Source organism: Channa argus, chromosome 6 (assembly GCF_033026475.1).
Source record: "Channa argus isolate prfri chromosome 6, Channa argus male v1.0, whole genome shotgun sequence".
In the NCBI taxonomy this organism is placed as follows: Eukaryota; Metazoa; Chordata; class Actinopteri; order Anabantiformes; family Channidae; genus Channa; species Channa argus.
In genome coordinates, this window is record NC_090202.1 from 575551 (window position 1) to 647639 (window position 72089).

The 72089-nt window shown below is 40.0% G+C and overlaps 1 pseudogene; it reads right to left on the reverse strand.

The window, feature by feature from the left end:
* Positions 1–27402: 27402 nt before the first annotated feature.
* Positions 27403–47299, reverse strand: LOC137129134 (uncharacterized; annotated as a pseudogene).
* Positions 47300–72089: the final 24790 nt, after the last annotated feature.

Genomic DNA, 72089 nt, shown 5'->3' on the forward strand with positions numbered 1-72089 from the left:
GTACTTTGTTGTGGGGCTATGGAATTACTGAGGGTTGCGGGGACACTGAACCCTCTTGGGGGGGCTGAGTAACAGCCCGGCTAGTGGCTAATGTGAAATCATTAAACAGACGAACATGAACGAGAAAACAAGGAATTTCCATAAACAGAAAACAAGCCCACAAAAAATTACTAAGGTATCAAATTGAGTACAAATACCATGAGACAGGTAAACTACAAGACAGGGAATTGCAGGGATAATCCAGATGAAATGAAACAATGATCGGACAGGGGAACAGGTGTAAAAAATTGTGAATGGTGATGAGTGGTGAAGCTGGAGAAATGAACCCGGAAATAGGAAGTGGGAAAAAGAGTGTCCAAGACAAATGTCCAAGACAGCAAGTGGATATTAGTACCGGATCTGGACAGAGGAGTTGTTACTGTTAAGGACTTGGATGTTCAATTATTATAATGATTCTTAGACTGGCCCCACACTACAGGATAAAAGAAGAAAACCCATACAAGCAAGGAGAGAACGTGCAAACTCCACACAGAAAGCCTGCAGCCGAACAGTGGATTTGCACCAGGGACCATCAAGCTATACGGCGGCAGCGCCAACCACTGCAGGAGGTGTCACCAACCAGATGTTGTGTATTTGTAGCGTCCACCAGCCTTGTTTGAGACTTAAAATAAGACTTTATTTCCAGCTCATCTCCAGCTCACACTGCAAACCAAAAACCCCATGCTGATTCTGTTTTCCCGATCATGACTTAATTAATATTTCTTCATCTGTGTTTGTGTCTTCGTTCAAAACGACGAACACACAAATGATACCAGCTGACTTGCTAGATAATCACAACAGGACGCCTCCATGTGTGTTTTGCTCTGAACGTTTGATCACACCAGTTTCTGGGAGATCCCAGTTGACTTTGATCCTTTTAATTAAGGCATTATTTTATTCAAGGTGCCTGTGTAGTTTCTTTAGATTACTACAGTTTAATTCGATAACACCAGTTTATTACAACCTTCACCATTTGTCACTGCTCTCACTTTGAGGCAGTGAAGTGTGGATTCCTTACATTGAAAGACTGAGCCAACTACATTGTCACTATTTGAAGTGGAAGCACCTAAATGCAGTTTCATCAGTGTCATCATTGCGTTGGTCTTGTCCTACCAGCAATGAAATATTTTCAAGTCTTCTCTATTGTTTTATCCAGTATCTCCACAGGCAAGTTAGGGCAGCATGTTAAAGCCTATGTTTTACCACTTTACCAGGATTAAAACCACAGGCTGTTTAAATGTCCAGACTTCACGAAAAAAAAAAATTCCACTCACCGTTTGGTTCCAACACTCTGTGGAGGCCTCTGTGTGCCGTTAAGAGGATGGACACAGTGGTTTCATTGCTGAATTTGGAGGACTTGTTCATATTGTTCAGTTCTCAGGTCAACGGCTGCAAGTGTGTTCAATTTGGAAAAGGTCAACCTGCCAGTGATAATATCTCGAAATAACATTTGAGAAGTTTGCTTTCCTCACTTTCCTTTATTTTCTTTCCCCAGAAAACCTCTTCTGTCCTCAATCTGTGGATCTGAAGCTGTTTCTGTTTGTTTCCTCCTATCAGAATGAGCAAGAAGAAGCGTGAGTGATGGGGAGGTGACAACCAGAGAGAAAATGTTTCTCTTCAGTTCACTTTCTGCTGCCAATTCCTCCCAGACTGATGCAAGAAATACACACAAACACATAAATTGTTTTCTTTATTTGATGGATTCTTACAATTAATAGCTAAATAAAGTCGACAGTAACCAACTCAAATGGGGGAGAGAGTGAAAGGAACAAGTGCACATTATCATAATGACAGTGTTCGAGTTATTTGTTTAATTTAGTCCATTATAAAAGTCCCCCACTGAGAAATCTCCAACTTTCATGTCCCTCAGGCCTAATGTCTCTCACTGTCTACCTGTTTAACTGTCTGTCTAACATGGCGATCACACATACAGTGCAGATTCAAAAGACTGGGCCACAGACAGCTGCCATTCACTGTCAATGAAAAGTCAGCTTTAAGGCTGAGCACCTCCCGCTGAGCACCTCCCACTGAGCACTATGGCTTCGAAACGCTCAACTTCATGCAATCTCTATGTTCTCTGAAGCAGTTCAGCTACTGTGGTTGCCACAGCTACAGTCTGTCATCTTGAGTTCTGTGGAAACTGAAGCAAAGACTAAATGTACCACCCCACAAAGAAGAATTTTACACTACACAGTGTCAAATTCTTGTTTTGTTTTCCCAATTATTAACATGTGTTCAATACATTATATAACATAAGATAGAAAGACAAAATAAATCATTCTTATCTCTGAAGCATAAAAAAGCTGAAGCATTTGCTGGTTTCTATCTTCGATCTCTCAAAGATGCCTCCATTGGCATTATTTTATTCACATTACTGACCCAATGAGAGTGTGATGGTCAGGTTTTTCATTGCTGCAGAGATGTGTCACAGGTTCAGAATTTTGTAACATTTTAGATTGCAGCCCACTGCAGGGTACTCTTTTGTAATAATTGTGAACCTATGTAGCATGTATAACTAAATAAAGTTAAGACCTGGGAACTTGAACATTTATTATACTTTAGGCATTTTGTAACTATGGGGTCTATACTAAAATTGTATGATGCATATATGCTGAGGCAGCACAGTGGAGTGAATAGAAATAAAGGCTTTTAAACTATTTAAATCCTGCAGAACTAATTTGATATTTTAAAATAAGCTCCACAAGCACTGTTTAAAAACAATCTTTATCTATATGAATATGTTAAAAACACACTTGTGGAGTGGTTAGTGTTATCGCCTCACAGTTAGACTTTCCCTTGTTCTAATCCATCTGCTGGCTGCAGCCTCTCTTTGTGGAGTTTGCATGTTGTAGTGAAGTGCACCTCATACAGTGGCTGCTTAAGTTTTTGCTACTAATTGTGATGAACACAAAGAAAATGTAGCACTGTTCCAGTACACAGTACATGGTGTGCAGAGAATGATTCCCAGCTTGATTCATTATTCCTGCTTCTGTTTTGAGCAGTTCTTGGCTCTTTCCTCTTCTCCATCTGATCTACAACCCTGGATCTATATATCATAGTTATGCTGATGCCACACAACAAAGTTTATAGTGCTACTGCTATTATAGGAGTCAGTCATGATGATGATTTAAAATACATTTCTGACAATTCATCATAGACCTGATCAAAATACTAGGGGTTCTCAGATGTATTTATACACAGATAAAAGTTGAGCCCCTATATTCTGTTTGACATCTATTTCTTTATTTTCCTCCCTCCTGTACACACTCTCAATTTTCAATAGGTTTTCTTTCCCAGCTTTGTAGAATTGAAACTGAAAGTTCCTGATAGAAAAGTGAGGAAAAGTCTAGAGAAGATCTTATTCAAATCAACTTCAGATTCAATCAAGAGTCAGCGAAAGCACTGACAGCATTTCCAGCAGAAAATAACTGGTAACTCTCTGCCGCTCACTATCTTTGAGGAGATTAAACATTCATAAGTTGTCACTGGAAGGTCAGGGATTTTTGTATTCATAGCAGGGCTGAGCTAGAACACACCAAGGCCTTTGGCCAGCACACACTCACACAACTCACCAGATGGCAGACTTAGTGGTTTCTAAGGGTTTCATGACAAGCCCTCGTGAAACCCCCCCTTTATCCTCAGAAATTATTGGTGATTGAGTGATTAAAATATGTCATTACGCCAGTAGCACCCGTTAGCATCAAAGTCTGAATCATGTGAGCACATGTGTGTACAGTGTAAATATAAACACAATAAAAATCTGATTTTAGCAGATTATACAGCCAAAAACAAACAAAAAAAAGCCAAATACAGCCAAAGACACTAACTAATATAAAGCCAAAAAGAAAAAAAAGATGCAATAACTTGTAGATCCACCTTTAGCAGCAATAAATTAAAGTTATCATTTCCTGTGTGACTTTCAGTCTCTCACATTGTTGTGATGGAATTTTGGCCAATTGTACTTTACAACATTGCTTCGGTTCATCGAGGTTTTGGGGCATTTGCTTGGATGAAACTTTCACTGTTAAAGAAATCTAAAAGCTTTTCCCTCCACATTACATTTAATAGTAATAAGAAAAACCTTTCTAATAGTAAAGCACATCTTCCTCATACTTTGTGTTTGAAGGCTCGGTCGCTCTAACTTCGGCTCTGTCATTGTGCTTTGTTGTTCGTGAACACGTTTCTGCTCCTCGGCTCCCTCTCAGCAGCCAGTCAGATGAAGAACATTCAGAGGATGTCACGACGCTAACAACGATGCTGCAGTCTGATTGGCTTCTTAGTAAGACAGGTTGCTGCTTTCACAGTTCTGCTCAAACAACAACATTGTGCTGTTTGGCCAAAATCAATTAAATTAGTGTTTTAGGGACAGACACAGCCTGACTCAAACATTTTAATCTTTCACTGCACTTCACAGTTGCTGCTTTCAGAACCTGTTCATTATTGTTACATTTTCCCTCAGAAATGTTTCTTTAGCACAGTAGATGAAGCAGTGGTCAGGCTGTACAGTGATGAATTACTCAAAGAAGAGTAGCAGACAGGAGAGAAGTCGGTTACATCTATCAACAACAAAGTACCTCTGGCTTTGGAAATCCACCAAAGGCAGTGGTCCAGCGTGTGGCTGGATTTTAAAATGTGTTTGAATCAGAATCTGTGAAACTGTAAAGCAACGGTTTGTTTATGTAAGTTTAGCATCAGGAAGCAGCAGAGAAAAACGGTGGTGGTCAGCTACTACTTTATGTTGTGGGCTTACCTCTGCTAGAGTGAACCATTACAGAGAGTCAGATAAGGTACTGAATAAAGACCCATCATAAGAAAAAAGGTAGTGTTTGGAATTGTAAATTGGTTTAAACTATTTCAATAAAGTGACAGAACACAATTTTAATCTGAACTTATGCAAAATATGGTCTCTTTCATTTATGGGTTTCGTCAAATATATTGGCTAAACTGTGTAGAAAAAAATCTTTTTTGTTACATGACCTGAATGCCACTGTTACTCCGATCAACAGGAAAGGTGAAATTACATTTACACAGAAATTCTTGCCACCTGTTGTGGGTCAGTACGAGGAGGTAGGATGGTGAGTTAAATAAACTGTATTGATTCTTGACATTAAAAAGGCATAGACCTGGTATGTTTTTATGATATACACTTATTAATCAATGATTTCCTTCTCCTCTGCAAATGCACCTCCATAACAGTTTCTTCCAATTCTGTTTCTAATGCAGATTTCAGAATCAGTCGTGTGATTTTGAACTGATACTGAACAGAAATCTTCAAAGAGAAGAACCCCCTAGATAATCCCTGAGAGAGGAACTGGTTCTCTTGTGGCTGGGCCTACACCTGTAGATCCTGATCAGGCTCAGGGGGAACATGAGCTGCCGCCTTGTTGGCATAGCATTGTCTTGGCATGCTAACCCAAGCCTTTAGAAAGAAGCTCTAGGGACCAAAATCTCTATGTATCAATAAAAATAATCAGCCCAAAGGTGCCGTTTAGAGCCATTTAATGTCGTGAGCTCTTTTCTCTGCACATTATCCAGAGTTCCTACTTTACTATCAGGACCCTGTTCTCCTGTTCTGCCAGCCATCAACACTCACACCTGCCACGACCTAGACCTACACTAACTATTACATTAATCATTTAGCAGACTATTTTATCTAAAGCAACTTACAAGTAGGCAGCAGATATCAGGCACAGCTTTGGTGTTCAGTGTCTTGCCCAGGGACATGTAGCCAGGAGGGCCGGGAGTCCTTTTACCCGAACCACTGACCCTGTGGTTCATGGACGACTGCTCTACCAACTGAGGTACAGCTGCCCCAATCTCTGGACCTGTTCACGTTGCCAATGTAAGTTGGCCCTTTAGGACAGAGGTTAATTTATGGTCAGGCTCTCTCCCATTTCCTTTTGTGACTTGTATCTCTTACATTTAGTTTCTATAGTTCCCATGCTCATGTTTCCCTTTCCCATTTTCTCTTTACCCGCTGTAAGTGGATATATTGTGCCTTGTTTCTGCTAACTTTGTCTTTCACCTCTATTCTAAAGGGGTTTTTAGTTAGGCCTTGCACCTGTGTTGTAACAATGAATGACAAGGTTTTATTAGTTACCTATGTTCCCTGCCTCTCTCTTTTGGACATTTGTGTTTGCCATTTGCTCGTTCTATTTTCAGAATAGTTGACAATATCTTCATGCAGTCATGACTCATGGGGAATATAGTCATTCTCCCAAACTAACTGGAAAGGGGGCTCAGAACACTGTAAACTCCACCCAGATTTTGTGCATCTTTCCATTGTCTCTATTCAAGGGCAGAATAATAGTCAGTATCACTTCTGTCACATTCACAGAGTCAGTTTGGTCATGGGCTCACATTATGATGGATTTAGAGGGAAAATAGAAAAGCATTGTATTAAATATGACGTGCTAAGCACCATAACCCTATTGCAAGAAGCATTGCATTTAAATATTAATCACTTAATTTGTTACATTTATTAATCACATTTAATCGCAGAATAAAGGTAAATCCTAAAGTGATTATTGTTGTTTAGAAGTTTATATTCAAACTATTTCTGATTTATTTGAATGTAGCTACTGACAAATGTCTCACTATAGCCCAGTTGTTTGAAACCTCCTAGAAAAACCACCAGAATCCAAAAACAGACTTTTACTGTAGTTTACTCTTCAAGATTCACATTGTTTCTTTCTTTAAACCCAAATCATTGTTTACTTTGTGTATTTTCTTGACTGATTGCTAACAACTGTTAAAAGATGTCAAATGTTACAAAATGTATTGTTGTGTGACACTTTATTCAGAATCTTCTGCTTTTTACATCAAACCTAGTCTTCACAGAAATGAAAAGAGAAATGTTTGGACAATCCAAGATCTTTATGGGGCACAAAGCAGAGAATGGACTATAAAGACACAAACACAGCAATCACATAGGTGTTTGTGCTTTGCTTGAGTGGAATTCAGTTATCTTTCAGACTGAGTTTGGCCATATGTCCACATAGAAACTGTTCATAGTCACTATAAATGAACCTTTTGAAAAACTCATTTTAGGGTACAGACAAAACAGTTTTCCTTGCTGTCATGTGGACAGGGGAACGTGAGTTTTAGGAGTGTAATGTGTGCCAGCATTTTTTTCCCTTTAATGAGATATCTAATAAAGGCAAAGATGCCCAAAATAAGTCTTAGATAGTCCCAAGTTGAGAGCAGGCACGAAAAAGATGAGGTCTAACATGCAGCAGTGGCTCCTGGATTCAAACCCAGGAAGTGATTTGATGCAGTGGTGGACAACCAAAATAGTGCTGGTAATACCATTGTTAACTGGACTTGTTGTCCATACATATACAAAAACATATAGAAAAACAAGGAGCAGGATTTATGTATTGCTGTCTGTGAACACAACATAGTGACTGCAGAGAAGGTGAAGTGAGAACAAAGCTGTAAGTCAATGAAACAAAACATTAAACAGACTTTATTCATGGCAGGTTTGTTCTGAAGTTTAAACCCGACCACAACTTTGAATTAAGAATTTCGTGGGAATGGAGCTTTATTTCAGGCATGTGTTGGCCACCACAACCTTAGTCAGTTATACCGTCTCTTGGTTTGGCTCTTGACAGATAGTAGGTGTCAGGTTGCCAATTCATCCATCCATCCATTATCCATTAATCCAGCCTATTCCACCTGCCACAGAACAGCAATTGTAAAAAACATTAATACCATGTAGTAGTTTAATATTGTGGGAGACAGGGTCTATAATGACATTGTGATTGTTCTGTGGCTACACAGCTCCATACACAGCAAGCTGTGCTGCACTGTGTTCTGACCCCCGTCATCCATTGCGCTCAGGGGACCTGTTTCACCACTTAAGTAAATTTCATTTCCAAGATTAAAATTCGCTACTGACCACATCTCCTCCCTCTCTGTCTCACTAAATACAGCTTTTAATGCGTTGTGTTAAAATATTAATGTTGGTAATTACAGCAACTTAGTTATGTCATGTGCACTGAAATTTCTGCATTCATTTACAATGTGGTAACTTAATAAAACAGACTTGGTAGCTCGATTTCATTCTACCTTTAGTAGAGGATTTTAAGTCCCTTCATCCTAAAAATACAAAACAAGTGGATTATGTGTTACAGAGCCAGCTGTAACCTTAACTTTTTGGAGCAATTTAATTATTGAAATCAATAAATAAACAGTTATATAATAAAACAACATTCTAAGTTGACAACTCACAAAATTTATGTGGATGTAAATAAAAATCCATTTACTTTTATCCGTGATGCTAATTTATTTACTAATATGCAATGTAGTATGTTACTTCCACTTCATTTCACCAGACACTGTCATTACTCAAAGGTTAATGTAAACTGTTGCTTTAATTTTTTTTTGTTTCTCTTGCTGACCTCTGTCCACCACAGTTGTGTCTCATCTGTCTATTTTTCAAAAGGCAGGTTTTGGATAAACATTTCAGTTTACAGTCAGTAAAATAAGAACTTTATTTACTTGTTAGGAGACAATGAGACACTGTGAGCAGCACATTTTCCTTTAAGCAAACTCAGAAAGCTGAAATTAAAGAATCGGTGTCAATGTAGAAAATGCATGGGGGCCATTTCTTACTTTAATCCTCAGGTTGTGCATGTGTGTGTGCGAAATTTCTTTAGTGCTGCTTATGTTAAGTCAGTTCTGTTTGTTGCACTAATGGATTATTAAGTGGCTGAGTGCTGCCCTGCCTGTCACATAATCAGCTCCCATTAATGTGGGATTCATCACATTATCTCTGGCAATTAGCCCTAGCAATAACGATGTCCCCCGGGACAACTCTGTTTTTATCAGTTAGGTCAGCTGCAGCCTAAGTGTGGTGGAGGGAGTGAGAGAGAGAGACAGAGCGAGAGAGAGCGAGCCAGAGAGAGAGAGCAAGAGAGAGAGAGAGAGAGAGAGAGAGACAGAGACAGAGAGAGAGCGAGACAGAGACAGAGAGAGAGCGAGCCAGAGAGAGAGAGCGAGCCAGAGAGAGAGACAGAGTGAAAGAGAGAGAGAGAGCGAGAGACAGAGAGATAGAGACAGAGACATAGACACACAGAGACAGACACACAGAGAGAGCGAGACAGAGACAGAGAGAAAGAGAAACAGAGCGAGAGACACAGAGAGAGAGAGACAGAGATAGAGACAGAGTGAAAGAGAGAGAGAGAGCGAGAAACAGAGAGAGAGACAGAGACATAGACAAACAGAGACAGAGACAGAGAGAGAGCGAGACAGAGACAGAGAGAAAGAGAAACAGAGCGAGAGACACACAGAGAGAGAGACAGAGACATAGAGACAGACACGGAGACAGAGAGCGAGAGCGAGAGACAAAGAGAGAGAGTTGGGGGGTGCTAACATATGTTTCTATCAATTACCAGAGGAACTTCCATTTAGAAAAAAGTTTTTAATTTACCATTAGCAGACTAACAGAGGTCTGTTTGTTCCGTAATAAAAACTAGATGTTTTTTCATCTGTTCAACACTTGGTTCAATATTCGACTTCTAAGGATTTCAGCAAGCTATTAGCTTTTTTGTAGTGCCATCAGATCAAAATATAGATATGTACCATATGTGTTTTTACATTGAATTTGACAGATGCATTTATCCAAGGCGACTTACAAGGCAGGAAAGTCTAAGTCAAGGAGAAAACATTAAAGCAAAGTGCTGTGGGATGCAAGTGCAAGATAAAACACTTTTTATTGAGATGATAGGAAATCAAGGAAGAGTTCTCTTTTTGAACAGTTGCAGTGAGCCTGCGTGTTTGGTATCTCATTCCACTATTGTGTGACCACTTAGCTGAAAAGTTTTGCCTAGGATCTTTTGTGTGCTGACGGGACCTCCAGAATACAGCAGGTGGGACGGATTGTGGACCAATCTATAATAGAGATTTAGAGCTTTGAATAGTTTTCGGATGTTTAACATAAAACATGTTGCTACATTTTGGGTCGTCTGGAGGGGTCTGATTGTGCAGGTCAACAAAGTATTGCATTAGTCGAGAGGACATATGACCAGTGCCTGCAAAATGAGTTGTGTTGCATGTTCAGAAAGGTAGGGTCTGAACTTTTCAATGTTGTAGGGGAGATCTGGTCTGTAAAGCTCTCAGTCGGTCACCAATGACGACCCACAGATTTCTGGCAGACTTTGTGGGGACAATCACTGAAGACTATGAGTTGATGTTGTGTTGTAGGTCTGCCTGGAAGGAGTAGAACTTCTGTCTTGAAGAGGCTTAGTTGAAGATTTTGTTCTCACAGAAATGTGTGATGAAACAGTAAAGTGAACCAGTGGAAAGAACAGGTAGAGCTGTGTGTCATCAGCTTAGCAATGGTAGGAAAAGTCATGTGAGTACATGATAGAACCAAGAGATGCAGTATAAATGAAAAAAGAAGACACTGAGCCCTGTGGCACACCAGTGAAGAAGACCATGGATTGAGATGGGCCTGCTTATACCAGGTGGGGAAGGTGCTTGCAGTGAAATGGATTCACGATTTGTCGAACAGATAAAAATATTGTGTAACACTGGTCTAAATAAAAAAGCCAAACGCAGTGATTCTCATTCAGAACTTGATATCCAGAATGATTTAATGAAGTGAAAGAAACCAAGCTTCAGTCTGTTCTAATTTGTTTGGTTGTTGTGAGAGAGAGTCAAAAAGCAAGAAAGTTTAAAACTAAAGTGCCAGTATGATGCTGGATGAGATGAAGATCTGAAGGTGGAGCTCAGCTGCACTGTGCTACATTTGATCAAGATAAAAAATAAACGTACAGCTCAGCCATACCACAGTCATTGTTAGACACGACTAAGAAAGGAAGTTCTAGCAATGCAATCAAATGACCATTTAAAAGGAGCTTTTACAATAATAGTAAATATTTGAGTTTACATTGTCTCTCTGTGCTTGTGTAGGATTTCTCCATGCACTCCGGTTTCCTCTCAAAGTCCAAAGACAATAGGTTAATTGGTGACTCTAAATTGTCCGTAGATGAGACTGCGAGTGTCAATGGTTTTCCGTCTGTTTATGTCTCTCTGTGTTGGCCCAGAGACAGACTGCAGACATTGACAGCTGGGATAGTATAGATACTGTATTTTGATAATGGATGGATGCAAGGATGAACTGGCAACCTGAGATCTGTTCTAATGTCCATAATGCCATTGTTTTAGATTGATGCACTTTGTAGATTTAAGGACACTGAGAAATCCATGCTGTGTAATATTTGTAGTTGAATGTGACGACTGAAAGCACTGAGCGGATGTAAAGATGTAGACTAACAAGCTCCATTTGCACACATTACCATGGATACGTTGTTATTTACATGTGGCTAGCTGTCAGCTAGTCTGCCAATAGCTAATAGCCCTGCAGAAAGCATGTCTGCTACCAGAAGAGACCCGAAACTGTCCAGGAAACCTAAAAGCTACCAGGAGCCGACAAAGCAGATTTGCAGAAACTGAAGAACATCCCTCTCCAATGAAATGGAAAAGTCATTGGTACTAATTGGACATGAGTCCATACATGGCTGAGTGATCTTGGTTCCAACTTTTTATGACGGGATGGTTTCCAGCTGGTGAGGACCGACAGACAAATGAGGCTGCTCCACCTCTGGTGTGTGGAGGAAGGCTGCCACAGGTCTTTTCTTGTGCTTCAATATTTTGTATTTTAATATCAGTGGGTTCCTATACTTTTTTTTGTCCTTCTGGCTTATACCGTGAGTTCAGGGTCGCCACAGTAGATCATTGTCCGCATGTTGATTATGGCACAGTTTTTACACCCAATGCCCTTCCTGACGCAACCCTCCCCAGTTGGGGCAGTCGGGGGTTCAGTGTCTTGCCCAGAGACAGTGGGTGGTTATACTTTTGCCAAAGTAAAATAAGTAAGCACATGATTTATATTTAAAGTAAAAATACTTGGCTATTTTTTCCTCCCTGGCCCTTTAACTAATGGACAGAAAGTATGGGTTGAAAGTGTTTTAACAATATTATTTGATGCTTTTTTTGTTTTATTTTTAAAATACTCATATTGTACAGTGACTGCACATAGCAACAGGAACAGCCTAACTCCATACTATGCAGTTAAATAACAAATGACTGCAAATGTACTGATTCCCTACACACTGCAACTGCTGCTCATGAGAATTTGAGTTTGGATATACACATGTCTCTGTAGGGGGTTTAGTGTCTTGTCACTTTGACATGTAGAATGGGAAATCTAATGACTTCTCTTCCAACATATAGACCATTACCACAGCATGGTCTACAGCCATTCAGTGCAGTAATGTGGAATTAGAGCAAGTGCAATAGTAATAACACAAACTGTGCACAACACATTATTATTTCAGAGAAAATGCTTTTGCTTCATCCTTTTTTCGGTGTGTATACTGCAGTAAATCTTTACATTGATACATGAATCTAAAGGGTATAGTTACTTTGTTGCATGTTTAAAATGAAATCCTATTGTTTCAAAGTCATACAGTTAAAGTGCTTAAAAAGATTGTGTAAAAGCTCTAATGGGGGTCATAAAGTAGAAAACAAGATGTTAGTGAAGTTAGTCTTAGTTTTATTTCCATTATTTGCACAACCACTAACTCTAAATTACAGCACACTCCTGGAGTTGCATTTTCACCCAGTGGGACCACTTCATGATGGGAAATTATACCACCACCAACAATGGGCAGTTTTCTTCACATTTGTTCCCAAGAAATGTTTACCTATGTTTTGAAATATTTAATGACTTCTTAAAAAAAAATTGATAAATAAAATGTTTTATTGGATGTTTCAGAATTTATTGCCACTAATGCCTTTGTTCTTCTACTGCCAACTAAATCAAGATGTGTTCAAAGCTATTTCCCAGTGAGTTTGGCCCAGCATGGACTTGGATGATGACAAGGTTAAAGTAGTGAGTCTATTTTGGGTTGTACAGTATAGAAGAAGGAGGCCAAAAGTGATTTCAGTATCACGCCATGTTTTCCTGGTTGATAATTAAATACATTTTTTTCTTTTTCAATGCATAGCATCTTTTAGACCAACTACAATCTGAAACTGGGGAAACATGGAACTTTGAACTTAACCCACTCTATATGTATTGGCTTTAACACTAGTACTTCATTTTACTTTAGAGCTCCTTTTATTACAATTTCTGTTAATACGTTAACATTGATCGGAAATGTTATATTTATTACAATCAGCAGTACTTTGCTTACACCATTAAAGAAATACTTTTATTTAGTTTTGCCTTTATAACTTCTCAACATCTGCTCAGTTTTAAAGTCTTAACTTCACAACTCAACTCAACTGAAACGGGTGCTGCTAATGTCAACGTGTTGCAAGAAGATGTGTTCAGTGGTGATGTCTGTGCATTTCAAAGACCCAACTTTAGCCCAAAGATGAGGCTAAATGTAGACAATAATAATCAGGTGAAGGAGCATTTGATGGTAGTGGCCCCAGGAGCGTCGTCATGTGCTTTCAATTGTCACACATAAATGTAGATTATCTGGAAAAACAAATCTCCACAGCTGCACACCCCATGTAATAATCTTTAAAGTGAAAGATTTTTTTTGATGTAAAGATAAAAAATGCAACCAATATGAAGAAGGGAAAGACAGCGGTTGGGGCAGCTGACTAGCTGGCTATGCTTGGTGCACTCAATGCCACATAAATGATTCAGTGGAATGAGATGTGGTGTTCAGCTTTTTGGGTCACACTCCGTTGACGTGCTGGCTCTTGAGGATATTTTTTTCCCTTTTGCTCATCTCGACCAAAGAGTCCTCTCGGTGCAGGTGGCTGGACCAGAAAAAGCACAAATGGACCAGTTTTTGTGTCAGTGGTAGGCCGGAAACGGTGCCCTGTGCTGTGACTGACCACTAGCCCATCGCTGTGACAGACCTTAAGGTAAGGAAGGCTTGATGCTAAATTAAAACAAAAAGTAATTCATAAATTAACAAATTTGAAAAAAATGTGTAATATTGCTTTTCACATACCTTTAATGAATGAGTGCTATGCCAGTGATTAACCATTACTATGCAGTAACTGTACTATACATTGACTCAAAGTTTGCTTTATGTTTTACAGGGCTTTTGGATAAAGGGAGGAAACACCCTGGACTGTCTTCACTAAAAAATAATACTGCTACTGCTGTCAGGATGATTGAACTCATAACACAATGCTTTGCTCCATCTGGGAACAGCAGGAGGAGCCTCAAACTAAAGCGTATGGCTTCCTCTGGGACTATAGCTGCTGGATGCTGAGGGTTTGTACTGCAAAAATATTGTCATGTAGTGGAAATCACTGTTGCACTGTAAAATGACTATTTAGTTAGAAAATGTTCTTGCCAGTAAATCATTTTTGTATTTCTAAGTATCAATAAAATGGTTGTAAACGAATCACAGAACACACAGAAAACAAGAATTCATTTTTTAAACCTATAAGGTCAAATGAAAAATTTGAATGTTTTAATTTTACTTTCATCCAACAAAAACTGTGCTTTGCATCACAAATCGGTAGCATTGTACTGATCAGTTTTTTTGCAGACATTGAGGTATGTTTTCCTCCCAGGTCTTCTGCAGAGCTTGCCAACCAGCCCAAAGTGCTTTGGGAAGGGTTCTGTAACTGGTCAGTCCAGCTTCTCCCACACCATTTCAGTATAGTTCAGATGTGGGGATTGAGCTGGCCGACCCATCACTGAGTACAGCAGATACTTTCGATCTCCAGACAATTATTACAAAACTGGAACAATGCTTAGGGTCAGTAGTAATTTATTTGTAAGTATATTTTTTTCTCTGGAGATACATACAGTCTCTGTTTGACAGTGGCGTATGAGCCCTGTGGGCCTGTTTAATCTTTGGTGGCTCTACAGTTCTGTACTGCCTGAAACAGCACATGATACACAATAGTCCTAGTTTTTCTAGGACTATTGTGTTTCTGTGTGACATGTCCACAGCTGGAGGTTATTGCACCTGTCAACTGATGTAATAGGTCATCCAAAACTGGTTAAACCAGTGATATATTTTGTGGAACATACAGTTGATTGCAAAAGTGTGCATTCCCTAATTTTGAAATGGCAAAATGATTAAAACAATTTTTTCCTTTCATTTTTTCCTGAACATGAAACAATTATATATATAATTCGAAAGGAATTCATTTTAAATAGCTTTTCAAAGGGGATGCAAACTCAGTATCAGAGCCTCTCTTCCAGCTTTTGTAATCTACAAAAGCCAATGAATTATTTGACACCTTAGACACTAAGTCTCAGAAGTGGCATGGATCCTGGCATATTTCAAAGGATAAATATCAGCCCAAATAAAGCCAATTTTGTGATGTAAGTAGTGGCAATAATAGTGCATATGGAGTATTGTACTTATAAAAGGTGGTGTGTGGTTGTTCAGTCAGTTGAACCAGTTCTTTTAAAATCAGGTGGAAGCAAACTTATCACAAAGAACAACTCAATAGTTACAAATGTAAAATATTTCTTGCAATTTAAGAGAAGCTCCAAATTAACATAATGTTAGTTAGAAACAAAGCTGAAACAAACTATAATTAACAGAATTATGTAAGTCATATGCAAGAGGATGCATTATTACAAGAATTACTGTTCACGCTCATTGTAAGACCAACGAGCAGCGGAGGAGAGAACTGATCAGGCTGCAGTCGCTCGAACCACTAAATCCTTCAGTGGAGCTTGCTGGATGGTTCTCCTCTGCCAGAATTCATTCCACTTGTGCACTCCAAGGGTACCTTGACACAAGGAACACAGGAGATAAGTCTGCCAGCTCAAAAGGCTTAAAACCCACACAAAAGACAGAGCAGCAATTTAGCAGCAAGTTACAGGAGCAGTTTGGAATCTTCTAATATGAGGATTGAGCCTGATGTATCATAACTGCAAAGCTGCTGTGTGATGGTAAAGGTTTAATAAAGGTTCGGGGAATGCACAGACATCATCAATAACCATCACTAATGTGTTCATTTTAGAGAGTAAATAAGATGTAGAGAGAGAGAAAAAAAGAGAGAGAGTGTGTGTGTGTGTGTGTGTTTGGGTGGGTGGGTGTAAACTTGTGGGCAGGTTTATGTGCTGTAGCTGTAATACCTCAACCAACTTACCTCTATCAAATCAATCAAATGGAAACATGCTTTGCTCTCTTTGCTATTTTTGAAACTGCTGGCTATACCCTTACCCAACCCCAGGATTGGCAACACACTATCTCCCTCTCTAACACACACACACATACACACACGCTAGAGGCCATGTCGGTCTACAGAGTATGGCTCTCATTAAAAAATAGCTCCAACACAGGCACTATAATAAAAGGTAATTGGTTATGGGGGTGGTATGGGGGTGTGGGGCTTGAGAGCAGGAGCCAGTGCATTGTATTTGTAATTCCACAATGTGCAGCAGCAGAATAATGAGACTTTTCCGATATTAAACACCCTTGGCAGCAGAGGACAATAATAATAAGAGCAGAACAGTGGGCTTTAATAAGGATGAATAGCAGCGTGAATTAAAAATGGCCTCAGGTGGGTAAATGATTTTCAGGTCAGACAGAGTAGGAGTAGTGGGACACACTGCAACAAACCTGAAAGCTCTCACCTTTTCTTTCACCTTTTGTCACTTTATGATAACAGCTTACTGATTTTAATCATAGTGTAGCTTTGTGTAAACACACAAGGAAGCTAAGACACATCACTGGTGCTTCAAAGGTGTTTGCAGCAGCAGAAATAAAGCAGAGGTTCACTAAAATACACCTTAACACTTAAATACACCATTTTACAGGGTAATGTTGAATGCAAAAAGGTCTGGCTCAACAGTTTTGTGTGCTGAATAGTCAGCTTCAAAAACCAGTGCCTGCATACATGCAGCATTTTGATAGTTTTGATGCAAGTATAGTATCTACCAAATCCATATGCATGCGTGGTGGTATAAAGGAGACGTATACAGAATATCTATTTCATGCATGTATGTGATATAATACATCCTACATACCAAAATGTGGATTTTGCATTCGTGCTGTGTTTTATACATTTTCATGAGGTTTTTTTGTATTAATAATATGTATGAAATGAATCTAAATGTGGCTGAATCATGATTCAATTTGTCAAAGAAAAGGGGACTGATTCATTAATTTCCTGAACAGATGGACAGTCCATAGATTTTTTTTAAAGAGGAAAGTGCTTAGGTGGCTTAGAGAGTTGTTAGGTGGACAATATAGCATGCAGGTAAGAGTAGGGTGGAAACTTGTTGGGATGTAATAATCACAACTCTTCAGACCCCTCATCCCATTAGAGGGAATAATGGTGTGGTCTCCTTAATCGTATGGGGATGGATGAAAGCACTGACAACATGGAACGTGATCAGTTATGTGGTGTTGTATCTTGGACGTACCAGCCTGTCATACTAGGTATTTTCCTTGAATTGGTGTCTTTGCTCTGTCTGACGTCCCTCTACTGGATCGAAATGCTGTCTTATTTAATGCCCACGTAGGATAACCACAGACTACATTGCTACTCTCCACTGCCTCCATGAATAGGTTGGCAACAAAAAGCAACCCTGTACCCTCTGTTAGTGAAGTATGTGATATTCAGACAAGTCCAGGAGGGAGCACATGATCTAGGTTGAGGTTGCTTGTGGTGTTTAGGGTGCTTTCCTCTTCCAATCTTCTAACGGGTGTCAGGGCATCAGTGGTGGGGATGCTGGCAAAGAGGGATATGATCCCAAAGGATACTAGGATCTAGTTTCGACTCCCTGACCCTGGACCTAACTTCTCTGAATTTTGGATGTGATGGTCAGTCTGTTCAACTAGTGGTGATGATAATTTGCCAGATACTTACCGACGTTGTGAATTATTGACTTGAGGCTGAGGGCAGCTTGTTGGCTATATATAGTTTCCTCTCGTGTTTACAAAAGTAGGAGGTCCCCAGTAAGAATCCACCGGTTGACTGTGGTCGTTCTGTGTGAAGTTTGCATGTTCTCCCCGTGCTTGTGTGGGTTTCCTGCCACAGTCCAAATACATGCACATTAGGTTAACTGGTCACTCTAAATTGGCCATAGCTGTGAATGTGAGTGTGAATGGTTGTAATGTCCTGTAGTTGCTGGTAGGGGGAATGTGTTTTCATCTTCTCGTGGTGTGATAGTCTTCTAAAAGTGTGGTAATCTGCAGTGCTGTAAGGGCCCTTCTGTCCTGGGGGGTGTGGTTGAGTAGTTGGAGTTGAGCACTGGCCAGTGCTGCGAAGACTTTCAGTGTTCTGCCTCCGTAACTGGCAGATTGTTCTGGATGGCTGTGTCTGTAGCTGTAGTGAAATCCACACCAAGGATGTATTTGAGTGCGATCACACAGTTTAGGCCTCTGGCTAGAACCTCTCTCTCCAGCTGGGTGAGCTCCTTGTCTGAGAGGTCCTTTGACATCTCTCAAAACAGGCAGCATCAGCTGGAAGAAAGATGAAGAGTCAACAACAGAAGACACAAACTTTTCCCTTTGTAGTGTTGGGCACTAAATACACATCTAACAATATTACACAGCTATTGTTGATATTACTACTGCTCAACACGAGCCACCTCATAGAAAAGAAAATTGGCCAAAATTGGTATTAGGACAAGTAAGTAAAGCTGTCAAAGAAATGTATGGGAGTAAATAGTGCAATATTTTCCCCTAGAATGTAGTTAAGAAAAATTAAAATAAAAACTTCAGTTAAGTGTAGTATCGGTAGTATATTGTACTGCATTGTATTGTTACAAATTTTGCAGTATCGTTTTCGGCCCATGTATGAAAAAATAAATTAATGATTAAAGTCAACGAAATTATGAGACAAGCCCTTTTCCTAGTAAATGGTGAGCTTTGTATTTTTCCCTGTGAAAGCAGAGACAATACAATGAAATATTCTGTCCTCCTTTCCCTATGTGCCAACAGTTCGACTCCAAGGTGTAGCTACTACGGGAGGGAGGCTTTATCCCTTATGGTAAAAAAGACCAAAAAGTAAAAAAAAACGTCAAGGTAAAGTTTAGCTAAATTAATAGCAATGGAGGGATCTACATTTCAGTGGTGGAGGCAGAGCTCTAAGGTGCTGGTGGATTTTAAATGCAGCTTTTGCTTTTCTTTGATGCTGCAGATGAAGAAAGCCCTGCCTCCTGCCACAACACATCTAGAATGACACTTATTCTCTATTAGCAAACCTAAAGAACAACAACTGCCTCAGACCACTGAAACAAAGCCTGAGACCTTTCAGAAAATACATGTGACAACTTCAGCAAAAAATACATCACAATTACTTTCTGCTCTCAGTCAAGAAAGAGCATCTACTCCTTTTCTGCATAAAGGTATTTTTGTGTCAAACATGTTTGTGTGTGTGTGTGAACTCATTAAAGTGAAGACATCCGTGCTTTGTCCTGAACGTCTTTAGTGTCCTTGCAAGTATAGTAGGAAATGTGTGTGTGTGTGTGTTTGTGTGTGTTTGTGGGTTCGGGTGTGTTTGTGTGTGTGTGTTTGTGTTTGTGTGTGTTTGTGTGTGTGTGTAGCAGCAGCCAATCAGTAACCGTAGTGTGACCTGCAGAACAAACCCCAGCAGTTTCTAAACCCTCCATGTTCTGAGCCAAACTTTGAGGTGTAGAAATGTGCCTAAAGTAAATACAACATCCAGATTTTTCCATCTGACCCTTATATAACAGCATCAACCAACAACGCTCTCCAGAACCTCTCCACTCACTCACTGTTAATATATTCACTGCACTGACTTGACTTTACAAACTCGCCACAGAATATGATGTGCTGGCAGAATACAGAAATAATAGTGGAGATGTGAACTTGGTAATAAGTGTTTGCCAGCTGTGGAGCACAGATTGAAATCACGTCCAATGAAAAGCGTAGTAGCCTGATGGTGTTTATCTAATTCTAATTCTAACTCCAACTATCTGTCAATTCATGTGTCTTCATTCAGTCATATATTTGTTCTGCTCATAATAATGACATGTTGACAGGAAATTACTGTAGATTTATTAGAAACTTTTAACAAAAAAACTAAAAACTCTTCCCATTCTTTTTCTGTACCTTTTCCTGACCTGAAAAATATTAGCTCTTAACACATTGTGACATCACACACACTAAAACAAACAACACATCTACTGGGACTAGCAAGAGAGATCATATTTCACCTTCACTAGCTTCTCTCCATTGGCTTCCAATTAAATGTAGAATAGAATTTAAAACCCTGCTTCTTACATATAAAGCTCTGAATGGTCAGGCTCCATCATATTTAGAAGACCTCATAGCACCATATCATCCCAGTAAACCACTTCGCTCTCAGAATGCAGGCCTACTTGTGGTTCCCAGAATTTCCAAAGGTAGAATGGGAGGTAGAGCCTTTAGCTATCAAGCTCCTCTCCTGTGGAACCAGCTCCCAGTTCAGATTCGGGAAGCAGACACCCTCTCTACTTTTAAGTCTAGGCTTAAAACCTTCCTTTTAAATAAAGCATATAGTTAGTTATAGTTATGCTGCCATAGGCTTAGACTGCTGGGGGACCCACCCCCCAATGCACTGAGCTCCTTTCCTCCTCTTGACCATCTCTCTTCTCCTCTCACCCTGCAATTGTCACCACTGTATGTCATTAACTCTGTGTGTTCTCTCCCGTAGTTGTCTTTGTCCTTCTCTGTCCCCCTCTCTCTGTCCCTTTCTGCAGGTGTCCCCGGCTTTGGAGTGTGTGTCTTCCAGCGTGCAGCTGCTGGTCCTACCAACCTGCCCGATGTTTTGTTGTTGCTTTTTGTTGCTCTTTTCTTTTCTCTCTTCCCTTTCCAATCACCTTAACCAGTCAAGGTAGATGGCCGTCCACCCTGAGCCTGGTTCTGCTGGAGGTTTCTTCCGTTAAAGGGAGTTTTTCCTCTCCACTGTTGCCTAGGGCTTGCTCCATGGGGGAATTGTTGGGTTCTCTTTATACATCTTTATAATCTTCACTTTATTCTGTAAAGTGCCCTGAGATGACTTTGTTGTGAATTGGCGCTATATAAATAAAGTTGAATTGAATTGAGTTGAATTGCTTGCAAAAGTTGAATTTCCTTCTCTAGTATCCTCAGATTATAGCAAGAAAATATAAAAACGTTGCTTTCATTCACTTATGTTGCTTGCATAGAAACAAAGCATAACTTATATTGTCTATAACTCAACCATTAGTCTTGTATGAGGTGGTTGGTGGCATTTCTGCAGTTTGACTTCCTGCTGCTGGCTTTTATTTTGTAGTTACTCAGGCCCACTTCCTACTGAGTTTCTTAAGCTTCTTTCTCCTTGTTAACCATGATTGTTTTCACCTCTGTTTCAGTGTTTAGGTTTAGTCTTTTGTTGTCTTTGCTTGTTTGGTCCTGGTTTTGTGTTTAGGTATTTGTCTCCTGTCACTCTGTGTTTTGTGGTTAGTTTGTTCATTAGATTTTCCCTGTTTTGCTCCCTTTTAGTTACTTACTTAGTTCCGTTGCTTGCCCAGCACTGTTATAATTTAGTTCATCTTCTTCCAGCATGTTTAAGTTAATGTTCTGTGTTACTTTGTTTAGTAATTACTACATGTATTTTCCTGCCCCCCTCATGGAATAATTTTCAGTTGTTTGCCCCTTTGTTAATAAATCCTCCATTCACATTCAAACCTCCCCTCATCATCTCCTCTTTTGGGTCCTAATTATAAAATTAAATGCACTCAAGTAGTTTGACATGGTTTAAATCCCAGCCCTTGTATTAGATTTGTCCTTGAGCAAGGATGTGTTGCCCCACACAGAAATTTAAACAGGGAAATGAAATATACAGTGGTCTAAAATGTACTACACTGGTAAATATTCTTGGACACCTTTTGTTTCTACACATGCTGAATTACATTTTCATATCGGTTTCCCGTCTATTAAAACGCCCAGAAATTCATTGAAGATTGTTGGGCCACGTTGATACTTACAGCTCCAAAGCCTGGACCAGTGACCGTTGAACATTGTGAATAGAAAGTCGGGCCCCAGCTGCTGTGCTCCTAAACCAACCAAGGCTCAGCTACATGGCATAAGATACGAGCAAAGCTTTGCCTATTAATTATATACTATATCCAGAAAATTAATTTTCTTCTTCAGGTTTTTATTTTAAGAAAGTCACACCACATAGTGCTGGCAAGCTCTTAACAGCAGCTGTGGTACAGTGTAACAATGGAACATTGTGCAGAATTCACAGGGATTTGTTGGATTTGTGCTCAGTGTGATTGCAACATCAGGAATTCCAGGTTTGGTCTGTTTCATTCCTTGTTGCCAAGCAGTTCTCCCATGAATTCTCAGAGGTGGAAGTCACTGCTCAGTGTGTTCAATACCATTTGCAAACTTATCGCCAAGTTAACCATGAATAGGCTACTTTTAAATTACAGGCTCACTACTCAAATGATATTTTCAGAGTTCCAATCTTTATGTCCGTGTTTCCCATTCATGTCAATAATTAACGTGGCCAGTTCTTGTGTTAACACTGAACAGCTATACTTGTACAAATGTAAGTGAAATATGAGTCTAGTCTTTTGTGACATAATTTCCTTTGACCCAAGTTTCTCCATAAAGATTCTCATTTCTCCCCTCATCTTATTTTATGTCTTGCTTTTTTTGCTTTTATCTTTCTAGTGTCAGTAGAAACACACACACAAAAAAACCCCACATACTGAACTGACTGTCCCGACAGCAGCTACGCTGTCAGAGATCAGCTATGTGGGGCGGCTGAGGTTCAGGAGGTAGAGCAGTTCACCAAACATGAGATTGATTTCCATTGTTTTTTTGTTTTTTAAAAAAAACAGACCCTGATAAAGGATATGGGCCAAAACGCGGTGATCATAAAACAAAAGTTACTTTACAATCTGCAAGTGTTGCTGGTGGTTTCATCTTTTCAGTTTGTGTTCCCATGTCTGTGCACCTTAACAGTAGCTGGGATTGAGTTTCTTTTCTTGCCTACTTTTATGCAGATGAAGCACCACTGTTTTACATTCGTACCCGAGTCCCCCTCAGTAGGGGAGAATGGGGACGGGAGCAACATAGGATATTACTCCAATCAGGAATGAGATCCAATCATGACATTCATACTACAAACCTCATTCCAGAGAGAAAGCAGCCCTGTGACCTCTTCCATCAAAAAGCACCTGTTTTCACCTTTTTATTCTTATTTATGTTTAAACACTCAATGTATCTTTAACTGAAAGGAATCCAAGACATCTTACCTGTCCCCAGTCTCCCCAAATAATATAATGATACAATTGTTTTAATGTTGTCAGTTACTCCCTCAGTCCTGAATTACAGTGAGAGCTGTGGTTTATGTGAGAGTGTTGTTCTTTGATCCGTTCATTAGAACACTGGATCTAGTTTGCAGAGAGTCACACTGCATAGTTTGCTTTTCAGCATCAACAGCTGTTTCACTCAAATACCATGAAGAGCAAATGATTACAATAGGGAACAGACACAGGTTGAAGTTTAAAGAACCTGGTAACAGGTCTATATTTCCAGATATTTACAACAGAAGTACCCTTCTAAAAGGCTACATTGTCATTTAAGTAGGCTTAGGACACACTAGTGACCTGTTGACCTCAGTGATGACTGGGGTTAGCTTGAGCACCCTCATGACCCTTGACAGGATGAGCAGTAATTAATAGGTGACAGGTAAAATAACACAAAGCAGGTCAGCAACAGGTACAGTAGGCAACACTTTAGAGAACACACAGTAACATGTTGAATTTCTCAGACTGCTTAGACAGTGACAGAGCTTTTAGATGTGCTCTGCTTTAAATGAACACATTACTGCTGAGCAGATGAGAAACAGCCGATACGGACTGTGCACAGCAGGAGGAAAGGCTGATGAGATGCACCTGTGCAGACAGGAAAGAAGCAAGTGTAGTAATAAGAAACACACACACTAGCAGAGCATTGGCCCGGCAGGTTGTTCACACTAACACTACTGAAACACACATGTAGTCTGTTCAGTCAAACAGTGTAATTTTGGCTTTTCTTCCTATGGTAGCTCTCATAACACTGACATCTGTTCCAGAGGAAAAGAAAAGGACCATATTCATCACGTAGTGAGACACTATGCAAAATTGATGCTTCTGAACTGCATTTGCAGGAGCTGCCGTTTAGCTTTTCTGCTCAGATGTGTCAGTCTGATGAAGCCTGACATTATTGTGCCCACATCTGACAAATTTAATCTAATTGTTAGCAACATGACAGAACAATAAGAATATTTTTTTATAGCTACAGATATGTAAATTAATTCCAAAGGCCTACTTAACAAATTGACATTTTTTTAAATGTTGTGCTGTGTATAGTAAACTATAGCACCTATGTATTTATGAACAATGACTACATTGTCTACATTAAAAAGCTTTTGTTATTCAGTGATTCATTTACAGCTTAGACCCTGGAAGAAGAAAGAAAATAGAAACTTGATGCAGCTTAAAGCAGAAGTGTCAGAAATCCTCAACTAGTTACTGATTATCATCCTCTCTCTGTCCTGCCACAGTGTTACATTTGGACTGTCGACAATTTTTCTGAATGTTCAAACTTTTGTCCATCTCACTGGAGAAAGGAATGAAGACCATTTTGAGCTTTAGTTAAAATTCTAACCAGTTAAATTTGAAAGGTGTATCATGTGCTTCATGCACAATATTACTAAACAAAGCTTTTTTTTTTTTTCGTTTTTACAAATATCTCAAAGGCACAAAAAAAAAACAAGTGTCCTGGGGCCACTGAAAATGCTATTGACTAAACTCTTTAAACACTGGAATAATATGTAGAGGACTCGTCAGTTTAAATGTTGCATGTTTCAGGTAATGGCTGTGACTAACTTCGTATTAATAACCTGTTTATTAGAATTAATTACGCTGGGTGTGAATAAACCTTCTGAATTCACACAAAGCTTTATGACAAAGCAGTCTGTGCATTTAGTGTTTGACATGCATGTGAATTAATATTAAAACACATGGCATTTTGTTTTTTCCTTCATAACTAAGCAAGTCATGACGTTTTTATCCTATTGCAATTGTGACATTGCAGATCCCCATATTAATGTGGGAACTGCACATTAAGTTGGCTCTTGTGAAGTCCGAAGTTGCACAATACTATTTAAAGTACTGCAGCTACACACTCCAGCCCTCTAAGTATATTGTTCCTTCAACTAGTGCTTTTAAACTTTGCACTGCTATACAAACGTGGAACAAAGTAGCAGGGCAGCAGTAAATACTCATAGTCTGTTCAGCCAAGACAAAAAACACTTTAAAGACAGGCACCATGAAAATATAAAGAGACTTCTATATTGGCTTATTTTGCCTTTAAACATGACAAAGCCAATGTGGAAACATTGTAGATTATTAGCAGTTACAATGAAATATATATGAGAAACCAAAATTTGAACATTCCAATGAGCAATGCTTTATTTTATAACCACTACTCATCTGATAAGAAAATCACAAATTATGCAGGTAAGAACCATCTGCAACAACCACGGTATTTACATTCAGCATTATGTAATGCTCCTAGGGACGAATTAATTATGGTCTGACCTTTTCATCATGTCTTGACCTTTTCTTGTTCCTGTGCCTGAATTAATATCACCTGACAGTTGGTGTATGCATGAGCAAGCCAACAACCCACCCTAACCCTCCTGTGGAAATAGGTTTATCTATTGTTTACTGTTGTCAGATTGTTGTACTTAACAAGAGAATATAGAAAAGTCTCTTTCATAAATTTTCTTCTTTAGGGAATTGCCATTGAAGTTGGCAGCTTCACAGCAGCATTGTTAGACTGGATTTTCAACTTAATTTTAAGGTCATGAAGTATGATTCCTCTTATGCAGCATAAACATGTGGAAATAGATATGAACAAAATCAAATGATTATGTATTATGTATTATGTGATTATGCATTATGAGATTATTAATGATTATGCAGCTGTAGCTCAGTTGGTAAAGCAGTTGTCCACGGACCACAGAGATTTCCATTCCCTGGAATGGAAATCAGTGCATGGGCTCAGGAACACCTCTGAAAACCGCTGTCAGTGAACACAGTTTGTCTCCACATCAACAAATGTAAGTTTAAACTCTACCAGGCAAGAACACAACCATACGTAAACAAGATCCAGATACACAACTGCCCTCTGAGCCTGAGCTCTGTTTAATATGGACTGAGGAGTGGTATAGAAGTCAAAGTTGTTTTTGAAATCATTGACACCACATCCTCCATGGTAAAGAGGATGGGGGCCATCTGACTTTTTACCAGTGCTGTTGCAAAAAGTACCCCTTAGTATGTCTCCTAGTATATTTTGCCTTATACAAATAGGTTAAACATGAAATGGCCATATGTTACACAAAAAAAGTAAATTTCCGTTATTTATGTGCCTTTTATCTGTCACCCAAAATAAAACTGTCAATCCTTAAAAAAGCATTCAGTGTAAATACTAATATAATTTGGGCTTATAATAGCTGTTTCTAATGGTCATTAGCCCCATTCAGTAATGCAATACCTACAATATTATACAATACAAATTTATTTAAAACTCAACTCAAACTGTCTAAAATTAAATTTTCCTGCTCTTGGTTTGTTTGTGCACGTGACCGTGTTGGGGAAATAATCTGTGTATGATCAAAAAACTCACAATTTACCACAGTGGAACTCTCCTATACTTTGATCCAGTTTGTGGATTTTCTCACAGGAGCAATCAGTGAAAACGTCACCATCTTATGTGCTGGTGTGGTCAGCTGTAAAGGTGCATGTGTGCTTCAGCCTAGTGATGTGCCAGTGACTTGAAACATACTTTCACTCTTTGACAGAGTACACATTGGGACTAATTAAGCCTTTTATGGCCTTTCCATTCAAAGTCATGAAATTTTGCTTTTCCAGACACTATAGTATGTACACTATATTTCACACATTCAATACCTATTTTCTCTAGATTGTGGACTACAGAAAATCCTCTGTCTCCACACAGCAAGTCCCTGTTTCTGTCTTTAATCTTCTCCAGAACTCTGATGCTATTCCTTTGAAAAATGGATTGTTGTAGTAGCTCTGCTGCCTTCATGTGATATTGTATTGAGCCCTTACTGTCATGTCGATCAAACAATTTAGCATGATGATTGTAAAGCATCTGTCGGTCTGCAGGTTTCAGGCTCCTGGTATATGTGCTCAGCTTCTCCTAGGCCATCTTTTGACTATGTGTACATCTTTGCAAGGTCTATTTTTTTTCACAAGTGAAGAATGAGGGTAAAGAGAAATCACCTCCTTATGGATAATGATGGCTCTGTCAATCATGCTTTTGTCTGAGCTCTGACTGACCCTGAAAAAGCAGTGTAAAGCGCTTTGAGTGCCAATAGGTAGAAAAGTGCAGACCATTTACTATTTACCTTTCGTAGCACAGTGCATCACATCTCATCAGATATCTTCATCTGGATGTTGTTTCAGAGCCTCCTCGGCCAAATCAATGTCGTCATCAGCAGAGATGTAGTGTCTGTAAACTCTAAGTAATGCTTTCATTTCACTGTAGCTGCTGACAGGAACCTGCTCAAAACCTTAATGGCCAACTCACGTACTTCATCTTAGATTCTCTCATTTTTTAGCCAGTTGGTTAAGGTTGTGTACAGTGAGGTGCAAGTTCTCTGGATCCTGTTCCTTGGCCTTTCTTATTTTTTCCAAGATGTCAGTGTGCAGCCCTGTGTTGCTGTCCTTAAAACTATGCATTGATGCTACGGTGTGGCTGGTCTGCCACTCCACCATGTCCATCTGCATCCTGATGGCTCTGTCATTATACAACCAGAGCCTTTTTGTCTCTGCTGAACTTCATCAAAGTCCAGGCTTTTTCGGCGTAGATCTTTGGATGCAGCTCCTCCTGAGATTGAGATGGGTATGGGCGTGCACCTTTGATCAGGTAAGCCGGACTGTAAGCTTCTTGTCCCAGGTGGTGGTGCAGCCAAGCCTGGCTCCTGAAGTTCACCATCAACCATGGTCCTTCATGTATAGCTGCTTTTTTCATATGGCAGAAGGCCTCTGCAGCCTTGCTGAAGAAACTCTGGGCATCTTCAGTGAGCTCCAGTATGTAGTGAATGAATCCCTGCAGGTTGTATATGTGACCCAGGCAGCATCAATGTCTTCCAACTTAGCCCTCAAACGGAAAAGCTTGGTCCTGCTAAGGTCAATGTCCCAGGTCAAGCGGCACTGCAAGGCCTCCAGTTTGGACTCCATTGATGTTTGACTCTGAGCAGCACTGATGGTAAATAATAAAATAATTAGAAAAACACTATAAATGTTGGGAAATAAGAGAAGGAAAATTTGGTACAGAGTATAAGCCTGAAGGAGAAATTAGGAAGAAAAAAGCAGTTATAAGCACAGAATAGACAGCACAACATAGGCAGCAAAGGAAGACGGATGTAGAAAAGTGAAGGAGAGAGAAACTACACCTGCAGAAACTCAGAAACTCAAAATGTTCACTGTACAAAGCTAGATACAACTTTCAGTCAGTGTTTACTCAGAATCCCTGATCTCGAGGTCATGCCTCCCTGCAGGCTGAGTTGCTGTAATTCACAAAAGTACATTTGCTTAATAACATTAGTGTACTGGGATATATTCCTTTTCTAAACTACAATTCATAGGGAAACTACTGGTTACTGTAATATTTGTAATGAATGCTTTTTCATACATAAATGCAGTGGTGGAAGAAGTGTTCCAGCCATCTGTCAGTGAAGATTCTCAGTGGTTAAAAAAAGATTGAATCATGTCAACTGGACGTCTTTCTTCTTGGTTTGAAATGTTTTTCTACTTATCCAAACAGCTTCTTCAGTGTGAATAAAGGGGCTAAGGAGCCGAGTTACATCCCTCTGAGTAGCTTTCGTTCCATGCTGGCCTGAATAGGATGGAGGTGGGAACAGTCATCAAGATTCAACAATTATGACCCTAAACCCCTAAAACGGGGGTCGTTACGGGTGACCCTCTTTGTGGTTGATAAGCTCACTGACAAGGTGTAAATGTTGTTTATTGGGATTTTATGTGATAGACAAACCCAATGTGGAAGGAAAATGATAAATGGTTTTCAGTTTTTTGCACATGCACATCACTTTTCAGATTTTGTAAACAACATTTTTTATCACATAAAATCCCAATAAAATATATCTACTTTTGTTTGTAACATGACAAAATGTGGAAAATTTCAAGGACTACGAACACTTATGTAAGGTTCTGTATGAGATCCCAAAATTATAATTAAGTTGAAAATTGAGTTCATATTAATTATTGTGCATTTCGACGCCCCATATACATCAGCTGAATTATGTTGTGCTTAATTACAAAACGCTTTATAAAGCAGAAAACACAAACATTTCACATGTCAAGCTTAACAAAACATTCTGTTTTGACATGCAGCCTTGCGAAACACAATACAGCTTCTAACATATGTGCACATATATCCTGTAAAACAATCACTCCCTCAACATAATTATAAGCTGTTCTTCCAAACTGTCAGCATTTTCTCTACTGACTGCTATTGGTCTCTAATGGTATCTACTTGTGTTGTCAGTGAGGTATTTCTGCTCCTCCTATAGAATCGCTCCTGGCTTGTTTCTTTTTTAATTACCATCTGAGGTCTTGTACCTCTCTCCCCGTTTACTTCTGCTGACATTCCGTTTCTCCTCACCTCTTTCCCTCTGCACAATTTAATGGCAGTCAGGGGTGAAGTAGCTCATCTCACTGTGGGCTCTTTCTAAACTTTCTCCTCCCCATTGGATGTTTGTCTCTTTAACAACGGGAAACTTCTGCATCTACTCACCGTCTTATCCGTCTCTCCACATTGTATTTTCTTCCAGAGTGTCAGCAGTCTTATATTGAGTCTGATCAACAATTAACATTAAAAAGCAAGAAACTGACAAAAACTAATCAAAAGACATAAAATGATACAGAAAAGACCACAACCACTTTGCCAACTGTACCACTCAGGGGCCCTTAAGAAGTACTATACTTGTATATGAACAGTGAAGGGGCAGTTTTCTTGTAATCCATCCATGGCTGTATCACAACCAGTTTACAATGTAGTACAATAAATAGTCATTAACCTCTGTCACTGTCTTCACTACAGCCAGAAGCACTTTTTTATCTTTTGTTTGGATTTTATCACCTCACATATGGAATCACAATGGCAACAAACACTATTTTCTGAATTACCTTAGTAGCACTTACCTTCTCAATCCAATGATTAATCATCTATTAATTGTAGAGAGAATCAATGCTAGATGCCATTTCTCATTTAACGTACATATTAATTTATCAATATTTTTTGCTGAAGAAACAATCATTTGTGCGTAGTTCTGGAATCCAGGAAAACCTCTGTTCTCACTGTAAATGGCTACTGTCATTTCATGGAAATCCATCCTACTGTTGACATTTCAGCGTATTAAGATTAATAATGAGGTGCAGGATGGCCGTGCAGAGCTACAAAGTAGGGTGGACATAGCCCAAACTGAGCTAATACTATTACTCCCCTAAGTAAAGCAGTGACCCTGCATTTAGGTCCTAATCTGAATCATGTAAGTGCTGCACATTCCAACTATGCTGGATGCTGTCAGCCTGTGTAGCTGCTGTGTTTGTACGTGAAAGACCACCATGTCTAACCTGAGCACTGGCTGCAGCCGCAGGGCTCAACAAGCAGTCCCAGTGGACTGTGCAGGCTGTGAGCCAGCAGCGACTGGACCGAGGCCCACAGGCTGTTTCCACTCCAACGCTGGGAAGCAGCTGCTCCCTATTAAATTCCCCACCATCTATATCAGCACTGGGCAGCAGGTAGCTCTGCTGGCCACTGATTACGGCACCTACAGTGATAAAATCACAGACATGCATGCACAGACATTTTTTTATTCCACGTTAGGCTATCTATCCCAGCAGGAGATATTAAAGCTGTCAGTATTCCACAGACAGAGATAGACACTGTCTAAGAGCTCACAGGAGAACATGACTCATAACACTAAGATCATCTGGCAACATGCTGTGCTGTAGCCTGCAATAATCTTATTTAATGTCTTCTATATGTGCAATAAAGGACGATAACAGAGGCACTGCTTTTATATTTATAGAGAGCAATGAAAGACATCCTGTGATGTGTGCACATTAGTCAGACAGACAGAGATATTGGTAAGATCCCATCAACTGGAGCTGTGGAAGATCAGCTTTTTGACGTCATTCCGGTAGAATCTTCAACTTTTTACCCTCACTATAATCTAAAAACAGTACAAATGCATGAAGAAGATTGCTGTAGCACATCTTGGCAGACAGTGGGATGAAAAGGAAACAACAGCTTTAAAATCATGTAAGAAATGTTGGGTGTAGTGTACTGTAGTTAATGTAAGAGTCAAAGCGCCAAAGGTCTGAATACATTCTTACGATTGACCAGCACCACAAGACACCTGGCTGGCTGTTCTGGAACCTCATTTTCTTGGTGTTCCCTCAAGCCTGGATCTGTGATATGACTAAAAGAAACAGTAAATAACTATCTCCTCGGTTTCTCTTATCCAAGAAGCCGTAGTGAAGCCAGAAACACCAAAGATGGAAGAAATGGGATTGGGCTGGTTTCTGGCTATTTTACCACTACTTTTAACTTCAAATGCCTTCTTGTTTTTGAGTTGCTCCCAAAACAGACACACTGGTATGAGAAATTACCCAGAATTGGCAAAGTATTGCCAAGTCTCTAATTTGTTAGTTTGAGATGCTATATTTCGAAATGAGTTTTACTACTCATCCAAGTTGCCTCTTGCATCCACGTATACTAATTTTTTTGTGTGTGCATGTGGGCCAGTGCATTGAAGAGTGCTCAGAGCACCGGAGAGACTGAACACCCTCTATGCGGAAGAATCGAATTCATTGATTCTAGCAGTGGAGGAGCAACATCTCAGGGCCAGAATTTGTATTGTACCTTCATCTAATAGGGCAAAAGACGCTTGTCTTCGGTCAATATTGTACGTATGGTCAGGGGAGAGAGATGGTTTGAGAGAGGGGGGATACATTAAGGATGCCCTAACCAACTTTCCTTAGATGGACATGGCCAAAGATAAGGAGGAAGGAAACTCAACCTCTGCCTCAGAGCTAGAAGGTTGGGAGCTTGCATCCCTGGCCAACCAATTTGCATGTTCTCCCCATGTTTCTGTGGGTGAAAAATGGACTTTCACAACGGTAAGATGACATTGTCTGTAGATATTAAGGTGTATACCAGATTTGTTGTTTGATTCTGATGAGTAAACGTCTTTAAGTGCCTAATTTAGAATGTTATACAAGATGATGAACATTCAGGTCTCATTATCCAGCTAGAACTGCTACATGCTTTGTTGTGTGTTATGGTTGTAGGACAAACCCATGTAAACCTTTGGGACCCATGGTATTAGCATGAACATATGGAGTGTGTTAGTTTGCGTTAATTAGTTTGTTCTGGTAGCACATATCATGGCTGATTTTCAACTAATGCGTGTGTGTGTGGGCTGCTCTCTCCCACTATGCTCCATGCAGAAGCCATTAGACGAAAGTATAATCAGCCTCCACCTCACACGTTCATAACATCCCCCCCATTAATTGGGCAAACATTGATTATTTCTACTTTGTACCTGAGGTAATTGAATGAGACTGCCGTGACTTGGCTGCAAGTGTTGCCAGTAAACATTCCAGCTGGTGTAACATGATAGGGAGGTTGTTCATTTATTGTACTGCTATGGTTCTCATTAGAGCCATGCTGACACTGGTACCGTAGATGATTCCAACCTGATTGCCTGTTGTCACATTGATGATGTCTCACATCTTATCGGATGTGGATAGATGCAGCTGAGTCCCAAAATGGAACTATTAATTTTTATTTTCAGATTCTGTTATTTTAATATCCTACACAGGAAATAATGGGTTAGTCACAATGTATTGTCACAGAGTTTATAGAAATCTTGCATATCCTATTTAACTGTTTTACTAACTTTCTGGTTTGGAGAAAAACTGTTTAATCCAGACCAAAGAGTTACAGCCCCAGTCTACAATACTAGGTATGGAAGTAGAATAGTAGCAAAATTATTTGTGTGTACAGGGATCTGTGTGTGTGTACTCGGATTTGTATGTCTGTACTTTTGTTTGTCTGTACACAAATCTGTAACTGTAAATAATATGTGTGCATGTAAAATAATGTGCAAATGTATTCATTCAAAAAACTCCAAGTCTCCATAAGGAGAATTGCAACTGCATTTCCAAAAAAGTTGGAATGATGTGTAAAACATAAAAAAATGTTTTACTTACAATAGAACATAAATAAAATCAGATGTTGAAACTGAGACATTTTAACATTCCATGGACAATATGAGCTCATTTTGAATTTGATGGCAGCAACACATCTCAAAATAGTTGAAACAGGGTGATGTTTACCATTGTGTAGCCTCCCCTCTTCTTTTAACAACTGTCTCTAAATGTCAGAGAACCAGTTGCCTGAGTGTTAGGAGAGGAATGTTGTCCCATTGTATTCTGATGCAGGACTCTAGCAGCTCAACAGTCTTGGGCCTTTGTTGAGAGATTTTTCGTTTTATGTTTCGCCAAATGTTTTCTATAGGTGAAAGGTCAGGACTGCAGGCAGGCCAGTTCACCACTTATACTATTCTCCTGTGAAGCCATGCTGTTGTGATGGATGCAGTATGTGGTTTAGGCTCGTCTCGCTGAAATATGCAAGGTCTTCCCTGAAAGAGACGTCTGGATGGGAGCATATGTTGCTCTAAAACCTCTCTGTACTTGTGAGCATTGATGGAACCTTTCCAGATGTGTAAACTGCTCACGTCACAGGCACTAATGCAACCACATACCATCAGAGATGCAGGCTTTTAACTGTTCGCTAATAACAAGCTGGATGGTCCCTCTCCTCTTTAGTCTGCAGGACACAAATGTGACACAAGTGTTTTCAAAGAGAATTTTGATTCATTTGATTCATCTGACCACAGAACAGAGAATTCTCCTGATTCTCTGAATCTTTTAATGATATTATCTACTGATATTTTATGTTAATGAATTTTTTAAAATGGTTCCACAATTTTTAGACAGTTTGCAGCAGTTCTTAAACTGACTTGAATCATGATCCAAATAAATCAACTTCGGTTTTCCAAAAACTTGTCACAATAGCACAGACTTGCATTCAAGATGGAAAGTAAGACGAGAGCTGTGCCCACTTCAAGTAGAAAGAATGCTGGACATCCTTTTTGATGCCACATATGTAGCTCAGACAGACCCACCATTGCAGGGGTACACGTAAGCCTGGCTCCTATTTAACCCTTTGTTTAAACACATTTAGTTTGACTTTGCCGAGCTTTACTTCCTGCCCCTGGCTGTTGTTCTGTAGTCTTAACCTCATTTTGTATGCACGCACCTCTTTCAGGTGCATTATTTCTCTCAGACTATTTAGGTTGGCACTTTATAATTCTGTTAATATCAGCCTTGTTGTATGTATGTGTTTTCCTCCCTTGTCTCTCCGGATTCCATAGAGATTAGTTTCTTCACTCCCCCCTCACATCGGCATCTAGGTTAGTGTATTTTGCTTAGTCAGTTGCCTGTCAGCAAAATGGTGCAGTTTAAACACTTGTCCTGTCAGATGACAGTCTTTGAGAATAACACACTTGTAAGTGAATTGGATCATTATCAATAATCAGGGGCTCTAAAAAGAAAAGCAAGAAAATGAAATGAGCAAGGCTGACATTTATGACCGAAAAAAGTGTGGAGAAGCACCAGCAATGACAGACAGAACTGGTAAAGGTGAGCTAGGCAGAGACTAAAAAACAAAGATCAGATTTCAGATAGGTATGTGTATTACCCCCCATATTAAAATGTGAACACAAATTCAGCATAAAGAAACACATTAAAAACTATGTGCTCCACTTGCTGCAAGGACATGATCAGACACTTGGCTGTGATTTGTCATTTATCAGCAGCACATCACAAACCAGTGGATACAACAAGAAAAAATGATATAAATAAACTCTACACGTGGGTAAGTCATTAGAATTATTGGACCTTTCACCCGTTGTTTTGTTTTAATGAAAAAGGAGAGACTCTTTTGCTTTATAATCATTGAGTAAATCTATGAACAGCCTGACCTGGATGAGTCTGTAACACTTAATGGGTAAATGGTTGTTAAACACTTCATTTGTATGGCAGTAAAAGGCTAGTGGCCAAGTGCTTATTTGAAATTGCTTGTACTGGAATCAGAGCTCAGGGTTGAAAGTGTGGTGGTGTTGGAGTGGATGTGGGCCACACTTTGGAAAATTCTGTGCATAATTCGTAATAACTGCCCTGAGCCGAGGCAGTGATATTCTTAAATATTTTAGGGAGTTTTATGATTTAACTGTTTTTCGACTAATTTTACAAAATTTGGAAATAAAGAGCAGCAAATCATTGACGGGAGTAAAAGACCCACACAGATAATCTTGATAACAAGCAGCAAAGAACAACAACAACAACAACTTGCATCCCTGGCAAACGTGTGGGTACATTTCCAGAGATTGGCAAAAGCTACAGGCAAACAGACTTTCATCACCAGCTCCAATAGTTTCCACTAAAGAGAAGGAAGCATTTACAGGAGATGAAGAAGACTGATGAGGGACTTCCTTAAATGGAGAAAATAGGTGTTTGTGTGCTGATTGTTCCACTGGTCAAAGCAATAACTGAAGATAAATGATAACATTTTATTTTCAAGCACATGTTGAAAATGTCAATTTGACCCTGGTGAAAGCAGCTTATCAGTCTCTTAATTTACAATAGGTGTAAGTACTTTGAGTTGCAGACCTGAAGTGCCCACAGTCTAATATGAACGACATTTAAAGCTTTGTTTCTGTGTTAACTATCTCCATCCCCCCTAAGTTATAAGCAGAAGAGCTGAACACAGCCTCATTTGCCTTCAGTCACTTGTTGATTTACACATTTCGAGGCATCAGTTTGGAAACAAAACACAAGGGAACAAGTGTTTTAAGACTATTTACATCAAGTTATTGCATTTTAGCTTTTAACATGATGATGACAGCAGGCAGATAGAACAGTGTAAAAAAAAAAATTGTCAAAAAATCTTAATACATTTGCAAGGAGGTAATCAACAAAAGTGTCTGTGTGGTGATTGTGCACAGAGCAGGGAGCTGCTAAGGAGACTGAGTGACAAGTAGCTGGCATTTGTAACCTTGTGTAGGCCTCACCAGGTGCCACCACTTTACACTAACAACACCCAGCCTGCAGGCAGCTGCAAAAGAGAATAAAAGAGAAACATATGGGCTGCAACATATTGTACTACAAATTGTTCAAAGTAATGAGTATTTATATGTTTTCTTTGTTGCTATAATATTTCGTCATAGTGTGATTTGATTTCAACCACTGTGTTTTTCAGAGTAAAACACATTTTATGTATAAAGTTAATGTCAAACCATCATTGCATGGTTTTGCTGATTCCTCACCACTGTTGCTGAAAACCACAACAAAAATACATTTACACAAACGTGAAATATATTTCTTAACAGTAAGAGGACAAATAAAGTGCTGCTAATGAGAAAGGGTTAGCAACCAAAAACAGAAATCACATGTTCGATCAGGAAATACCTGTCTACACAACAACAAAAACAAAAAAGAAACCCAGAACGGTGAATTGCTGACAAAAGTCTAACAACAGCACAGTTACGTTTCCATGTCCAGGTAATTGTCAAGGACATGAATATTTATGGTTTTGCTGGTGAACCTTCCTGGTGCTACCACTTCATGCACCACAATCACTCATCAATTGGAAGACAGACAGACCATAGTGTGTCAGGAACTAACCGCCAGACTTCCAAGCCAGGGCTGGCAGGAGATCACTGTACACGCAGCAACGTGTCACCAGAGCCTAAAATGAATATGGATGAAGTACCTGATATTCCAGTGAACCGAGGTGTGACAGAGAAGAACATTGTGGTAACTGATTAGCATGCTGTGGAGACAGGACAAAGTGGGACAATGCTGAAAGCTGAACTACCATCATTTGTTATTGTGCCCATTGATGATGCGTGGATGGGCAAAGAAATGATGAACTTTTGACTAGAAAAATGCTACTGATGGGTTATTTAAGATACACAAAGGCCTGTTTATGATGAACAGTGCGGTGAGACCCAGTCCATCATGTCTTCATTTCAGCCTGTCCCACATCTGAAGGAGTTGTAATGACATGAGACCAGAAGGTTCTGACCTATGGATGTGATGTGATGTGAGTCTAATCAGTCCTTTAGTTCCTTTGTGAATAATTCCGCCAAAGAATCAGCAGACATTTTTAATTCCTCAACACAACTGAAACAGCTATGTTGTTTAGAATGAAAGCTAGAGTCATTCCACCTGCATATTAACTAACAAGCTGGGCATAGTCAGACAAATCAGACCTGGCTCATCTTGAACAAGGCTGTACACGCTGTACATGCTTATCCCACAGCTCATAGCACAAAGGAACTGAGGGAAATAGAGGAGACGCTCACAGCTGGACCTCCACCCCTGAAGCACGCTTCATGTTCACACATTCACTCATCCAACCCATAGCTTTACCTTTCCATTCCGATCAACACATTCATTTATTTAAATGTAGTGGTCTTTGTTAGTGAAGAATGGAACTGAATAATGAACACAAAATACTGTCACCTTCAAATCTTTTCTCTTGATTCAGTAATTCTGAATGTTCCATCAGCCTTTTCTTCATGCTGCACTTCTCTGTCAGACCCACAGCTGCACAGATTTTCTGTGTGTGGAGCAGCTCATACATGATGCAGTTTGATCAGCGTGTTGCATGGAGGTCTGCCACACACACACATATACACACACGCACACACGGCTGCTGCTTCTTTAACAGTATGCTGTTTGAAGAAGGAATGAAAGTGATAGTGCCTGACAGAGAAGCATGTGGGGAGATGGGAAAGAACAGTGAAGCAGCATGAGATTCTCCATATTCTCAAGCACCTTTCTTTGCCTTTCCATTACTTTAATTCCCTATTCATGCGGTGCCAAGGTCAGACGAAAAATATATTCTTGACCGCAGACACACCAGTTGACTAAACAATCTATAGTCCACCCAAGGAAAGACATTGTGATATGATGGGAACTGGAGAACAGCTACTTACAGACAAGAAACATCTCTGGGTCACTAAAATAATATCATTTATGATTAATATATAACTTCTGTCATTTTCTAAATTATTTGTAATGCACACTATCGCTATACAGATGCCAACATCAACGCCTTTATTTGCATCCTGTTAGTTTTCTGTATGCAGCCTGGATTTGTCTGTGGCATATTCTTCCAAAAGCTATTAAAACACATCAGCCAAAGACCCTGCTTCATTAGATGCTATATTTTTTCATTCCATTGACATATTTTTAGCAAATGTTGCCCCACATGCTTCAAATTGGCATTTCCTTATACTGCTGCAGGTCAATATACATGTGATCTACGATTTCCATTAATCTGAACAATGGTTATGTTTGCCACACATTTTAACACGAAGGAATATGTCAACTGATTTTCCACTAGGAGCCACTTTCACAGAATTAATATGGCTGAGAGCTACTCATGTTTTGTAACATTTATTCGCATAGCTCATGTCAACAATTAGGTGGAAATAAACAAACTGATGAGCTTTTTTCCTGAACCTTTACAAAATGTTGGTGTGCACAACTCGCATTTTGCATTAAAACATCACAAAAATATTTTTTATGTACTTTCGCATGTAATGTGTCTGTATGCATTTCTTTCTATTGTATTCTCTTACTGGGGGTATCAGCGGCGGCTTTGTGGATACGCGATTCATTTCATTTGCATTTGTCTGGATGCGGCGAAGGGGTGAACATCTACTGCTCTGACAGAAGCTTGAGGGGCTGCTGTGCGAGGACTGGGCCATCTGTGAGTTCTTTGGGACATGGGAAGGGCCTATGCCAGCACTCATTGAGAAGAGTGAGAATGATATGTGCTTTCTCGTCAGAGCCTCCAAAAATCTCCAATAACACCAGAAATAGCCACTAGTATCTTTTTTGAAAAAGAGTCGCTAGAGGGGCCTAATCATCAAATAATTATTTTGCGTAAGAAGTGTGCAGGACACCTATGAATTTGATCGGATATACGTGTAAGTTGGTTTTTTTAATTAAGTTTTCAAATTTATGTAGGATTCATTAACCTTTGGCAAGCTACTTGAAAGGTGAGAGAGCAACGTGCTGAGACCCCTGGTCTAGGTTTTCTGACAATTAAATTCCTGTGGCACATTTAAACAAACTAATCCGAGGTTGTTGGCTGACAAGAGACCAAACATGAGTAGAGAAGATTTAGCATTGGTATTGATGTCTGATGGTGCCTTTGGACAATATCACCAATTTTCCTTTAATAATAGTGGCAACAACGAATAACCAAAAGACCCACCGGTAATTGTCCATGTGTTGGCATCAAGAGATATGATAAAAGGTCATGAGGAAATGTTGCTTGTGTTTAATAAACAGATAATTATGAGCCAAAAAGTTCATAATCAGTGATTTCCACGACATCTTCTACAACTGCGTCATTGGTTACTCAACACTCTGCTCAAAACACTTTTTCTTGGATAAATCATTAGCTAGTTTGTGCTCGATAAAACTAACAAACAACAACAACAACAAAAAGACTACAGGCAAAGACCAACTAACCCGCACGTTATTTACTGGGAGAGACAGGATGTAACTATCCATACCAGCAGGTGGTGGAGGTCTAAATTCTGTAGATCCAAAGGGGGAAGAAGAAGAGGAAGCAGTCCTTAATTACCATTGTCACACCACTCTCACTCACAGGTTTTAGATTTTTCATTCCAGATGGCCATGTTGTTGTGAAAATATGCTTGGAGGAGAACAGCCTTCCATCCGTACCCTCCTGACTTTGTTGTTGTCTGTTTCTCTACTCATGCATGGATTTGCTAAGCTAAACAGCCAATCAGAGTGGTTTCTCTGACCATCTGGGGCTGCCACTGATGCAACACGCTGAATCGGCTGAAAAGCCGCTGTCTGGGGTCCAACTGGTGCCAATGGTGTGGGACACACCTCAACAACTAGGGCCACAGACGCTCACAGATGGCTCAATATGGACCGACAGCCGACTGTTGGCTTGATGTGTCATTGCCCTTTGGCTACCTCCTCTGAACAGAGACTGTAGACTGGCCTCCTTTACTTTTATTTCAAACCATTGGTCTTCTCTGTTTGATCGTGGACATATTTGTCTAACTTACCACTCTTTCAAATGAGAAGTTAAATGTATTTAAGAACTTCTAGTGGGTCCACAGGCCACTAAATATCTTCCTTTAATCTCCCTTAGGTGCTGCTTCCTCTGTATTTATTAGGTGTATTAAGTGTTTATTTGCATCAATGTGCCATGTTTAGACTCATTTAAGGACTAACTATCTTTTCTCAAGCTACTTTCACCCAACATTAAACATAACATTTTCCAGTCCCACCAGTGACCTTTAGTGTGTGGGGAATGACGAGCCAATTAAAGAGCAATCAAGCACATCCCTTTAAGACACAGAACAGCGTCACGGTCTTTGTTAAGCTGAGCTTTTGATAAAATTACAGAAACAAAGAAAGCAGTGACTCATTCTTTTAATACGAGTTACTGTGGCTTTCGGTGATATTACTGCACTTATCCCACATGCATTCAGGTCTCACACAAGGCTGCAAGATTTAATTTTTTCTTTATTATATTGAACTCACCTTTCCTCAAGTGAGAAAATGTTTTTTTTAAAAGTGAAGACACAGTGTGGTTGTTTAGTGCATATGAGGCGTGAATACAAACTATGAAAACAGGCCTGCATGCTTTGGCATGTTCCACTGCTGTTTATGGGAAAGTCTGGCAGCACTATTGAGAAACAAACGGCTGTGTGTCCAGCATACAAATGTTAGCAGGCTCTCCAGGGGAGGCTTATAATGAGAAAATACTGAATAGGCTGCAAGCCTGATTTCTGATGCCAGAAAAAAAAAAAACAGATTAGTCTGCATGGAACATTTAACTGAGGACTCACTTTATTTAAATGTATGTAGGACACACAAAAAAGTAAAAATTCTTCTAAGGTCAGTGAATTTCTCTTACTGCTTAAAGCCCCCTTCATCTTATTATGCCTTAAGTTGGGTTCATCTACTCTCACCGTCCAAAACTTTGTTAAAGACAAGGATGCATGTTTAGAATATCTTGCAACCTGAATAAGCATTTCCAATGTCCATGAAGTATTCACCCTTCTTATAAGGCTTCACCTTTAATTGAATCCCTTTCAATGTAATTTGGATTTTTTTTTTTTAATTTCAGATTGTCCGTCAGATAGTCTAGTGACCTGTCCATCCTGTAGCCTAATCTAAAATAGAAGTAAGTGTCCCTTTAGAGTCATTTACCTAAATCTTTGCTGGTGCTGCTAGTTGGTTTCCAAAGTTACACAGGTCAAAGGCAAAGGTTTTTGAGGACAGCCTGCTCTAGGTAGCTGTATATCTGTGCCTTGTTCCTTCCTTTCTTAATGATTGATTTAACTGTACTTCAAGAAATATTCAGCTACTTGGACGGTTTCTTGCATCTGTCTCCTTGACTTCTGCTTTTCAATAATCTTCATTATGTAGTTTGTTTTTAGGATACTGATTCAAATTGGACCTTCCAGATATGGGGTATTTATACTACAGTCCTTTAAACACATTCACTAAACGTAGGTGATCTTGAAATTTAAAAACCAATTAGCTGCATCAGTGATAATTTCCATGAGTTACTTTAATGGGGCAGAGTAAGGATAATAACGATAAAGGCGCAGCATTAAGAAAGGCGCTGCAAAAAGCCACAACGGAAATGGCTCTTGGAGCAACTAAAAATACATTTACAAATCTAATTGTCTACTTGTCCCTTTTTAGTTTCCCCTTGAAACATTGCTATTAAAGTTGTCTATGACAGTTCTGGGGGACACTAAAAGGTGGAAACCCGAACCGCTGTAGACACCTGACAACTGTCCGTTGTATTGTGCCTTTTTTCAGCGAGTTTCTTAATGTTTCCTGTGTTGTCAAATTGGTGAAGTTGTTTTTGTATATTTGCTTGTGTTTCTCAAATTGCTCTCAGGGCCACTGTACAATATCCTACTTAACACAAACACACCAATTTTAAGGTTTCAGTGTCTTGACAGTGTGATAGACTTGAACATTAATGTTTGAGTTATCGTCGGAGTGTGAATACTGTCAGTACTGTAAACTGTGTGATTAGTAGTGGATTTCTCTTTCATCTACATGGTTGTTGGTTTTTGGCTGTTAGCAGAGGGCCAAGCTACAATATAGAGCAGCTGCAGCTCCACCCCACTGTGTGTTCTTCAAGCTATTAAGTGCCAACATTTGTGCACATATTTAGAATAATAAATTATGTTCTGTGTGTCTTCAGAATTCACTAAGACTTCAACAGAGAAGTGTCAGACAAATAGGAGCGTGCAGACATACACATGCTCTGTGCAAAGTGATTTTCAAAGCATATTGAAATGAATAAGCCAGTTGCAAAGTAGAAGCTAGAATCACAGTGAACTGAATGTTCAAACACATGAAACCCAATGGTAAACAAAAAATGGTCTAACAAACATTAGTTGACAAGAAAGACCTGCTCGAACTCGAAGCTCGGTGGCTCAGCAACAGAAAACAAATGTTGGCTGCGCAGCCACTGTGGTGTAATGGCACCCGTCTTTTTGCAACTCATCTGCATGTAGGCAGGTGGCTGTCTGGGCACTCAAGGGACAAATACCTTGACTAGATTGGAGACTACGGATGGCTGGCAGTGTTAACTGGAACTGTAGCAATTTGCCAATCACTGGCTAGTTGTCCAAAGTCATCTCTGGAGCCATCGCTACCTGTTCCAGCACAAAAGACTGAACACATCCAGAGGACTACTTCAACAGTGCTCTCAATTAGGTGATGCTTGCGTGATGCTTGTGTGTTCTGCATAAGTGGATTTAGACTGATAATGATGGAAGAATAACAATAACCCCAGTTAACAATATGATGTGTGGCTTAAGTTTTTTTTTTAAACACCCTTTCCCACACCATTTCCCACAAGCCCAAGTTCTTTGCAGCTTAACAGATGAAACCTTTCTAACTAAACTTAGTAAGGTGAATAGGTTTAAGATTTAAAAATAAATCATAAGGGATTAACATGTTTTATCACAGAGACACTAATTCGAATATGAACAGTTACATTAGAGGATGGGCTCATGTGAAACCAATAAAGCTTTTGGAATAGAGATTTCTATATGATCACACATGGAAGATGATCTCAGGGTGTCAGATCTCTGCAGTTGATTCAAAAACAATCATTTGATGTAGCTACTCCAGCTCCACTGTGACTTAATAGGTCACAGATATTCAGCAGTAGGATTCAATTAAATTTAATTCAGTTTATTTATACAGTGCAAAATCTTAAAGAATTGTAGAGAAGCCCAACAAATCCCAAAGCAATACATAAGCATTATGTATGTTTACTTTGGTTTTATAAAACTTGCAAACTTGAAAAATGTGACACAGTCATTTACGTCCTCTTTAATTTATTATTATTGAGGTGGCTCAACTCATTGCCCAACATGGTGAATTTATAAAACAATGCTGATAAAAAGGTGAAATATGTGTCTGTGATCACATCTCTCATGACAGAATTTTTTCAGCACATCCAAGATTTTTCTACCATTGAGAACGATATCAAGCTGTTCGCGCCTCCCTTCATGATAAATGCAGAAGAAGTGGAAGAGAGGCTGCAATTAGAACTTATAGAAATGCAGTGTGATGATTCTCTGAAGACTCAACATCAGCTTCTCTCCTTCCCTGACTTCTACCCACTAGCTTCTCTCCATTGGCTTCCCATTAAATCTAGAATAGAATTTAAAACCCTGCTTCTTACATATAAAGCTCTGAATGGTCAGGCTCCATCATATATAGAAGACCTCATAGCACCATATCATCCCAGTAGACCACTTCGATCTCAGAATGCAGGCCTACTTGTGGTTCCCAGAATTTCCAAAGGTAGAATGGGAGGTAGAGCCTTTAGCTATCAAGCTCCTCTCCTGTGGAACCAGCTCCCAGTTCAGTTTCGGGAAGCAGACACAATCTCTACTTTTAAGTCTAGGCTTAAAACCTTCCTCTTTGTAAAGCTTATAGTTATAGTCATGCTGCTATAGGCTTAGTCTGCTGGGGGACCCACCCCCCAATGCACTGAGCTCCTTTCTTCCTCATGTCCCTCTCTCTTCTCATCCTACATTTATATGCCATTACTGCATGACATTAACTGTTTCTCTCTCTCTCTCCCATAGTTTTCTTTCTCCCTCTCTCTCTGTCCCTTTCTGCAGGTGTCCCCAGCTTTGGATCTGTGTTTTCCAGTGCAGCTACTGGTCCTACCAACCGGTTGCTTTTTCCTCTCTCCGCTTTCCACTTACCCCAACCAGTCAGGGCAGATGGCCGCCCACCCTGAGCCTGGTTCTGCTGGAGGTTTCTTCTGTTAAGATTTTTTTCCCCTCCACTGTTTACCATAGGCTTGCTCAAGGTGATTTTTTTGGCTTTTCTCTACATATCTGTATAGTTTTTTCTTTATTATATAAAGTGCCTTGAGATGGCTGTTGTCAATTGGCGCTATATCAAGTTGAATTGAGATGAATGTTTAAGACAATGCTTCAAACACACACATCATCTCTCTCCAAACAGTAATGTGGCTAAAGCAGTGTTTCAGTGTGTGTATGAATGGGTCAATGTGAAGCAATGTTTTAGGTGCTTTAGATAAAAGTGCTGTATAAGCAGATCATTTACCTTTTACCTTCAAACAACAATAAAATATTACAACTCTTGTTGGATGCATAAATTATTATTTGTACAACTTTTGTAAATCTAACAAGTAGTTAGATTCACTGAGCATTTTTCTTGATGTTTGGTGAGACCCCATGCACATATGAACCTCTTCCCGCACTTATCACAGAGGTTTGACATTTCTTCAGTGTAGATCTGCTGATGTTTTACAAGTTTGCTCCTGTCAGTAAAACCTTTCCCACACTGGTCACAGAGATACGCATCTTCTCCAGTATCGATTCGCTGTCGTTTTGCGAGTTTTCTCCTTGTAATAACACTTTCCCCCCTCTCAGCACAGATGTCTGGTCTCTCTCCAGTGTGGACACACTGATGTTCAACGAATATACTTCTGTCAGAGAAATTCTGCCTGCACTGCTCACAGTGGTGTGACGTATTGACTGTGAGACCATTCTTTTGATGATGCAGGGGATGTTGACTCTCTTCACCCTCATCACAATGTCCAGCTAGGTTTTGTTCCATTTGTTGCTAATAATTAAAAGCAGAAAGAGATTAGAGGGCACATTGAATGGTTAAGGTTGTTGATGCATGTCATTATAAATAAGGGCAACAATACTGTAACGTTAACAAAACTTATGTTGCGATGTTGGTTCACTATCATAGATTGCATAAAAAGAATGACTGGAGTAACTTACGATTGCACTTTTTCTATGCCACATGGTTCCATTTCTGTTCAAATCCACTTTACTACATAGAACAGTAGGTGAAAGCATCACCATGAGGTCCAGTGCATGAGAAGAATTATCTTTAACTTGCGCCATACATGTACAAGCATTGCACAAAAGATTAACAGCTCAGCAGCCACTTGTTGACTCGCTGTATTCAATTAATCTTTATATGGGTTTTTTTATCTTCGCTATGAGCATTAAAGAAGTCTTTTGAATGAAAGGTGAAAAATCTTCAAGATCCTCACACAACTCTGGTTGGCTACTACATAGATGCAGCAAACAACCCATCTACTGCCGGTGCATCTAGAAATTGCAGAAGAAAAAGCTGGAGAATTATTCCTTATTTCTCAGGCTTGTTGAATTACCTGCCAAGGACCACTAATGATAGTGTCAGGTTTGAAACTCAAATGCTTTTGTTTTAAAGGCAATGATAAACCCAAGATTTTGTCTTTTTCCATTTGAAAGGCTGAACTCAACGGCCTCTTAAAATCCTGGATTGTGCAGGCCAACAGTAAGCCAGATGTATTATCTTATTTTAGAGAACAATATAACCAGATGAAATTTGTTTTAGTGTCTCTTGTGGTTATAAACCTACTGTCACTGTCATTCAACTCACCTCTGCTGGAGAACTCATTTGACTCATGGTTTTTCTCTTCTTCTGTTTATACATCATTTGGTCAACTCTGAAAGAAATAGTATTATATTATTACTAGAAAATGCTTGTTGAACGCTTCAGCACCGAGAGGATTTTCCAAGCAAAGCTGGAAAAGATAGTTTTACGTATGAAATACGTATCCTGGTTAGGCAAACTTTAAAGCAGTTAGCCTTAAAAACTTCACAGGCAAAAACATCAAAGGCAATGATGCAACGACGTCATGTAATGTCATTAGTGACATCATCACTTTTAAAAAGTATAACATTCTTAAAATGTATAAAAGATATTACAACGCCCTATACAAGCAATAATGTGCGTTATGAGCTGAAAGTTTTGAAGTTTGAACAGTGTTTCTAGCTGAAAGTATTCCGGAGTAGTTAGGTACCACATACATACAGAAGATTAATAACTAGAAGAATAATAACAAGAAAAAAGCATTTACAAAAAGAAAATGCACTGTATATGCTTTAGAGCTGAAAGGATTTTCCAAGCAAAGCTGAAAAAAGCTGATTTGTTCTTACTGAAATACATGAAAGTTTTGTTTTTGCTCAAATAGCTGTAATGAAATGTCGCTTCCTATATTCTGGTTAGGCAAACTACAAACTATTATCCTTAAAATTTACAAAAGCTAAAACATCAAAGGCAATTATGTGACGTCAGTGATGATGTCATCAAAGCAATAATTTTTGCATGCATTAATTTTCTTTATAAGCTGAATGTCATGAAGTTTGAACAGTGTTCTTGCTGAAAGTATGCCGAGTCATAATAATGTTAATAATAAAGATTATCATCTGAATGCTGGAGCAGTCACAGTTATCCTGTCTGCATTTTTCATAAAAGCTGAATCTTTTAACAACAGGATCAATTTCGTTAATTCACTAAATAATAATATACATTTTATAGCACAATATGTTAAACAGTCTTTAAGTTTGTTGTTTTCAAATGTTCCTCCAGCTACACTGGGAGGGAAGCAGATAAAGAAAGTTTGTTCTCACCTTGTAAGAGCTTAATGTATATCATAGACTCTTGGAGTTGAAGGGTGTCTTCACGCAGCTCAAAGTTGCAGGTTTCCATGTTGATGGTTTCCATGGTGATCAAGATTGAGTCAGTCCAAATACAAACAGCCTGGTATTGAAAACCTTTTTAAAAATAAGTAACTACTAAGTATTTACATCATCTGCTTAATGAGTTTCTATTTCTTTTTCATATGAGGTAAATAATGGTACTAATGGTTATAATGGTACAACTACATTAAAGAACTAGAATATATCTTCCTAATCAATCATGTTCTAATAAGTGGGATGAAACAGTGTTATCTTATTTCATCTCATCTCATTATGCCCTTTTGTTCTTCTTCCAGGCTTGTCAGTGTGCTGCTATAACAAGTACATTTAGATACTGTTCAAACTTCTAAATGTCCAAATTATAAGGACATCAATGCATGTATACAGCTTTGTAATTTTTTTTATACTTTTTAAGATTTTTAAAAATATTTTTTATTGCTTTGACGACATCATCACTGACATCACATAATTACTTCTGAAGTTTTGACTTTTGACTTGACCACTGGTTTGCTCTCTGCCTAACAAGGATATAAAGAAGTGACATTTTATTCCAGCTATTTCAGCAAAAACAGCTCAGCTTTTTTCAGCTTATATGTGATACTTTGACCTACTGAGATTTCAGCTTTAACATTCTCTTTTCCTTTGGGTTGTTTCCCTTTCAGGAGTCGCCACAGCGAATCACGTGCCTCCATCTAACTCTGTCCTCTGCATCCTCTTCTCTCACACCAACTAACTTCATGTCCTCCCTCACTACATCCATAAATCTCCTCTTTGGTCTTCCTCTGGACCTCCTACCTGGCAGCTCCAACCTCAGCATCCTTCTACCGATATATTCACAGTTTCTCCTCTGAACATGTCCAAACCACCTCAATCTGGCCTCTCTGACTTTATCTCCAACACATCTAACATGAGCTGTCACCTCTTCTCAAAGTACTTAAAGTCCTGCACCTTCTTCACCTCTGCTCCCTGTAACCTCACTGTTCCCCCTGGGTCCCTCTCATTGACACACATGTATTCTGTCTTGCTGCGGCTAAGCTTCATTCCTCTGTTTTCCAGAGCAGACCTCCACCTCTCTAGATTTTCCTCCACCTGCTCCCTGCTCTCACTACAAATAACAATGTCATCTGCAAACATCATAGTCCAGGGAGATTCTTGTCTAACCTCATCTGTCAGTCTGTCCATCACCAGAGCAAACAAGAAGGGGCTCAGAGCTGATCCTTGATGCAGACCCACCTCCACCTTGAACTCCTCTGTCACACCTACAGCACCTCACCACTGTCTTACAGCTCTCATACATGTCCTGCACCACTCTAACATACTTCTCTGCCACTCCAGACGTCCTCATACAATACCACAGCTCCTCTCTCTGCACCCTGTCATACGCTTTCTCTAAATCTACGAAAGCACAATCCAACTCCCGATGACCTTCTCTGTACTTCTCCATCAGCATCCTCAATGCAAATACTGCAACTGTTGGACTCTTTCTAGGCATAAAACCATATTGCTGATCACAAATGTTCTGATCAGCAAAATGATCACAAATGTAACTCAATTCAGCTTATTTTGTACATTTTTCAAATTTCTTTGCATTTTTATAGTAAATGCTCAGCAAAAGCAAATATTTCAGCTCCTTCTGCAAATCCGTTTTTTCAGCTTACGTATGTATTTGGCACCTAATTACTTCGGCATACGTTAAGCTAGAATAACTGTTCAAACATCAAAACGTCCAGCTCATAAAATACATTATTGCTTGTATAGGGCTTTATAATATCTTTTATACATTTTAAGATCGTTATACTTTTTAAAGGCGATGATGTCTCTAATGACATATTCCATGACGCCGTTGCATCATTGCCTTTGATATTTTTGCCTGTTTTTAAGGCTAACTGCTTTGAGGTTTGCCTAACCAGGATATGTATTTCAACAAAAACACATCTTTTCCAGCTTTGCTTGGAAAGTCACAGCACAGAATAATAGTAATAGTATAATACTTTTTCTTTCAGAGTTGAACAAATGATGTGTAAACATAAGAGAAAAACCATCAGACAAATGAGTTCTCCAGCAGAGGTGAGTTGAATGACAGTGACAGTAGGTTTATAACCACAAGAGACACTAAAACAAATTTCATCTGGTTATATTGTTCTCTAAAATAAGATAATATATCTGGCTTACTGTTGGCCTGCACAATCCAGGATTTCAAGAGGCAGTTGAGTTCAGCCTTTCCAAGGGAAAAAGACAAAATCTTGGGTTTATCATTGCCTTTAAAACCAAAGCATTTGAGTGTCAAACCTGACACTATCATTAGTGGTCCTTGGCAGGTAATTCAACAAGCCTGAGAAATAAGGGATAATTCTCCAGCTTTTTCTTCTGCAATTTCTAGATGCACCGGCAGTAGATGGGTTTTTTGCTCCATCTATGTAGTAGCCAACCAGACTTGTGTGAGGATCTTGAAGATTTTCACCTTGTATTCAAAAGATTTCTTTAATGCTCAAAGCGAAGATAAAAAAACCCATATAAAGATTAATTGAATACAGCGAGTCAACAAGTGGCTGCTGAGCTGTTAATCTTTTGTGCAATGCTTGTACATGTATGGCGCAAGTTAAAGATAATTCTTCTCATGCACTGGACCTCATGGTGATGCTTTCACCTACTGTTCTATGTAGTAAAGTGGATTTGAACAGAAATGAAACCATGTGGCATAGAAAAAGTGCAATCGTAAGTTACTCCAGTCATTCTTTTTATGCAATCTATGATAGTGAACCAACATCGCAACTAAGTTTTGTTAACGTTACAGTATTGTTGCCCTTATTTATAATGACATGCATCAACAACTTTAACCATTCAATGTGCCCTCTAATCTCTTTCTGCTTTTAATTATTAGCAACAAATGGAACAAAACCTAGCTGGACATTGTGATGAGGGTGAAGAGAGTCAACATCCCCTCCATCATCAAAAGAATGGTCTCACAGTCAATACGTCACACCACTGTGAGCAGTGCAGGCAGAATTTCTCTGACAGAAGTATATTCGTTGAACATCAGTGTGTCCACACTGGAGAGAGACCAGACATCTGTGCTGAGAGGGGGGAAAGTGTTATTACAAGGAGAAAACTCGCAAAACGACAGCGAATCGATACTGGAGAAGATGCGTATCTCTGTGACCAGTGTGGGAAAGGTTTTACTGACAGGAGCAAACTTGTAAAACATCAGCAGATCTACACTGAAGAAATGTCAAACCTCTGTGATAAGTGCGGGAAGAGGTTCATATGTGCATGGGGTCTCACCAAACATCAAGAAAAATGCTCAGTGAATCTAACTACTTGTTAGATTTACAAAAGTTGTACAAATAATAATTTATGCATCCAACAGAGGTTTGTAATATTTTATTGTTGTTTGAATGATCTGCTTATACAGCACTTTTATCTAAAGCACTTAAAACATTGCTTCACATTGACCCATTCATACACACACTGAAACACTGATGACGGGTGGCTGCTATTCAAGGTTTTCAACCGACCCACCACTCTCAGACTGAGACCTGTGTATCGTATCCAGTATATTGGTGAAATGTAACTAATGACTTAATTACAACTTTGAGACGTTTACTTATGCTTTTGCCACATTACTGTTCGGAGAGAGATGATGGGAAAATTATTCCAATCCATTTATTTTACAGCTGTGGTTACTTGGTTCTTTTTACAATAGGTAAAGAGTTTGACAGAGACAAGACAGGACAGTGGGGGAAATTTTATGATAATTTTATGAGTTGAGCAAAACATATAATAAAATTAAACAATATTTAGGGGGAAAATAACTTTAATGCCACTAATATTAATACTAAAATAGTACTTTTTAAAAAACAATCATATTTAAAATGCAGGTAAATGTCAGGCTGCTTGTATCATGTTACAAACATTTAAGGGGAGCAATTTTGTAATGTATTTAGCACTGTATGATGTCTTCACATTTGAAGCATTGCCTTGAACGTCTGGTGAATTCTCTTAGCGGAATTAAATGGTGAAATGAGACAGTATTAGGATCCAGATGACCTCTGCTGCAACTGTTGCAGGTAAACTGGCAGGGAAGCTTTTAACTCCATTGAAAAACCTTTTTGTACATTCAATTGTACAGTTTTTTAATTTTTAATGATGGATGTAAGTGTACTCCAAGGGATATTTGTTCTTATGTCCATCTTCTGATTTCTGCTTTTCAATAATCTTTTCACAGTCCACTAGAATGTTTTTACTGTATGTTGTAGTGTAGTTTTCTGGGCATCATACAGATTCACCAGTAACTGGACCTTCCAGATACAGGTGTATTTACAGTATACTACACTACTCTAAACGCATTTACTGCGCTCAGGTGATTTTGGAAACCAGCTGGCTGCATCAGTAATGATTTAGGTGAGTTACATGAAAGGGAATGAATCTTAATGAATCTTTATTTACCGTTTTAAATTATTGCAAAATTTAGATGACTGCGGACAGATCCTCAAAGATAATACATTAAAGACGATGCGCATGAGTGTGTCATGTTTTTTCATCATCAAATTATAAAACCGAAGTAAACATCCAAATACATGATGTACATGTATTGCTTGGGGATTTGTTGGGCTTCTGTATAATTCTTTAAGGTTTTGACCTTACAGTGTAAAGTGCCTTAAGATGACTGTTGTGATTTTGCACTGTATAAATAAACTGAAAAACAGCTTCAATCTTATTAGTTTGAAGATGTTTTTCATTATGACATTTTTGTGTTGCAAATATAAAAAAGTGGTTTTGTTGCCTTCTCCCCTGTATTATGGTTATTGCGCCTATTCCAGCTGTCACTGGGTAAAAGGTGGGGTTACACCCTGGGAAGCTCTCCAGTGTGTCTCAGGGCCAACACAGACACAGACAGACAGACAACCATTCACACTCACAATTACTCCTACAGGCGATTTAGAGTCACCGCTATCCCAACATGCATGACTTTGCATGCATGATGGGAGGAATTTTTGATGATGGTAACTTCTCTCAGCATTGAGGATTAGATTTAAACAGCTGTACAGTAGTCGTACAGATAAAATAATCTCAACTGTTACATTTAGATTTTCAGGATAAGATATGGATTGATATCTTTGTTGTGATAAGGATGTTCTTTGTGGTAAATAACACAAATAATTACAGACTGATGGACTACTTAACTTTCTCACTTCTCATTATTATGAAATTATGATAAAAAGTAGTGCTAATATTAGTGGTATTATAGTTTTTTTCTTAAATATTAGTTTATTCATTTATTTATTTATTATCTATCTCACTGCTAAAGTATTCATAGTATATGTTATGCTAAGCTTTATTATTATTAGGTTTTTTGGCGCCTAACTACTTCGGCATACTTTCAGCTAGAAACACTGTTCAAACTTCAAAACATTCATTGTATAAAGGGCATTATTGTATGTATATGGCTTTTTAAATATCTTTTATACTTAAATTATAAAGATTTAAGTATAAAGTATTTATACTTTTCAATACTATTGCTTTGATGATGTCATCAATGACATAATTCATAATCATAATCAGCTATTTCAGCAAAAGCAAAACTCTCCAAACATCCATCTTCCATATGTTATTTGGCATCTAACCACTTTGCCGTACTTTCAGCTAGAAACACCATTTCAAATTAAAAACTTACAGCTTAGAAAAGGGCCGTCGTCTGTATCGAGCTTTTTAATATCTTTTTTATTTTTTACAATTATTGCTTTGATGACATCAATGTCATGAAGTTTGCCTAACCTTTCGGGGCCAAAGTATTCACTGCATTTTCTTTTTGGAAACGCTTCTTCTGGTCTTGTATTGCTGTCAATTGCTCAATTATTGTTACTTTAAATCATCTATAAAGCACTTTATGTTGCATTATCTATATGAAAAAAAGCTATATAAATACAATTTTAATTGACTGATTGACCCCTGGCAGTTTTTCTACACAGTCCCTATAATAATTTGACCAAAATAGTAAGTTACTATAAGTTGACCATCTACACATCAGAAACAGGCCTACTGATATTTTCAAATCCATTTTGGTGGGTCAAGATATTGAAAATGTTTTATTTACATTTTATTTAAAAACATATTACCCAGCCATTCATTCGTTCTGTACCTCATCATACATCAATTTTCAGTTTTGATTTAAGACGCGTGCAGATATTCTAAGACGTTCTGTTGCCATAGTGACAGTTATATCACACATATCAAAGCCACATTCTGATGTTTTTCCGTTCTCAGCTCTGAACACAGCTTAGTGGAAACGTTTATAATTTCCCATGAAAAGATAGCGACAGACCTCAGACTATCTGATTGATGACACGATTGAGCAGAAAACAATGAGCACAATAAGGACAGATGTCTCTACCATACTATCCAAACCCACTGTTGTCATTGAGACCATCGGTTTTAGGGGGCAGCACCACGGCATCTGACTCTATACAAATAATGGAGTTAAAACTATATCAAATATCCTGCTGTATCAGAGCCCAACACAGGAAGTACCTACACATGTACTATAGTGCCAGTGATGAAGTTCAGGACATGATTTGGGAGCCATATCCTCCTGCTTACTTCATCAAAGCAAGAAAGCAACAGTTCTACAAGCCCGTAGATCATGTCATAACAGGTGGTTTGTTACCCTGTAGAAACTTTCAGCCAGCAGCTGCACTAATTAACATGAGAGGCTTTGCATCAAACAGCTCATCCACCTGTGGGCACACATCTGTAACTACTGATCAGGTGGAGGGAATGGACTGGCAGTCCTATTCCATCAAAATACCAAATCACTAATTCAGACATCTAAGAAGTTCAGATCAATTTCTGCTGGAGGTTTTTCCTGTAAGGTTTTTGTATAAGGACCCAAGCTGGGAGGAGATAAAATAGTTAACAGGGTTTATTTTCATGAAAGTATGAAATTGAAGCTCCATCATAGCTGGCTCCCGCCCGGCACCAGCCTGCGGTCCAACCCCAGAAGGGTTCAGCCATTGACAACATATACATGCACACACACACACACACACTATATATACATGTGTGTAAATATATGTAAAATACACTTGTGTGTGTGTATATATACATACATACATACATACATACATACATACATACATACATACACACACATATATGTATATATACACACACACATGTACACATGTATGTATATAAATATACACATTAGTCATTATCAGAGTTGATAATGACTAGTGAAGCTGGTGGAATGACTTATGGAATGGGAAATGAAGCAGGAATTGAAAAAAAAAGTCCAGGAAATTCATCATGACACAACCCCCTTTAGGGCAGAATTCCAGATGTCCCTTAAAAGTACAATCTCCTGAGTCATACTGAGCAGGGTGGTTGGAGGGGATCTGGAGGAGGAATAGGGGAGGTGGAGGGCTCAGGTGAGTAGATGGCAGGAGGCAGATAGTTCAGGTGAGTAAGCCAGGGAGGGGAGCAGAAAATGCTCGGCGGATGGCCCGAGTGCAGGAGCCAGGGGACCCACAGAAAATCAGGAAAAGCAGCTGGGATCGGCATTGTATGTGGAACCCCTCCGGAGGCCACCACCACCTGCCGAACCCCTCTGGTGGCTGAGCCCCTCCGTGGCACCACCTAAATCCGGAGCATGACCAGTAGTAGGACGAGGAGAGGCATTGACCATCTCGAGGACAGGTGTGGTGCGAGCTGACTCAGGGACTGGACAGGTGTCAGCAGGAACCGGACCGGCCTCGGCAGACTTACGAATAAGAACAGACATAGACGAGATATTGGCTGGGCTAGAAGCAGGAACAAGAAGGCTATTGGCCAACCCAGGAACAGAAACAGGCAGTGCATCAGCCAACTCAGACACTGCTGAGATGACAACCAATTCCGAAGTAGTCCGAGGGAAAAAAAAACAGTTGCATGACGGCTGTGCCAGAGAAAGTAGCAGATAAGGTGCCGCACAACTCAGGAGCTGGGAGAGTGCTAGTCATCCCAGGGGCAGAATCAAAAAGGGCATTAACCAACTTTGGAACCGGTGTGATGCTGGTTGACCTAAAAGCAGGAACAGAAAACAACCAAACATTGGTGTCGGCCAACTCAAAGACAGGACCAGGAACAGGCAGGGCATCGGCTGACCCAGGAACAGGAGGTGGTGGAGTGTTAAACTACCCAAGGACAGGCTTCAGAGAAGGTAAGTGGACGGCTCAGGAACAGGCAGATGGGTTGGTGGATCAGGGACAGGCTCAGAAAGGTAACCGTCCAACAGTAACAGGAGCAGTTAGGATATCAGCCCACTCAAAGACTAATTCATGGTCAGTCAGTTTGTCGTCTGACTCAGGAACAGAAAAGACCATTTCCGGGTCAGGAACAGGTGTGCAGGTGGCTGGCTTAATGGCAGGCAGGACTGCTGTTGACCCAGGAACTGAAACAGCAATAAAGGGAGCAACGACCAAGCTGGTGTTGGCCAAACAGGAAAGAGGTGCAGGAGCAGATGGAGCATTGGCCAACTCAGCAAAAGACTTGGGGCTGACGGTCGACTCAGTGAATGACGGGGTGTCAGCCGATTCGGGAGCAGTGAGAGGCAGCAATTCACAAAAAGGTGCTTGGTCTGCCAGAACAAAACTTGTAGACAGGTATTAACAGGGTTATGTAGGTAAGTATTAATGAGATGAGCATCTTGGTGCAATTCATAAACCCAGTGCAATTGAACATTTTCTGCTCTTGGAAAATCATCTGCTGACATCTAAGGACGGAGGGAGGATTTCATTTTTTAAAAGTGCACTGCTTCAAGTAAAACATAGAAGAACATTTTACACTACAGTGGGACTGATCTGAGCACTAGATATTTACAGCTAACCAACAAAAGAAGCATAGGTGGAAGGGTGGGGGTCCATCTACCTTAATAGTATAATATATTCTTTCATTCCTTTCAGCTGTTTCCTTTCAGGGGTCACCACAATTAATCCTCTGCCTGAGGTAAAAAAAAAATTATGCTAACATTAGTGAATGTCCTGGGCGTGTGTGTTTGTGTTATGTTATAATTATACAGCTACATATTGATCAATGGTTTGCTTATTATTCAAAACATTAAAGTAACAAAGATTGTAAAGTCAACAGTTGGTGTGGAAATTGCAAAGTACCTGTCTGCAGAGATCACAGCCAGTGATGAGACAAGAAGGCGAAAGAGTCACACACACAGTGAGTACTACAAATTATGTGGCTGGAACTCAGGTCGTGAGGCAGTCGTCCACGGACCACAGGATCAATGGTTCAATTCCTGGACCCTCCTGGCCACGTGTCGAAGTGTCCTTGGGCAAGACACTGAACCCCAACTATCTCTGGATGGTTCAGGTGAGCTCTTTGCATGGCAGCCACAGCCATCGTTGTGCGAGCTTGTGTGAATGAGAAGCAACACTGTAAAGCACTTTGGATAGAAGCGCAATATAATTGGCCATTTACCATTTACACACACACACACACACAAAATGGATGTTGACATTGCTCTATTGCTGTTGTGTAATTTTCTTTTAAAATGTTCAAAATGTTTTAAAAATGTGAAAAAGTTTAAAGGTGAAAAATAAAACTATTTCACACATTAAATCATTCTCGTGTGGAGAAAATATATTACAAAAGATTATATTTAACCAAAACGACAGAAGCAGCATAAAAGTATCTCCCTGTACTCCTGTCTACTCTCTTCAGTCCTCTCAGTGTCCCACTTCTTCTTAGCTAACCTCTTTCCCTGTATACACTCCTGAACTTCTTTGTTCCACAACCAAATCTACTTTCCACTTCCCTCTTTCCAGATGACACACCGAGTACCCTCCTACCTGTCTCCCTCACATTAGGTGTAGTTTTCCAACTTCCACCACATCATCCTCTGCTCTGCCGTTGTCCTCTGCGTCTTCCTCACCACCAGCATCATTTTACACACCACCATCCTGTGTTGTCTGGCTACACTCTCCCCTACCAACACTTTACAGTCACTGATCTCTTTCAGATTAGAACATGGACACAGGATGTAGTCCACCTGAGTGCTTCTAACTCCGCTTATATACGTCAAACTTCAGTATGTTCCTGCCTCTTCTGGGAGAACCAGAAGACCAAACCTACCCATCACATTTTCATCACTTCTGTTCCCTTCACCTACATGCCCATTGAAATCTGCACCAATCACCACTCTTTCACCTCTGGGGATGCTCTTCATCACTTCATCTAACTCACTCCAGAATTTCTCCTTCTCTTCTAACTCACTTCCTACCTGTGGGGCATAACCACTCACAACATTGAACATCACCCCTTCAACTTCCAGCTTCAGACTCATCAACCTGTCTGATACTCTTTTCACCTCTAGAACATTCTTCACAAACTCCTCTTTCAATATAACTCCTACTCTATTTCTCCTCCCATTCACACCATGGTAAAACAACATGAACCCTGCTCCTAAGCTTCAAGCCAACTTGCTACCTTTCAACCTGGACACACAGTATATCCACCTTCCTTCTCTTCATCAAGTCAACCATTTCTCTAGCCTTCCTTGTCATAGTCTCAACATTCAGTCCTACATTATTGGCTTTCATCTTCTCTTTCTTTAACCTACAGTGGGCCAAATTCCACCAGCATCCTGAAGGTCAACAGAACCGGTAGTGGTCGTTCTTAACAGGGGCAGCGACCAATTCGGTATGTAAGTCATGATTCACACGATTGATTTGGCATGTGTTTTAAATCCTTCTTGAAACAACCCTCTGCATTTATCCAAAGTTGATACTGACAAAAGAAGACACTGGATAAGAGCATTATATTGTGGTATAGTGTAGTATTGTTACAATAGTAATGCACGTTCATTAATTTTAGGATGGGGGGGGGGGGGGGGGGCAAGACGATGTGACCAAAGGAGAAAGTCATGTATGATAGAAGTTTAGTACACTAAAGTTATACAAGTAACAGTTACTTGAATGTTTTAAGGCAATAAGTTTACAATAAGTAAATAAGACTGCTGTTAAAATGAGTGCAACTCAGGCATTTAGTGAGTTAGGAAATATCACGTTAGATGGCCCAACTTAAACTTAAAGTTGGCCTGCACACTGCTCCCACGACTACGGGAGACACGAACTGCTGCCCTCCATCTCCACCAAGTTGTCACCCTAAAATGGGCTGACCCCCTGGAGCCCTACCTTGCCCAGGTGGATTTGGCCGCTCTCCACAGGAGATGGATGCAAATAGATGGCCACTCTCCTGACTCTTGCCCTGCAGGGCCCTGCCTTTCAAGTGCTTGCCAACATGCTCCCAGAAGATCGTTGGGAGCTCCGAGTCATCACCGTCGCACACAACCCACACTTCGGAAGAGGTAGCCAGCCGCTACAAATGAGACGGAGAGAGTTTGGGGGCCTTCACCGCTGACGTGCAGCAATGAGGGACCCCTCATCCTGCTCCCAATCACCCCTCCAAGTAGATGGGACTGTACTTAGACAATGTCATCATGGGGTGGCTTGCTTACATTAAAGTTGACTGCATTTTTGCTTTGGCCAACTGGGGGGCATGTGTTACCTTACGGGGTTACGCCATCTGTCTCAGTACAAAGACCACACCCCTCAGGTCAGGCCAGAGTGCCACTGGGGGGTCCCTGAGATGCCCTGCGACCTGCACAGCCAAGACCACCGCTCCCCAGCTCGGATACTCGACAGCTCCTCTCCAGCCCAGGTCGGACAGGAGAGGTGACAGAGATGCACCACCAGCGCACCTCTACGGCTGCTCCCTCCAATGACTAACCAAGAAGGGCCGGCAGCTTTCCAACGGCTGAAGATGTCCCTCGCAGATGCTCCTGTCCTGGTGTACTCCGAGCCCCTGCAGCCCTTTATTATGGACACAGATGCCAGTGGGATGGCAGTCGGAGCAGTACTCTTCCAGGAAGGAAAGACAGGAAAACGAGTGGTGGCCTACTACAGCTGCAGCCTGAGTCACCCAGAATGCAACCACTGCATCACTAGGCAAGAACTGCTGGCAGTGATCCTGACTGTACGGTAATTCAGTCCCTACCTTCTCAGCACCAGATTCACCTTGAGGACCAACCACGCCTCTGTCACCTGGCTGGTCCACTTCATGCAGCCCGAGGGCCAGGTGGCAAGGTTGCTGGAGATCGTTCATATGACTACGAGATCCAGCACCAGCTGGGACAACAGCATGGCTATTCTGACTCACTCTCCCGACATCCCTGCTTTCCGGTTGAGTGCCATTTCTTTCGCCGCCAGGAAGAACTGGAGTTGGGGCCATCATCATCAGTGGCTCAGCCAGGTGTCACTATCGGAGAGGGCCAGCCTTTCAGCAGAGACCAACCGCAGCAGCATCAAGAGGCAGACCCTGTACTGGCTGAAGTGAGGAGCTGGCTGTAGACTGGGCAACAACCAGACTTGCCAGCCATTTCAGCCAAAGAGCCAGAATGGGGCAGCCTGGAGCTCTGCGACACTGTCCTCCTACTGGCCGAGCTGATGTCAGGATGCCTTCACAGAGCTCTAATCCACTGTTGTGATGAGTGCATGGCGCAGAAAGGACCCAATTAATGCTCATAAGGGTCACTGAAACAGTACCCGGTCAGGGAACCCATTGAGAGGGTCCTGGGCCCTTTTCCCGCTACCACGGCTGGCAAACACTACATCCGCCAACGACATTGATTACTTCACAAAGTGGCCTGACGCATATACAGTCGAGCCACTGTACCCCGACCGCACTTATGTTTGGGAAGGAGCTCTAAACAGCAGTGGCCACCCCCAGAGCCTGAGATTGGAGGTGGCCGAGAGATGGACTACCTCAGGCGGCTTAAGAAGCACCTTAGTGTGGTCCATCAGCTGGCTCGAGGGTCTTGGGTGGATCCGGGGATCTGACAGAAGCAATCATATGAAGGCTGGTGCCATGGACATAAGGGACAAGGCTGGGTGTACTGTCCCGTGAGAAATCGGGGGCTCTACACACCTTAAAATTAATATTTACTCAAAGCACCTTTTCATGATTTAATGACAGCACTCAGTCTTCTGGGAGTCTATCAACATGGCACAACTTACCTTAGGGCCATTCAGGTGAAAATCTTGAAAATTCACAGATTTTTGGAAGTGTTCAAAATTTCCTCCACTTTAATTAAAACCCCAGTTCCTGCTGAAGAAAACCAGCCTCAAAGCATAAAGCTACCACCAGCACGCTTCACTGTGGGTATGCCATTTTGGGTATTCTTAAGTTAATGCAAAAGACATTTTGCCACAAGCTTTTGTCAGACTTGATGTTTCTCATACAAAAATGCAACATGTAGCTAAGCTTGTATGTTTTTTGTTGTTGTTCTTCTTGTAAGAAAAGGCTTCCATCTTGCCACCGTACCCTGTGGGAGATTGAGCCGGAATGCTGCCAAGAGGCCTACAGCAACAACGAAGGACCTGCAGGAATTTATGGCAAGTACTGGTTGTGTTTTACATATGACAATGGTTTTCTTCTACTTTTTGCATCAGTTTTGCAGGGCTATCCAATTCTTAGTAAAGTCACTCGAAATGTTTTCATACCCATCTCCTGACTGATACCTACCTTCTCTTTATAAGCTCTTTGCCGAGCTTGGCTTTTGCTGTACGAGGCAGGTGAGTAAATGTCAGAAACATCCTACTACAATAGCTGAACTTTAATCCATTCCAAGTGACTTTAAATAATAGTTAGTACACACCTGTCATTAATTAAAATGACTGATTAAGCCGAGACAGTTAATTGTAAACACAACCGAACCCTTAATTATGGTAGGATGTGTAAACTTACGCAACAAAATAATTTTTAAATAAAGTAATTTTTTTATTTTTCTCAACAAACGTTCTAATTGAACTGCGCAGATTATAGGGCTCATTAAAGATGGAAACAGTTTTGTAGCAATTTATCTTTTTAAAAAACATTTATACATGTAGACGTTTATATGCGTGTCATGTTAAATTAATATAAAAAATATTAACTGGGCTCACAGAATTCCTGTGCAGTGATTCAAAATCATCAGTTTTGCTTGTACTAGAGTACTTCTATGGTACAGTAATGGTACTTTTACTAGTAGATGTAAATGACATGAATATTAAAGATCTCTAATATTAGTCTGTTTCTAACAAAATCCCCAGTGTTCCTGCAGGTGAAGTAAATGAATACCGTGGTCAGTGAAAGCCAACATGATAATTTACAGGGTGTATATGCAACAAGTCTGTTTGGTGTCAGCTTAGGCACAAACCTACAGATCCAAATCCAGAGACACAGCTATTGTATCATGCATCAGTATTCATGCACAGATGCCTCCTAGGGTGCAGCAAACAGAAAGAGAGAGCCTCTATCCCTGTTACAGTGTCTGAGATAATACACTGCAGCCACACACAATGAGAAGAGGATGACACCTATCTTATACGCTTCCCTTGTTCCAACGCACGTACACACAAAGATCAGATAATAAGAGGTTGTAGCCCAGAGAGCTGAAACCTTTATCCTTGTGCTTTTTTCCGTGTCTCATGCTTGTCAAATTTGAATTTGTCAAATTCCTATCAGATGGAACGTGGTAGACATGAAGTCTGGAAAGATGATGGATAATTGCGGGCAAATGAAATGTCCAATACAGATATGACCCCGATTAGCCTCATGAGGGTGCAAAAGGCCAGAACTCCTGCACAGAGTTCACAGAGCACTGCTCCTTCCTCTTGTGTGCCTGTACATTTAGGACTCAACTGTAAAAGGTGGCTTAGATATTTTTAATCAATTATTATTAATTGATTAAAACCACCAGACGGTATTAACGTTGCAGCTGATCAGTGTGTATGTCTAATCAGGGGGTTTTTTTTTATATAAATGCTTATAAGCAGTAAGATGAAATTTATTAAAAAGCGTAGTGCTGCAATGTAAATACAGCCTTATATAACTGACACCAATCTGTATCATCTCTCCCACACTGTCTGGTGTCAAACTCTGTTCTTTCCATCCTCCACTGAGCAGTGCTCAGTGGAGGTTGTGCTGGTTGTGCATAATTAAAAGGCTGCTGAATATGATGTGGCACTTCACAGCTTTGCACACGCAAAAAGAAGGAGAAATGGAAATTGTTGCATTGCTTTTCCTTACTTCCAATATTTTGTTTCTTTAATGAGGTGAGGATGCTCAGTCAGCACAGGACACAAGAAACAATTTTAAAAGACAATACATTATTTTTAAAAATGCTTACCATAGAATATGGAGTACAGATTGTACAGCTCCTGAATCTCTCCTGGTAGCACAATTCATTCAAAGTAACTTCTATTTCCACAGTGGTTTTAATTTCTATTTTCAGTTCTTGTCCTACGTGTTACTTTCAATTTCATAGAAACTGCCTCTCAAGGAAGATAAAGGTTTTTAAATATGTATAATCTGTAATCTGCAATTAAGCACCTGCAACTATATTTAAATGAGGTTGAAACCCAAACTGTGATCTGTGTGATCACATATACAGACTCAGACAGGCACTTGATAAAAACTATGGGCAAATGTTAATAATGCCGGGGCAGAAAATCACAGCTGACGGATGGTTAAGATTGCAGGGTGGGTTAGAACAAACAACAGTGACTAAAGAAACAACACTAATGGTTACAAATGGTAAAAAACAAACTGCTGTGTCCTTTGCTTCACATCCATTCCAACCTCTAATCTTGCCAATTTACTACACAGATCAGTCATAGCAACAATAAACCTGGCAGGTAGCATGTGGCCTATTTAGCCTCAACTACAGCCTGAGAGCAGCTGACAACTAAAAATCCACTCAAACCGGCTAGTTAAAAATGATGTGGAGTCCCCCCTCCTAACAGGACGCCTCTACTCAGCAAAGTAACTGACTCTAATTGTGAAAATAATAACTCTCTGTTTGCTTTCATATAATTTTAAAATAATTGTAATTGTTTTTAAAAGTTTTCATGGTCTTGCCCCACAGTATCTGTCTGACCTCATGCCATAAACTCCACCACACTCTCTTAGGTCAACAGATCACTCACATTTAGTCATCCATAAGATGAAGAGGAACGTTCAAGTTGACCAAGCTTTATTAGTTGCTGCCTGGAAATTGTGGAATGAGTTGCCCTTGCACATCAGGCAGGCCAACTCACTTCCTGATTTTAAATCTTATTTTAAAACCCATTTCCTCTTTGGCATTTAATTTTATTACTAGGTAAACTGTTTTTGTAATTGTTTTTACCTTTGTGTTTTATGAGTTGTGTCTGTTCCTTTAAATATATTTTATTTTATGTTTGTTTGTGTACAGCACTTTGACCAACTTTCTTTTTTTTTAAGGTGCTTTATAAATAAAGTTGGATTGGATGGGAATTTCTTTTGCTGGTCCTATGGAGGTAGACATGATGGTAGCACAAACAGGTGTGGAGGATCAAACTTCTGTTGGAGCTTGGGATAGTGCATCGGGTACAGTGTTATATTGTCCTTTCCTATATTCCACAGTGAAAATGAACTAATCTCTTGAGTGCCCAGCTGATAAGCCAAGTGCTAGGTTTTGTAACCACCAAAACACCCACAGGAGATATTTATGGTCTTTCACCACCATGAAAGGCAGGTCCTCCAGATAGGTCCTCCATTTCTCCAAGCCCCAGACAAAAGCCAAACTTTCCAGCTCAGTGGCAGAATACATCCTCTCAGCTGCATTAAGGCTGCAGCTGGCAAATGCAAGGACTTTCTCAGTTTCAAGGTCAGATTTCTGTACTAGAACTGCTCAATGATAGATCTCACTAGCATGTGTATGCACCACAAAAGGTGCATTAAAGATTGGGTGTACTAAAACAGGTGGTTTTATCAGAAGCTCCTTGTGGGTGTCAATTGTGGCATGGCATGTAGGAGGCCAGAGAAACTTTGCTCTAATTTTCTTCAGTCAGCATTGCGTGGTTCTGCAATTTGTGAGAAGTTTGTGAAAAACCCGTGAGACCATCCTGTTATTGCCCAGGAACCTCTGTAACGATGTTGGGTTGGTGGGAATAGGAAAGTTACGTACAGCCTCAGTCTTATCTGCGTCCATATGAACTCCAGCTGCAGATATAACATTAGAAATTTTAAATATGTCCTGAAAAATGTACTTTCCTTCATGTTCACAGTCAGACCAGTTTCATTGTAGCCATTTCTTGTGTCATTGAGTCCATAATGTGTGACAATTTCCAAAATTTAATTCTGAAGAGCATTTACTAATAGTAGAACAGGTGTCATCAATTCTTTATGTCTTTTAATATTCCGGTATGATGATGAGTTAATCGCCAGCTAAAATTTGTAGCAAACTGCTTTCTCAGAAAGGTTGTGATTAAGGACCCAAATGAGGTGACGGCGAGAAGAGGGATACTAATAAAGAGGATTTATTAACAAAAAGCCAAACAAACTCAACAAATTCACTTCAAGAGAAATGAAAAAACTAATCTATAATATTTAACTAATAAGGGTGTGCACATACCAAAACATCCAAGACTCAATGATAAACCAAAGAGGGCAAAGACACTAAACAGTGTGCACCTACTTTTACACATACAACCAAAAAACCAAGTAACCAAATATACTCATACACGGGTCAACAGACAGGGATAAATGAACGATTAAATGAAATTATTAACTAAGACTGACAGGACTAAATTAAATACTAAACAAAGTTTCTAAACTGAAACCGACTAAAAGGTGACAAACAGAACTAAACCAATGGCTGAACAGAAACAAACAGGACTCACACTGGAAATGGGGGTGAAAAACAGGGACAAATGAAGGACCAAACCTCAGACCAGCACAAGAGTCCAAACAAGAAGACTGATGTCCAATGGCAGAGTGTGTCACACTTTCTATTGTGTGTCGTTTTAATTTTTGCAGGACCCGAAAAGGAGGAGACAGCAAGGGAAGGGGTTATAGTAAATTAAAGTTTATTCAAACCAAAGGCAACAACAGGAAATCAATCCGTGAGGAGGACGGGAAAACACACGCTAAGACTCACGACATAAACTTGGTAAAACAGACCGAGAACCTAAAGCTGGAGAGAGGGGATTAACTAAATCATAACCACACTGGGAAGGCAAGGGAACTAAGAAACTAGGGAGAAGAACACAGAAAACCTAAACAACAAAACTACACTGAAATAAACGGAAAACCAAACCTCAGACCAAAACTCAAGGAACAGCTGGGCACAAGAGAGCGAGGTCCAAAGGGGTAATGCACAGGAGAAGGCCAAGTCCAAAGAGGTAATTCGCAGGAGTGTTCTCTGGGGAAACTGGGGAGCAAAGTCCAAAGAGGTAATTCACATGGCCTGTTCTCTAGGGAAGCAGGGGAGATGATCTGGCAGTGAGCAGTGGGGAAAGCTGGGTATAAATAAACTGGGGAACGGTGAAACCAATTAGAACAAAATGAGGAAGGTAAAGACACTAAACAGACTCACAGGAAGGGACACAGGAGGAGCAACAAAATAAAAGCCAAAAACAGGAAATCAATTTAAACAAAACTAGTCCAAAACCAGGGACTGTGACAGAGTGTCTCCCTGTGGGTGAACAGAGATGAACAAGGTGAGCAAAACAATGAAATGGCGAACTGGGTTTAAATAAACTGGGGACGTCTTTGAAATCGACCTCCAAGGTTGCAATATCAGGCAAGAAGGAGTATCATTCTTGCCTGATATATTCAATTCTTTGAATGTGGTGGCTCTAAGGAAGTTATCCTCTCTTTGTAGGCACCAGCCATTTTTTTTATGTGCTGAAGTGTTGAGTGGAACAAGTGGCTGACACAGCTCTGACTACACATCCACATGCAGTAATGAACACGTAGTCACTTTTGTTGGTTGTAATTGGTCATTGTCCTGATCCTCTTCAGGGGTGGTGGTATTCTCCCAATCACCTTCAGCTGGTTTTGTTCAGATGCTATTTTCCATTGATGACATCAGATGGTAGTTTCAAGGTGTGAATTAGAATTTATGTCAGCGCACTGATTGTTGCCAGGTTTTGTCGATTATTGAATCTGCGGTGCCATTTTGTAACTGGCTTGACGATAAAAAAAACTGTGCCAGTCAGAATCACATCTGACAAAATATTAAATGATTTTAAAAGAGGTTAACCTGCACAACATCAAAGCAAAAATTATACAAAAATCAAAAAACGACGTATCAAATTTTGCACGAAAAAAAAAAGACCCAGATTGTCTGTGTAACTGAGGTGCTCAGAGAAATCAGCTTTCTCAGGTAATCGGGAAACTGTGTTTACATGCATTGAAGTAACCTGGTTACAGAAAATCCACATAGTAACGTGAGTAACTGATTTCTCCTCCACCTTGTTTTAGATGCCTTGCTCACAGCTTTTAACGGATTAATAAAGGAAATGCTGCATTGTGACTTTTCGCTCTGTCTGCCTGTGTGTGTTCGTGTGGTAGCACAGTCACATGCAGCTGATCCACAGCAGTCTGGATGTTAAAAATACGTAGTATTTTAGTGACTTATTTAAACGGCTACAAGACATTTTGTGTAAACTGACCTTAGGCAGACTTTGATTTAAAAATGAGGCACCCTGTTATCTTGCTAATGATCTCTTCTTTCATTCAGTCTTTCACTCAGCTGCGTGAAGCTTACTGTCTGCAGCTTTTGGTTAAGAATATGCACAGTTGGAGGAGCTGACTAGAAATCTGGTTATGTGTTTACATGGCAGAGTAATCAGCATTCCCTGACAAAATCTACCCGGTGAAACCAGGAAACCAATGATTATCTAATACAGCTGACTAATATATTTCCAGCTTGTTTCAAATAAAAAAATAATTTGATTGTATTTAAGCTTCTTAGCAATCTTACCTTAAAATGTAATGTTGGAAATTGATCTATATATACTGGGTGATGATAGAATTTATTTATTTATTTTTTGCTTGTCAAGCAAAATATTCTTTATGACAAACACAGTTGCAAAAAGTGATTCATAATGGCAGGACACATAATTTAATATTTTCTTGCTTTTTATGTGAGGTGCAGACAAGTGAGGGTCTCAAAGTAAATCTATTGAAATCAAAACAACACGTACAACATACTGTGCTTTATTCACCAAATGCTTTTGATTGCCTTGCCTTCATCGGGAACCATGCACAGATTATGAGAAAATGGGCCTCTGGGCTTTAGACCCCCACCACAGCTCTCTAGTATAGATCCTACAGACTGAAAGAGCCATAAAACAGCTGCAAATAAAGCTGCCATGTGGTTATGTAATTTCATTTTTTGTCATTTGTCATCATCACATGTCCCTTATTGCTATCATTTTGTGTCTGTGTGAGGTTTTCATTTGTCTTCTGCCTCTCTCTGTCATTCTGTTTCTCCTTTGGCAATTTTAAAACTTCTGTTGTCACTTTAAAACTCACCTTGCTCTTAGGCTCTGGCCAAAGGGCCCCCTGTCCTCTTTAGCCTCTTGGCCTTTGATTGCTGAAATCGACGGCTGTGATCCGAGCAGAGATGTGCAGTACAAAGATTCATCTTGTGAACACATGTATTGCATTCATTTGTTTCTATAGAGCTGGTGACTGGTGAAGTAGTTGTAAATGTGGCCTGAATTTTGAGTCTCCCGCAACACAGACTCACCACTATAAATGTATGTTGCTAAAAGCATAATTAGGATACAGCATAATAAATTAGTACAATATACTGCTGTATATTAATATTTATAGGTTCTTTTATACTTAATATACTTAATATATACAGTTAAAAGCATGTGAGACTATTGGATGTGGGGATGGGATGTCACTCCAAATATCAGTATTTTAATAATAAAAGCTTTTGTAATTGTTTTTAGACATTTGCAGCTTGCGTGTGTGGGTAGGGTTCATCTAACTGGGTGGAGACTTTTCTATAATCATCTACAGATTTTATAACACTGGCACACGTCTGTCTCCAGTCCGTGGAAATGATAGTGAGCTGATGATACAGGCTGCAGAATATATGTAATAATGTTTCTCAACTCATTAAAAGTGCCTTAGTGCCCATCTCCACATAATGAACCACGACCGAAAAGGGTTTTTCTAGCTGTAGTGTATAATGTGCAAAGCAGCTTGGTAGCGTACCTGAATTAATGTCTGTTTTAATAAAGAAAACTTCGCTGTGTTCTACAGAACACAATGGATGGGAAAAGAAAAGCCCATTTTATTCATTCAAACTCCCCCATGTCTGCTGTCATCTCCCTGCTCTCTGCTATGCTAAATGACTGCCTCTCCAAAAGGGTCATTTATGCTAATGTTGTCATTTATCTGCACAAGGAAAGGGCAAAGCATGTGAAAACAATAACCTGGCTGTTGTTGAGATCCTTCTCACGCTGCTGCAGCTGTAAGACGGAAGGTAACACAAAGAATTGGTGGCACACACTTCTCTTCAACAACCTTATTATGTCTCAAGCACCTATTATGGGGATAAAGACACTAATGTGAATCACATATCACAAGTGGAAGGTGAAGGCAAGGGGCATGGTGGTGGTGGTGGTGGGGGGTGGGGGGGTGGGGGGGGGGGGGGGTGGGGGGGGGGGTGGGGGGTGTACAAGAAGAGAAGGGGGTATTCAATGTGGTCAATTTTCACACTGACTGTTTCTTCAATAAGAAAGATTTCCATGAAAACTGTTATAGTAGGTACTGATCCTGAAAGGGCTGCAGTGTTGCCTCATGTCACCTTGACCAAGGACAAAAAAGTGCACTTGAATACACCGCCAATGTCCAACAAGCACATTCTGTACCTTCTGAGCCTGCACGAGATGAAATAACTCAGTAAAGTCACAGTCCTATGTTCAACTGTCCTCTTGGGACTAGAACCACCTCCAGATATGCAAACTTTGGCACATTCCCTGTGGGCTTCTTCATTTGCTTGCTTTTTTCTTCTTGTGCATTGATTTTCTAGGCTGAACAGCCAATCTGAATCATCTCTTTCATTAAACATGCTGAATCAGCTGAAAAGATGTCCAACTAGTCCAAATGGTGCCGGACAAAGATGCTCACAAAGAGCACCAACTCAAGTAGAACTGTACTACTTCTGCAGATATTTACAAAAATAAATCAAATATTTGACTTAATGATTGTGCTAGATGAAAAGTTATAGAATCAGAATAACTTAATACAGCTGAACACTCCTATTGCAGCTAAGTATTCATCTTAAATTGTGTTTTGACTATAGAATGGGTTATTGGGTACATAAGGTCTGATGTGGCTCAAAACCTGCTGGGTGAAAGCTAGTTCAGCCATTTCCCTCAAACATATATGAATCTCATCATGGTGATAGAGGGGAATCAGGGCATAACCAGTAGTCTTGATGCTCAAAGGCCATTAATGTGTCCACTACATCTCATGATAGTCCACACAGAACAGAAGTACTGTCCAGATATTTCAGTCTGGATAAAAGAGAGGCCTGCTACACCAACAGACAGACTCCCTACTGACATTGCATGTATGTACTGTTGGACTATAAGCACTGAACAGGAACACAAAAGGCAAGTTTCCAACTACAGGCTGCAAGATCAAGATGTACTTTAATGTTCCCTATGGGAAATTTGTCTTGGAATTTGTTTTCCTCCGTTGATTAAGTGATAAGGAAAATTTAAATGTTTGAACATTTGAACAGTGATCTATTCATGTTCATGTGTTGTACTGCGCATCACATCAGTAACTCAGGCACTGATTTTCTCTATTTAGATTGAATTTTTGTATTGTTTCCGAAAAGATGAGCTGATCAGCATGCATGCTGGCAAAACAGCGCTGTGGCTCAGTGCCAGTGCCAAGTTATTCATCTGTATGATGCAGGCTCATATTATTCATTACACTAGCTCAAATATGTGTGTGTGTGTGTGTGTGTGTGTCTTTTGTCTCCTCACAGCCTCATGTGTCTTCACAACACCCAGCATGGCAGCAGCTCTATTTTCCCATTTTCTCTATATGCGTACACCTTGGAAATCCATGCACTTGATTACAAATGCGATTAGAGACGCTGAAAGATGACATTTGCAAATTAAAAAGCCAACAAGGCGTCTCTGTTACAATGCCACTGTAAACACAAATTATCACATCACTGCATACTACAGTAGCTGTGCTGGAGTGTAGTAACTGATATAGCTTTACTTCAATGAGACAGTCATCTAACAATCTACCATGTTATCATGTGGAGCTTAGATTTGTACAGGGAGAAAATGTTATTGCAACTTGCTGTATATGGGCTGTGCAGCCACAGACAATTGGGAGCAGCACTGAACCCATATACGTAGTGAAAATGTGCTACTTATATGAGGCGTCACAATTGAGTTCGTTTAGAGAGCGTCTGCACACATGTCTCTCCACATTGCAGAAAAATTCAGTAAAGAGAAATTTCCCCGCTGGAGATCACTTCTTAGCACTGCTTCCAAACCCTGGTTCACCCTTGCAGTGTAGTGGTCAGTTAGTCTGTATCACTTAATTTACTTTCAACAACGTGTGTGTCACATAAATATGTAAAAGCCTTATTTTGCTCGTAATGCTGTTACTGCTTCGTCCTTCGCCGCACCCTCTGCTGTGTCCATTGTTGTGGTTGTCCCTCCCTCCCAGTAGTGTTGAGAGTGATGGCCTCCACCTCAGTGACCACGAACCCTGCTCTCGTCTCCAAAAGTCAGAGATTCTTAAGGCTTTAGAAGCTCATTTGTGCCATTTAGACAAGTCAGCTAGGAGCGATGTTATGCAGCTGATTCAAAATAATCTTGGTCTTTTTTCAGATACACCATCCCGCACCAGCCGCAGGTGGTAGTCACAGATTGGGCCATTTGAATCTTTCTCCATTCTCAGTAGCTCTTTCACCTCTGCCACTCCCAACCAACCCAGCATCCTGTTTGGACTCAGCTTTATTTTACTACTTTTTCTCCTGTTTTGGGTTAGGAGTTAGGTTGCACATCCTGGCATTTATCTGTGCATGTGTGTGGTTTGATTAAGTAAGGTAGGGTTTGGGCTTAAGTTGTTGTTTGTTGTTTTGGGCACTGCTCACATCTCAGGCAAATAAATCGCTATCATTCGGACCACTTGGTCTGGTTTTTAATGCGGAATGGAAAGAGTGGTGGAGCACAATGTGTTATGTCTAGATTCCCCTAGTCCAGGGACATAACAGCAAGGCAAACGGAAGATTCCCTTACCCTGAATCTGGCAAAGTGTGACTTTGGCAGAGCCACTGTGACATACTTAGGGAAAGAGGTGGGCCAAGAACAGGTGCATGTGCTCACTGCAAAGGTCCAAACCATCTTGGATTATCCTGTACTTAAACCAGATGTGAGCTCCACCAGTTTCTGGGCATGGCTGGCTACTATAGAGGCTACTATTTCTACTATGTTGTTGCTCCCCTCACCAGTCTCACTAGTGTCACCAAACCTGTTGTCTGGTCTTGTGCGTGTGAAAATGCTTTTCACTCTGTCAAGGTTCTCTCGTGCAGCACAGCTGTTTTAGCAGCACCTAATTTTGCCTGCCCCTTTAAACTGGAGGTATATGCAAGTGCCAGTGGTCCTGGTGCAGTACTGCTCAAGAGGATGAGGAGGCCGTCGATCATCCCATCTGTCACTTCTCCAGGAAGTTCAATTAACAGCAGTTAAAATACAGCACCAATAAAAGGGAGCCCTCTCGTTACCTTTAGCTCTCCAACACTTTGAGGTTTATGTTGGCTTCAGCTCATTACCAGTTGCTGTACTTACCAATCACAACCCTCGTGTTCTCAGCACAGATGCAAAGCGCGAACCAGAGATTAATGAGGTGGTCCTTGCTTGTACAAGATTTTAATCTTGAAATCCATCACAAAAAAGGAACTTAAAATGTTTTTGCTGATGCTT